We start from the raw sequence: 61,156 nt of genomic DNA on the forward strand, positions 1-61,156 counted from the left end.
CAATCTGAAATTCTATATATAGACAAATTATCACTCAGGTAAGTGAGTAAAATCATGACACTGTATTCAGAAACATGAAATGATGTTAAAAAAAAAAAGGAAGAAGTCAAGAAAGGGAAAGACACTGGATCCAGGGAACAAAGATTCAACACATAAGTGAGGGGAAAAAAAAATTCCCTGGATTTCAGTGATGGGAAGTTGTAGGATAACAGCTGGGCAGCAGGCCTTGTGAGCAACCAGTACCAATTAAGAGAATGAAGACAGAGGGCTCCAAGATAGATACTTGGAGAGAAAACTAAAGGGAGAAAACTAAACGTATAGAGTATCCAATGTATTTTAATATATTCAGAAATTATTTTTAGCTCTATTGGATAGTTTGGAATTGAATTAGTGATTATAACATGGAAAATTAAGCAAATAAATAACAAAAACCAAAGCAATTATTTATACTGGAAAAAACATAAAGTTGTTCAAAAAGGAAATGTTATCATAGTATACACTGTCACAGCTATGAATAGTAGAAACTATACTAATATAAATAATAAATATTTATTTAAACAAAAATGCCCATGTAACAGATTTGGGAAAATGTGAATGAGGAAGAATATTTAAATGAATATACAGACACATCTTAGAAATATTCAGTTCCAGACCATGTCAATAAAGCAAATATTGCAATTAAGTGAGTCAAATGAATTTTTGGCTTCCCAGTGCCTAACCTATGTTTATACTCTACTGTAGTTTGTTAAGTGTGCAATAGCATTATATCTAAAAAAAAAAAAATACCTTATTTAAAAAATACTTTATTGCTAAAAAATGCTAACCATCACCTGAGCTTTCAGTGAATCATAATCACTAAACACCAAACACCATAACAAATATAATAATAATGGAAAAGTTTGAAAAATTGCAAAATTACCAAAATACAACGCTGGGACATGAAGTGAGCAAATGCTGTTGGAAAAAATGGTGCCAGTAGACTTGCCCAACACAGGGTTGCCGCAAACCTTTAATTCCTAAAAAACGCAGTATCTGTGAAGCGCCATAACATGAAGCACAATAAAACAAGGTATGCCTGTACTTGAGGGAGATGTAAATCTCCATTTACCATAAGAGCAAGTCAACAGATAATAGGTAAAGTAAAAAATGAAAAAAAAAATGGCGATGTAAGCACATAGTTTAGATACATGGAGGCAAAACCAGGATAAACAGCCAAAAAAATTCAGAGAAGTTGCTTAAGAGGAGGGGCAATTTGGAGGGGGCACCTGCTGCGTGGCTCAGTTGGTTAAGCGTCTGCCTTTGGTTCACGTCATAATCCCAGGGTCTTGGGATCGAGTCCCGCATCGGACTCCCTGCTCCACAGGGAGTCTGCTTCCCCCTCTGCCTCTCACACTTGTTCTCTCCATCTCTCTCTCTCTCAAATAAAAAAATTTAAAAAAAAAAGAGGAGGGGAAATTTGGGAATGAGGATCAAAAGAGCAGAATTTTGCTATTTTCCACTGTAAGCTAACTGTTCCACTTACGTTTTTTTTTTTTTTTTTTTTTAAGAGATGCACCCGGGACGCCTGGGTGGCTCAGTCATTAGGCGGCTGCCTTCAGCTCAGGTCATGATCCCAGGGTCCTGGGATCGAGCCCCGCATCGGGCTCCCTGCTCAGCGGAGAGCCTGCTTCTCCCTCTCCCACTCCCCCTGCTTGTGTTCCCTCTCTTGCTGTCTCTCTCGCTGTCAAATAAATAAGTAAAATCTTTAAAAAGAAAAAAAAGGAGGTTTCATTGAAGGTTTCATTTCTTCCTTTCCAATTCTTATTTGCTTATTTATTTTATATGATTGTGTGAGCTAAGGACTCCAGAACGGTAAGGTAAATTAGAAATGGTAATGATACAAGACACACTTGTTTTCTTCCTGGTCTTACAGGGAATATTTTCTTTCTTTCTTTCTTTTTTTTATTATGTTATGTTATGATTACAGTAACATTCAGAGTAGATTTTTTGGGGTAGAGACATGTTATCAGGTTAAGAAAATTCTCTTCCTTGTTTTCTTATGGCAGTGTTTTTGTTGAAATCTTCAATGGGTATTGGATTTTACTAAATGCCTTTTCTGCACATATTGAAAAGAAGGTTTTATATACGTATATGTTGCTTTCTGGCTCTTAACATGGTATATTATAATTGATTTTCTAATTTTTTTTAAAGATTTTATTTATTTATTTGAGAGAGAGAGAATGAAAGATAGGAGCATGAGAGAGAAGAGGGTCAGAGGGAGAAGCCGACTCCCCGCCAAGCAGGGAGCCCGATGCGGGTCTCGATTCCGGGACTCCAGGATCATGACCTGAGCCGAAGGCAGTCGCTTAACCAACTGAGCCACCCAGGTGCCCATTGATTTTCTAATATTAAAACCAATGTTTAGATTGTTTGCAGAGATGGTTACAACATTCCTCCCATCCTTTGTATTCTTTTGCCATGTGACTTTGCCATTCATCTCCTCAAGAGGTAGAGTCCCCTTCCCCTTGAATCTGCTTTGGCCTGTGTTTTGTTTTATTAGAATGTGGCAGAAGAAACACAGTGATTTCTGACCCCTCAAGGGATTTTGTTCCTTTGTTCTCTCCCTCTTAGAACACTTCTCTCAGCATGGAAAAGCTCAGGATAGCCTTCATGGAGAGAGAGGCCCAGAATCCCAGCCATTCCAGACATCGCAAATGAGGTCCCAGATAGGTGAGTAAGGTCATCCACCCCCAGCTGAACTCTCAGCTGACTGCAGCCATGAAAATAACCGGGGCAAGACCAGCCCAGCCAACCCATAGTACCGTGAGAAATAATAAAATAGGTAACTGATACACTCCTCTTGCGTTCTTGAGTTAAACCCAACTTAGATGTGGTGTATTATCATTTCGTGTATTGCCAGATTCCTTTTCCTAACGTTTTGTTTAGGATATTTGCTTCAATGTTTGAATGAGTTTAGTTTGTAATTTTCCTATCATGTAGTCTCAGTAAGTTTTTTGATGTTGAAGTAAAATTAGCCTCATAAGGTGAGTTGGGTGTGTTTCTCCTTTTTAGTCTCTGGAATAGTTTGTATAAGGCTGAAATTATTTGCTTCTTGGGTTATTGAGAGAACTCACTGCTAAAATTGTCTGGGTCTGTTGTTTTCTTTTATAGGAATAATTTAAGCTGATTCTGTTTCTTATAAAAATCCTTCAGGTTTTCTGTTTTTTCCTGAATCAGTTTTAGTAAGCCATATTTTTCTATTTTCAAATTCATTGACGAAAAGTTGCTCAAACTATTTCTTTTAAAAAATTGTTCAAAAATATCTTCCTATCTTTAAAGTCTCTTCTGCAGCCATGGTTATATCCTCTATTTTTATTTCCAATATTATTTGTATCTTCTCTTTTTGCCTTGATTGGTCTTTAAAGAGGTTTGTCTTTTCAAAGACTAAACTTTTAGCTTTGATGCTCTTCTATTTTCTATTTAATTTTATATATTTATAAATGTATTATATGTACATATATCTATATAAATATTAGATATTATTTAATATAAATAAAAGTTTATGTTATATAATCTATATAATCTATAATACATATAGAATATATTATATCATATATTGCTTATTTGATTACTTCTTTTTTTACTTTCTAAGTAATATTCTATTGTATACTTATACCACACTTTATTTATCCATTCAGTTGTTGATGGATAGTTGAGTCATTCCTATTGCTATCACAAGCAATGCTACTATGCACATTCTTGGTCATATGTCTTGGTGCCTCTGCATGTGACTTTCTCCAGGATCTATAATATGGAGTAGAATTTCTGGATCTCTAGGGGGATATGTCTTAAAATTTGGTAATATAAATACCATGCGCTAAGCATCCCTGCTGTTCCATGCTCACCAGCATTTGGCATTGTCTGATTTTAAAGTTTTGGCAAGCTGGTAGCTGGGTAATGGTATCTCACAGTGGTTTTAATTTACATTTCCCTGATTACTAATCAAATTGAACATCTTTTCATATGTTCTAACGTTAACCATTTATGTTTCCTGTTTGTAAAGAGACTTGTCAAATGTTTGACCATTTTCCTATTAGGTCTTCAGCTTTTTCTTTTTGACTTCATAGGAGTTCTTTATAGGTTTTTTTTTTAAGATTTTATTTATTTATTTGAGAGAGAGAGAGAATGAGAGATAGAGAGCACGAGAGGGAAGAGGGTCAGAGGGAGAAGCAGACTCCCTGCTGAGCAGGGAGCCCGATGTGGGACTCGATCCCGGGACTCCAGGATCATGACCTGAGCCGAAGGCAGTCGCTTAACCAACTGAGCCACCCAGGCGCCCGGAGTTCTTTATAGGTTATCAGTATAAACCTTTTGTTAGTTGTATGTATTGCAAATATCTTTTCCTATTATGTGGCTTGTTTTTTCTCACTTTTTTTTTAATATTTTACACTTTTTCTCACTTTATGTATTCTGATAAGCAAAAATTCCTCATTTTAATTTGGTCAAATTTATTAAATTTTTTCTCTTTTATGGTCAATGTGCTGTTCCTATGTCTTGGTAGGAAATATTTGCATCTTTTTAAAAAAATATTTGCATCTTTTTAAAGAAATTGATTTCTACCTCAAGTTCATGAAATTATTATCCTAAATCACCTTCTAAAAGCTTTATTGTTTTGCCTTCACAGTTAGATCTATAATCTACCTGGAATTAATGAAAGAAGTACATTAAAATCCATCACAATGATTTCTGTTTTGTCTCCTTCTCTGTTATGTCTTTTTGTTTTGTTTTATATACTTCCAGCTTATGTTATAAAGTGCATATAAATTTAAAATTGTTATATCTCCCTGGTGAGTAAAATCTTTTATCATTATGAAGTTACCCTCTTTATACTTAGTAATGGTTTTGCCTTAAAGTCTATTTTGTCTGATAATAATTATATCTAATCTAGCTTTTAGGGGGTTAGCATTTTCATATTTCCTTATTCCTATTAAATTCATTAATATGCAATCTATTTTTAAAGATAGTTCATTTCTGGAGCACCTGGGTGGTTCAGTCAGTTAAGTGTCTCTCTCTCTCTTTTTTTTAGAGAATTTTTCTTGTTTTTTTTTTTTTAAAGATTGTATTTATTTATTTATTTTAGAGAGAGAGAGAGAGTGCGTGAGTGGGGGGAGGGAAGAGGGAGAGAGAGAGAGAGGTAGACTCCCCACTGAGTGCAAAGCTCTACTCGGGGCTTGATCTCAAGACCCTGAGATCATGACCTGAGCTGGAACCAAGAGTCAGAGGCTTAACCGACTGAGCCACCCAGGTACCCCAAGCATCCAACTCTTGATTTTGGCTCAAATCATGATCTCAGGGTGGTGGGATCGAGCCCTGTGTGAGGCTCAGCTCAGAGCCTGCTTGGGATTCTCTCTCTCCCTCTCCTTTAGCCCCTCCCCCTGCTTGCATGTGTGCTCTCTCTCTCTCTCTAAAACAAATAAATTAAATCTTAAAAAAAGAGATAGTTTATTTTCACAGAGAATATTGAATGCTACATCATCTATTTTGTAAATTTAACTTGATACATAACTCCAATTTTTATTTTTGATCTTTCTTTGATAAACACAATTTTATAGGTCACACTGATTGTTATTTTTTTCCCTTATCCTTTCATCTCCAAAATTGTTGATACCTTTTGGGATTTGGAGACTATGACCCACTACTTGTGATCACTACATGTGATTAGAAAGAGCTCATTTATACAGCTTCACAGCCAAGGAAAATAACACGGAATTTGTTAAAGATCTGCTCTAAGTGTCACTTTAAAAAGTGAGGTTGCGGGGTGCCTGGGTGGCCCAGTCGTTAAGCATCTGCCTTCGGCTCAGGTCACGATTCCAGGGTCCTGGGATCAAGCCCTGCATCGGGCTCCCTGCTCAGAGGGAAGCCTGCTTCTCCCTCTCCCACTCCCCCTGCTTGTGTTCCCTCTCCCGCTGTGTCTCTGTCAAATTAATAAATAAAATCTAAAATAAAAATAAAAATAAAAAATGAGGTGCCTTTTTTTGGTTGTTTTTGTTTATTTTTACAATACCATTTCCTTCATCAAACAGGACTTTTATGTTGCTTTACTTTATCTCATTGACTTTAAAAAACTATAGAAATGGTATATAAGATACTCTATTCAGTCTCTATACATAAAAAGAATAAGGCAAATGGTAAATGCTTGTTAAAATTAAATGTTTTCTATTTTAGTGCTATTCAGTAGTAAAGTTTTCAGGACCCTATTCCAGGTGAGTGTGGTTATTACATCTTATAGATGTATTTTTGACCAACTATATATCATAGTCATCAGTGTTAATTTTGTTTGCAAGTAAGAAAAGTTTCACTGCTCCCAGTATGACTTTTAGAGTTAAATTATTTTTCTTTCTCTGTCATTATTTCTTTGTTTTAAAAAAGATCCTGAATTCATCGTGCTTTCCTGGATTGAAAAAACCAACAACTAAGATACACATTATTTGAATAATTAGGGAAATTTAATATGGGCTGTATATTAGATAATAGTTTCGTATTGGTGCAAAATTTCCTCAATGTGATAATTGTATAATGGTTGTAGGAGTTTGTCCTTGTTCTTAGAAGAAACATCTGTGAGTGGCACCTGGCTGGCTCAGTTGGAAGAGCATCCGACTCTTGATCTTGGGGTCATGAGTTCAAGCTCCACGTTGGGGTATAGAGATTACTTAAATAAATAAAATATTTTTAAAAATTAAAAAAAAAAGAAGAAACATCTGTGAGATTTAGGGGTGAAGTGTCACAACAGTCTGTAACTAACTAAAATAAATGATCCATGGAGAGAAGGAAGGAAGGGAAAAAGGAAAAAAGGAGAGAAAGAAAGAGTGTATGGAAAGAGTAAGATAAAGCAAACATGACAAAATGTCAACTATTAGTGATTCTAGATGAATTGTGTATAGAGTATTTGTTCTACTCTTGTCACTTTCTGTAAGCTTGAAATTTTTCCAAATCACAGGTTGGGAAAATAAACTCATGTCCACTAAAAAGAATTCCTGATTTCAGTGAGTTCGTGACTCTGATATAGTATCAGAATGACATAGGTAGAGGGCTCTAGCTTATCATTTGTCTGAGGCAGAGTCCCCTTGTATTTTAGGAATTCCCGGATTCTTCTCTGACCTAGCATCTTTAGGATTTTTTTCTTGCCTTTTTTTTTTTTTAAAGATTTTATTTATTTATTTGAGAGAAAGAATGAGCAGGGTGAAGGGCAGAGGGAGAAGCAGACTCCCCGCTGAGCAGGGAGCCTGACTTGGGGCTGGATCCCCAAATCCCGGGATCATGATCTGAGTGGAAGGCAGACACTTAACCAACTGAGCCACCCAGGCGCCCCTTTTTCTAGCCTTCTTTAGGGCTTAAAGACTTACTACCTTTGGAACTTAACTGAGCTATTGATTTTTATCTTTATTTCAAAAAGCAGTCTAATTATATTAGTCTAGCCTAGATAAACCCAAGGTATCCATTATGTTTAGAAGTTTCCCTGGATAAAGTGGGAGGGAGGAGGAGGACTGTGGTCCCCAGAACACTGGAAATCCAGGAAGAGCAGGTTTTTTTTTTTCTTTTTTGTGGCTGGGAACATCACATTCTCTTGTCTTAGAAAGGTTCTCTGATTCAGCAGAATTAGATTTTCCCCAGATTTCAAGGTCATTGCCATTGGCAGTCAGCTCACTGTGGGAGGCCAGACAGGAGCTCTCTCCACCAGAACCGGCTCATCTGGCTCCAGTCTCCCCTTATCTTAGAGCGCACAATTGCCTTCTCTGGACAGTTCTCAGATTTAGAGTTGCTTTTCCCTAAAACAATGAAAACAGAAATATTTGTCTTTTTATAGTGAAATAGAATCGACAAGCAGTTAATAAGGTAAGATAAGGTAAGCTCAGAAATAATCAAGTAAATCACCTCCTTTTATGTTGATGAGCCTTTAAAAATTAATGTGACAGAGGGTTTTGAATGAAAACCACAGCAATGTGGAAACACTGATAATATATTTCAAAGTATTTCCCTACAGCATACTTCTTCACTGAAATAGATTATCACACATACACACACACACGACTGTATAAACAGACAAAATTTAAAACTTTTAAGGAGTTTGAAGAAATGGGGGAAATAATCAAATTATAAAAAGCTCCTTAGAATACACTAAATCATAACATTTTTGGGAAAAGACATAATATTTTATTTAAAGAATACCAGTAGGGTTGGGGTTTGCTGGGTGAGAGAACTGGAGGGTTAGCAGGATGAAGGAGTTGAGCTTTATGCAAGGAAATGGTTGTAAAGAATGGGGTGGAATCTTAAACGGGGGAAGGAGCCCAGTAGTTCTATCATTACAGACATGATTTTTTTAAAAGATTTTATTTATTTATTCATGAGAGACAGAGAGAGAGAGAGAGAGAGGCAGAGGGAGAAGCAGGCTCCCAAGGAGCAGGAAGCCTGATGTGGGACTTGATCCCAGGACTCTGGGATCATGACCTGAGCCGAAGGCAGACGCTTAACCATCTGAGCCACCCAGGTGCCCTACAGACATGATTAATGGGATTAATTTATTATGGATGTGACCCAGTCAGGTGAGTCTTCCTTTCTTAATGCTTTAGCTCTATTCCTGAAGTCACTGTTATTTGCATTAGGATTTTCATTTGCACTACTCACGTCTGTACCTTTACCTTCATCCTCTGTCAGGAAAGTGGATGCATAAAGAAAACTCAATTTGGCAAGCTACTTTCCAATCATATCCTCATCTGTTTTCCTCCACAATGTTTGGTTTTGCCAGAAGTTTTTCTTCTCTACCTAAGTTTATGTCCTGCAGTAAACACAGGGCCTTGCATGTGATCCCACTATGAGATCCTCCTAGAAAAATGTAGCCCAGTCATAAGGAACATTTGGGGGCACCTGGGTGGCTCAGTCGGTTAAGCGTCTGCCTTCAGCTCAGGTCATGATCCTGGGGTTCCAGGATCGAGTCCCGCATTGGGCTCCCTGCTCAGTGGGGAGTCTGCTTCTCCCTCTGACCCTCCCCCCTCTCATTGCTCTCTCTCTCTCTCATTCTCTCTCTCAAATAAATAAATAAAAATCTTTAAAATAAAAGGGACATTTGGGATGGAAAAAAGCAGGAAGCCCTGGCGATAGGTGGGTAGTTTGGATCATTTTCCTGATGCGGGGCTCGATCCCAGGACCCTGGGATCATGACCTGAGCCAAAGGCAGACGCTTAACGACTGAGTCACCCAGGAGCCCCTTAAGATTTTATTTTTAAGCAATCTCTATACCCAGTGTGGGGCTCGAACTCACAACCCTGAGATTGGGAGTCACATGCTCCTCCAACAACCAGCCAGGAACCCCTTGGATAATTTTCAATAGCCTGACTTAAATTTACAAATTCAGTATATTTAGAATGATCACCTAAAAACATTAAGGAATTCCATACAAACATACTTTTGGATTTCTCACCATGTCATATTTTGCTTTCAGAGGATTTCATAGGCTGTCGTGTAAGAAGTTACCAAAATGGGCAAAAGACCAGAACAGGAACTTCACAGAAGAGAAAACCCAATTAGACAATAAACACATGGAAAAATGCTCAACCTCATTATTTTCAAGGAAAAGATACATTCAGGTACAAGTTTATATCCATCAGGCTGGCAAAAATTAATGTCCAATACTGAGTGTTGGCAATGCACAGAACAATGCAAACTCTAATACTTTGCTACTGGGAGTGTAAATTGAGACAGTAACTTGGGAAAATAATTTGGCATTATATGGTAATATATCTATTATCTATTATCTATATATTATTAATATCAGTTGTATTAATACATATTTTAAAATATGTTATATATTTTTATACATTACAAATTTATAAATTATATTTTATATAATATATAAGATTATATATACTTACATATAACTAAAGATTATGCACATAATTATAATTGTATAATATGAAAATATTTTTTCTCTTCTTAATAATTAATAAAGTCTCTTTTAAATGAAAAGTCACCAATGTGTTACTACATGTCTTTAGAGTTATAGAGTCTGTTCTCATATTTTTCTTTTTTTTTTTTTAAAGATTTTATTTATTTATTTGACACACAGAGAGAGAGACAGCGAGAGAGGGAACATAAGCAGGGGGAGTGGGAGAGGGAGAAGCAGGCTTCCTGCCGAGCAGGGAGCCCGATGCGGGGCTCGATCCCAGGACCCTGGGATCATGACCTGAGCTGAAGGCAGACGCTTAACGACTGAGCCACCCTGGCACCCCTCTCATGTTTATTTCTTAATTGCTCAAACGGTTGCTTTTGCACTTTAGGTATAAGACTACCACAGGTACCATAGCTATGAAAGTGAGCTTCAGGGGATCCGGGTCACCATATTTAGCCATGCATTTTCATTTTAAAATAAAAGAGCGTATTTATTCCTTAAAGCATTGGCTTGAAATCGCATGTAGATAATATTTTTGAACAGTGTTCTCAACTCCTGGCCGTACATTAGAAGTACCCAGAGACTTTAAAAACACAAAATGTTGATGCCCTACCTCCATCCTAGACTAATTGGATTAAAATCTCTAGGGGCGGAGCCTGGGTTTTGCATTTTTCTTGAAAAATTCTCCAGGTTATTCTAATTTAAAACCAGGATTGGAAAGTACTATTTTTACACTGCTGGTGCAAAATTCTTGATAGGAAATCGAATGGTAGGTTTATAGCATTTAGAAAACACAAATAATTGAGTTTAGAAAAGGTCAGAGCGTGTCACATTTTGTTTCAGGTGTGCGTATGTGTGTATAATGAGCAGTCCTATGAAATACAGATTCTTACTGTGTATCACAGTGCATTTGAAAACAGGTCTAAGCAAACCTTTTCCAAGGTGCTATTAGATGTTCTTTCCATTGAGTTTGAGGTAACGGAGCAACAATATAATGCGGTGGTTGCAATGTCCATGTTTGAATCCAAGCTTTTCCTCTTACGCCCTGTGTGACCTCAGGCAGATTACTTACCCTCTTTGTGTTATTCTGTCATCATAACAATCTCTTGAGCACATGCAGAGGAGTTTAGCAAACCCCACAGTCAGAGGGCACAGTCCCTGGAAGCCTGCCCACATTTAGACACCAGTATAAAGTTTGGAGGTTCCCAGGGCCACCCTCACTTCAGATCAGCGGGCTATAAATTCAGAGGTACCCATGACTAGCCTGAGGTTTGATAATTTGCTAGAAAGACCACAGAACTCTCTGAGAGCTATTAAACTCATAATCACATTTATTTTTGGCAAGGGATACAAATTAGAACCAGCCAAAGGAAGATACAGATGGAGCTCAGTGTGGGTGAGTTCTAAATGCAAAGCTTCCATCGTCCTCAGGATGTGTTACCCTCCCAGCATTTAAGTGTGACAATACCCAAAGAGTATTGTCAAGCAGAGAAGCTTCTCGGAGCTTCAGTGCCCAGAATTTTTACTGGGGCTTCATTACACAGGTATGATTGATTGAATTATTGCCCACATGGTAGAACTCAATCTCTCTCTCCCTTCCCTGGAAATCAGGCTGGTATCATGTGGCCCAAAGCCCCAGCCTTCTAATCACATGGTTGTGTTGTGGCCAGCTCCCACCTTGAATCATCTTCTTGTGTAGACTACCTAGGGGCCCACGATGCATCACCTTGTTAGTGTAATAACTGTTCCTTACTACTCTTACCATTCCTATTGTTATTAATCCTTGCCTCTTTTGTCTTCAGGCCTTGACTTCTGAGAGCTGTGTTGCTGTTTTAAATTTTACTTTCATGTATCCCGCAGACTTTGCTTTCCTGGTTTCTCTCTCTTTAACCTTGCCTACGGAAGAAATTGCTTGAGTGAGAGAGGGAAGCCAAGAGTCCGAAGTGAGATGTAGCTTTTCTCCCTCCCTGCAACAATCCCTTGCCTCTTCTATTCTAAGCCAGCGGCCTCTTTACCTTCTTCACTTCTCTCTATCCTTCATTCCTAATTTGGAAGATCTGGCAACACTGGTCCCAAATTCTTGCCTAACAACAACATGCTGACACTGGATCCTCACTTTAAACAAGTTCGCTCCCATTCTTGACTGTCCTCACAAACACCACGTATCTGCTTCGTCGACCTGTTTAGACCCTATAGGATCTGATTTTTCAACCACAAGTCCAGAGACTATCACCAATAGTCTCTCAGTCTCTTACCAATAAACAGAACACAGGAAACATTATTAACAAATTTAGCAAAATTCTCTTACTAGAACTCAGATGTGCTAAGTTATATATGGAGAGTGAAGTTTTAATGACATAAGGTCATGTTAACTTTTTTTTGAATAATCTGATCTCACATCTTGCCATTGCACCTGAGGAATGGTAATTCCGTTTTTTAACTATGCTGCCTAACAAAATACCTTCATTAAAAAGAAAAAAAAAAGGGGAAGGTCCTTGGATAGAAATCCCGTGTGACAAAAACCAGATGCATAAGAGCTCTAGTTCACTTATCAAAAACAATTTTTTTTATCCCCAAGGGGCTGGTGCATAGTTAAAGTTTTAGTTAAAAAAACAGAATTCTGAAAAAGAATTATTCCAAGTTAAAATAAAAAATAACTTTGGAGATGTTAAACAGTGTTTTCGAGGGCTCTTAAGTGACGTTAGAGATCAATCAGTCCAATTCCTTCCTTTTAAATATAAGGCAACTATCCAAGAATAAACGAAGCTCCATGCTGTGTTTTATGTTTGAGGCTGTCAGAACCTCCTAAAAAATTAACCATTGTGGGGGGAGACACAGCAGAGGACCTGCTTTTTCAAATACTGGAAATCACACCATGGATTTCCTATTATTTCAGGAATAACTCTTCCTTGGAAATATTTCAAGGAGTTCATGTTAAGTTCAATCATATTTAAAGTGAAGTAATTTATTATAATTTATTAGTCACTGAATATCCATGTGCTCCCATATATTTCCTAGCTCCCTTGCAGTTAGACGGGTCTATGTGATGAGTTATGACAAGTGAGCTGCGAGTAGAAGCGACATGTGTCACTTCTGGGACAAAGAATAAAGGGAAGAGCACTTTTTAGTTCTTGATGCTTCTCTCTTTTCCTGCCGCCACAACAGGAGAAGCTAGACCTGGAGATGGTGTAACTACAAGATGGAACAGCCTGGATGTCGGGCGCGCTTGGAAGGGAGGTGTCAGGAAGAGCCCCAGTACCTGCAGCCAGCTTTTTGTCAGTGAAATGTAAACTTTTGTGGGTTACATCAGTGGAAGTTGGGGATTAGTTAATCCTGCAGCATAACCTAGTCTATTCCAGTTAACACATTTACAGTACCATCTCACATTAGCCATGTTTTAAACTTTCCACAATTATCCAAAACGTAATTTATAATCTTTGACATTCATACAGATTTGAAAGCTCCATATTTGTGTGAGTAAAACAGCTCTTATCAAAAATATTTGACAGCAAGGGGATTCTTATTTTTTCATAGATTATTTCATGATCTAGAAGAAAGCCCAATAGAAAAAATATGTCACCTGGGACTAATACAAAACAGGATCAAATGTAATCCTCTTTAAGATCTGGATTAAATCTGAATAATTAGGTAATCAAAAAAAATTTTTTTAAAGATTTTATTTATTTATCTGAGAGAATGAGAGAGAGAGAGCACATGAGAGGGGGGAGGGTCAGAGGGAGAAGCAGACTCCCTGCTGAGCAGGGAGCCTGTTGCAGGACTCAATCCTAGGACTCCAGGATCATGACCTGAGCCGAAGGCAGTTGCTTAACCAACTGAGCCACCCAGGCGCCCGGTAATCAAAATTTTTTTGGTTTAGTTTATAAGGTTGTCCATTTGCTATGTTTACCAGCACAGACTAAGCCATTTTGGAGAAGAGCACAAAAATTCTTTCAGGCCTCAGTGATATATGTATTGTTTAATTCCCTTGAACATTTTCCTTAAATTTCTGTAAAGAATTTGGGGGCATGTGTTAATTTTAATTTGCTTCCACAAAATTGAGGGTCAAATGTTAGGTAAACCACACAACAAATTAATGGAGAGGGTAATACCAAACCCCCAACTTTCATTGTCTCACTATGTCTGTGCTTCCTCAAAAAGTCACAGGATGGTAAGTAGGAGATGAAAAATTAAGGTTAGTCTTCCACTTCCAGGAATGATAAGTTAAGTCATTTAGAAAAATCCTCCCACTGAAGACAACTAAAATGCTGAACAAAATATAAAATCACCTTTCTAGAAATAGCAAACTAACAAATAGTGAGGAATTACCAGGTTAAGTTCCTGGAGAAGATGAAAATCCATAAAGATGAGCATGGTACTGGTGTCATTTTGTCCCGAGGATGTGTGGTGATCCAGAGCAGGTGGTTGAGAGGTTTAACAGCCCTGTTAGGGCTAGGGAGACAAGCCTAAGTTGAGTTGAGACTGAGTTGAGGCTGACAGACACTAGAAATAAGAGTGAATTGGAAGTTAGCCAGCCCTTGCATGTACTGTAGTCTCTCTGAATCATCTGGGTGGCCTGGAAAATCTCAAGCCTGAAATGGGATTAGGGTAATATTGGAATGTTGGTGCCTTCAAGTGCCTGGTAGAAGCAATAAAAATTTTCTTTGGATGGGGCACCTGGGTGGCACAGTCGGGTGAGCGTCTCTTAGTTTCAGCTCAGGTCGTGATCTCAAGGTCATGAGATTAAGCCCTGCATGAGGCTCTGTGTTCAGCACAGAGTCTGCTTGAGATTCTCTCTCTCTCTCTCCCCCCTGCCCCTCCTGCTCATGTTCTCTCTCTCTCTTTTTAAAATGAAATAAATCTTTAAAAAAATTCTCTTTGGAGAAATAGAATATCATAGTAGGTCTAAAATTATTTTTAATTAAAAATACAATTATCAGGACATAGGAAAAAAATAACCAGGTATACAAGATGATAAAACACTATGAACAAGAAAAATAAATCAAACTGCAGAAATAGACCCTCAGGGATTCCAAATACAGACTGTAAAGCAATTATGCTTACCAAGTTCAAGTAGATACAAGTGAAGTATGAATATTTTAGCAGAAAACTCTAACATATAAGAAAATGACATAGACTTGAAAAAGAACCAAATAGAAACTCAAATAGTAAAAAAAAAAAAAAAATCAAGTAACCTAAATTAAATCAGTGGATGCATTTAAGAACAAATTAGACACAATTAAGAAAGAATTCTGACAAAGATCAGATGAAACCTTTCAGAATGAAGCATAAAGAGAAAAAAAGAATGAAAAAAGAGAATACAATGAACATTCAGCTGGAGAACTTAAAAAAGAAGTAAAAGAGAATGGAACAGAAGCAACATTTAAGGAGATAACAGCTGGAATTTTTCGGCTGTAGACATCAACCCACAGAAGCCCAATAAATTGCAAGGAGCATCATAGAAAGCAAGCCACCACAGACGCACCATAGGGAAGCGAAGAAAACCATAGGCCATGACAAAATATTAAGAGCCACCAGAGGAAAAAGGACAGTTTACCTTCAAAGAAGCAATGGTTAGACCGACTGCTGAATTCTCAGCAGCGGTTATAGAAGCCAAAAGATTAAGGAATGATATCTTTAATGTGCTGAAGTAAACAGCTGCTAACCTAGAATTACACACCAGGTGAAAACATCACTAAAACATAGCTTCAACTCAGTAATTAAATCTTTTCCCCGCTGGCACCTGCCACCGATACAAGTCTGTGTATAGAGCTTTTCTCTTTCTCACTCTCCTGCTCTGCAACCTCTAAACTATGTGCTTGTTGTTAGTAACTCTGCAAGGAGCCAGGGTAGAGATGAGCACAGGGCTGGGGCGAAGGCAGGACGAAGAGTAACAAAGTTTACTTCACTGACATTTTTGAGAGATGGCTTTGCAAACCGGAGAGCTTGTCAATGTCTGAGGTTGGCTCGCTCATGGGCAATTTCTAGAATTCTTCATGAATCCCCATTGGGTTGCCCATATTTTTCTTACTGATTTGTAAGTCCTTCCTTCCTTCCTTCCTTCCTTCCTTCCTTCCTTCCTTCCTTCCTTCCTTCCTCCCTCCCTCCCTCCCTCCCTCCCTTCCTTCCTTGTCTCTTTTCAATAATATGTGGTACCAATATGATTCCCCACTCCGTGGCTTACCTTTCCATTCTCTTAATGGTGTCTTTTGATAAACAGAAGTTATTAATTTTAACATAGCTTAATTTATCATTCTTTTCCTTATGCTTAGTGTTTTTTTTGTTTTGTTTGATTGTTTGTTTTGTTTTTTGTTTTCCCTTTTGAGAAGTTCCCCTTGGTCACTTTTTAATAGCACATGCCAAGCCTTTTTCCTCAGTCATTTAAAATCTAAATTGAACTGTGTAATCCTGAACAGGATTTGGTACTCTAACGGCCATCCTCTATCTCTTCCCTACTTACAAACCAGAATAGATGGGAGAAGGATTAAGGGAAATGTATCCTCTAAAAACACGGGATGTTGGGACAAAGGCACCCCATATTTGACTCCCTGAATCCTGGACTACAGCTTGGATGTGTGTAAATTCTAAAAGCTTCCTCAGATGATTCAGTTATATCTCGATAAGGACTACGAAGGGAAAAAACAACCCTCAGGTGCCTGGAATGTCATGGAAGGAAGGAGAGAATTTCAAGTAGGGGTTGGGAAACAGTGTCAGATGCAGCAGACGATCCAGACAATATGAAGATTAAGAAGGGGACAGACTTCCACCTCTAAGGTGAGTAAGTTCTGGGGATCTAATGGATAGTGTGGGGACTCTAATGAACAGTACTATACTATATACCTGCAGGTGAAGACAGTCGATCTTATGTTCTCACCACACACACACACACCAAAGGTAATTATGTGAGGGGCTGGAGGTGTTAACTAATCTTATTGTGGTAATCATTTTGCATTATTTACATGGATCAAATCATCACATTGTACCTTGAACTTATATGTGTTATATGTCAATAAGGTCTCAGTAAAACTGGGAACAAAAATCATGCAAGGCATACGTGAGAACCAAGAAAGCTATGGGCAGCAAGGAACAAAGACACCAAGGACAGCAAGCAACTCCATCAGATGCTAATATTGCAGGCATATATACAAGAATGAGAATTCTAAAAATGCATGTTGATTCTTTGTAGCATTTGCAGAAATAAACTAATTATCTAGTTTTTTAAAGATTAAGAAAAGTGTTGGATTTGGCTTAAATCTTCAGTCATTAGTAAAAGAACACGTTTAGTCCAGAGGTGGGGTTTAGAGTGTGGGCTACATAACATTAAGGGTGAGGAGTAGGCAGTCGGAAAGCAGAAAAAAAAAAAGGGGAGTATCTATCAGATCTTTACGGAGAGAAGATGGTAATAAAAACAGTTTTGCAGAGTCAAACAAAAAAAAAGGCATATTTCAGTTTTAAGATTTGAGATTGAAGAACAGACAATCCTTGAATCTCAGAGTTGAGAGGAACCTTGAAGATTATTTTGTCTAATTCCATCTGACACTTAAATTTCCTTTACAAAGTCCTGTCATTCTGTTTATTCTTCAGCTCCTCTGCGGGTGAGGTCCACCATCTGCCACCACCCTCCGGAGCTGCCTGTTTGTCTTCGCTTTGGCTTTGAGCAAAGGCTCTTCCTTATCATGAGCTCAGAACTTCTTTCTGCAAATTGTACTGATTGCCGTGTTTGAAACAGGAGGACAGGTGTCAGCTGTGAGGGAATGTCATCTTACCAATACATTTCTTTAATGGCTTTCCAAAGGAAATGGTAGGGGGGAAAAAAGTCTGGCTTGAATTACTTGGCGGGCAGGGGGAAACACCAGATCAGATTTAAACAAATAGGACAGATTAAGAAATAGTTGTTCTGCAAGAATGACTTTCAGAAAGTCGGTCCTTTGTTTCAGGCTTTGTTAGGCAAATATATAACCTCCCAATTTAGTTGTGTGGTATTTAGTCTGGCCACCACAAGTCAGAAATTTGAGGGGATCTGTATCATTTACGAATGACGTTGGCCCAAAGCAACAGAATACCCAACTAAAAGTGCTCACACCACCTGACCCATAATATGCCCCTTACCGAAACGTGTGGAAACAGGTGATGCCTGGGATGCTCAGCTTCTGGACATCTGGGCACGAGTTGGCTGTTCTCGTGGCCTTCCCCTTCCGGCCAGCAGGTGGCACGGCTGCTCTAAACACTACGCCCTCGGCTTGCCCAGTCCTCAGCAGACATGGAGGAGACTGGAGCTGACCGGGTTTCTCTTTCTCTTCTTTGAAGTTTCCCTGAGCAGGAAGAAACATTGAGGCTCCTAGCAGCCGTCTTGGGCCAGAACTTGACCACATGCCCCACACTGGACTGACAAAAGGGAAATGAGAATGGCACGCTTTGCTTAGACCTTGAAGCTGGGCACATCATTGCCCAATCGAAATAGGGCTTTTATTTTATTTATGTACTTATTTATCATTATTATTATTATTTTAAGCCAAAAAGAAGTGGGGAGTAGCTGTTGGGTAGCCTACCAATAGCCCCTGCCAGAGGAGCTCAGGAGAAATTACACACGCTAAATCCCCTGGGCCCTGTGCCAAGGGCAGGACAATGCCTCTACAGAAACTAGTAAAATGTTTTTCTTCCTCTGATAATTATTAATTCTCTGCAGTGACTTAGAAAAATTCTCAGACTAAATTTCTTGCTATGAAGTGCTTGATGAGTATAGAAACGGACTGTAAAACTGTTTTTAAAAGTCACCCTGCTTCTAACCCAAAATTCTTACCCTAGAGCTTATCTTCCGACTACATGAGTTGTACGAATCACCTCCGATTTAAATATGATAGAAGAGCCTTACATGGTAAAGAATAAATCATTTTCAAATTAGACATTCCATCTAAAACTGACAGCAGCTGATTCCCAGCACTGTCTTTTATTTCTGACATGCTTTTAGATGAGAGTAATCTTATATTTGCAGTAATTCTCAGGATAAAAATTTTCTTCTCAAAGCTTATTTTATGAAGGGTTTTTTTTTTTTAGTTTTGAAGAATAAAGCAATTATTCTTTCTTTTTGAAATTGCCCCATCAAGTCCAGAAACATTCATTATTCTTTCTTTTTGAAATTGCATATCAAGTCCAGAAACCTTGACTCTTTAATTTAAAATATTACTGTCAAATGATGGATGTAAACATCTATTTTCCATCCTTTCTTTGAGTCTGCCTTTCTTGTTCTGGGTAGATCCTCATTCCTATTGGATTTCCATTGCACACTCATTATCTCAGGCCACAGCTGCTTACAGACAGCTGTTCTCTTCACTGCCCACCATGTGGCCACCCTTCTGCTGGTAACCATACTCCAGCTCTCATCTGTGGAAACCCCTGCCTCCCCCGTGCGGCTGCTTCCGCTGGGGCTTCACGGTGCTTCAGACACAGAGCTTGCAACCTCTGGGCCGTCCACAGGTTGCAGTCCCCTGGCCAGACGGACTGACTGATTCACAGAAGCCTCGTTCAGAATCAGTGGGACTACTTTGCTGGGACTTCTGGGAGAGAGAGATTCTTTCTCCATCCTGCCAGATTTTCACCTTTAAAGTGGGGCCCAGAGTTGCTGTAGCCATCTTGATATCTTGAGTGGGAACCAGTGTCAGAATGGAGCTGAGAGAGAGAGACAGACAGACAGAAAGCTTCCCTGGTGGTACGTTTCAGCCTTCAAACCAAGATAGCGCAGAGTACCAAGCTGTATCCCTGGATTGTTCATTTACATAACCTAGTAAGTTCCTATTTTGTTGAAGCCAGTGTTTGGATCAGATTTTTCTCTAGCTTGCTACCCAGGGGGTTCTAACTGATACATAGGTTCAGAATCTCTTATGACCAAGAAATAGTCTCAGACACTGAATGTGTCATAAAAATTAATATTGAGGGTGGCGCCTCGGGTGGCTCAGCTCAGTCAGTTAAGCATCAGACTTTTGGTTTCGGCTAAGGTTGTGATCTCAGGGTTATGAGGTCCAACCCCACTGAGGGCTTCATGCTCAGTGGGGAGTCTGCTTCTCTCCTTCCTCTCCCCCTGCTCTCTCTCTAAAATAAATAAAACAAATCTTAAAATACTTCATGGGGTATAAGTACACTTACAACTTCTTATGTCCAATATTTGTACTGTCTTTTCTTCAGACAGTAGTGTTCCCCTGTCATGTAATTTAAAGAGCTTAAATTAGTATTCTTGATATGATATACTTAATGAACTCTGATCATTATTATGGTAATATGCTCTGGGGACAGCCTCCTCGAGTCTGAGCATGTACACTTGTTTCCTTTTTGAATCTAAATTATTTCCCATTATCATGGGATAAAATAATCTTGAAGATACTTAGAAATATTGATAAATTATCGGTACACATAAGCCTATCACTGTAAAAGTGGCTGTCTCCCGCTGCGAGGCCCGAATTTCTCTGGCTATTTGTTTTGCTCAAACAGTGATATTCCGGGAAACAGACACAAGAGGCTGACCCACCAGTGTGACCACAATGTCTTGGCCGAGAGACATTTGTGCCTGGGGATGGTGGTCACTGTGAAGAAACTGTTCACTTCAGAAAAGCTTCATTCTTAAGTCAATGCCTCCCTCTAGCCTTCCCCACAGTGACCTGTGCGCTCTGCACTCCAGGTGTCTGCATCCCTGTCAAAGGGTGAGAAACGTTTTGTCATTGGCAGGATGATTTCAAGACAAGGGGCCAGACAGTTTGTCTACCTGGACCATTCCCTGGAAACAGATCCAGTTCATTTTCCTGTGCAAACAAAACAGTAGGGCAGGGGCGCCAGGGTGGCTCAGTTGTTAAGCATCTGCCTTCGGCTCAGGTCGTGATCCCAGGGTCCTGGGATCGAGCCCCGCATCAGGCTCCCTGCTCTGTGGGAAGCCTGCTTCTCCCTCTCCCACTCCCCCTGCTTGTGTTCCTGCTCTCGCTATCTCTCTCTGTCAAATAAATAAAATCTTAAAAAAACAAAAACAGTAGGGCAGATTCCATTGTTGGGTTTTTTTTTTTAATTAAAAAATTTTTTTTTTCTGGGGCGCCTGGGTGGCTCAGTTGGTTGGGCGACTGACTGCCTTCGGCTCAGGTCATGATCCTGGAGTCCTGGGATCGAGTCCCGCATCGGGCTCCCTGCTCAGCGGGGCGCCTGCTTCTCCCTCTGACCCTCCCCCCTCTCATGCTCTCTCTATCGCATTCTCTCTCTCAAATAAATAAATAAATAAATAAAATATTTAAAAATTTTTTTCTTCTTTTTTTATGGTGGTAAAGGACACATTGTGCTAAAAGGTTATCTTCATAGTGAGCCCCTCTGTCATATATCACGCAGCTGTATTGGCGATACTACACCAAGAACGCCTATAGTTTATGTTAATAGGTAATTCTTTCACATGGCTCAAAATATTTGTGAACGCTTTCTTTCCCACTCCCTTCTTCCCCCCCATGCCCAGTTCTCCCCAGAGGCCATCCATCTGATGTTTTCTCTGGGCGATGTTATGTACATTTAAACAAATGCATGTAAATATCTTTCCCCTTTTACCTCAGCGATGGTATATGTCCTATTCTGCAAAGGCACAGATTTCTTTTTTCACTTAGGATATCTTTTTTTTTTAAAAGATTTTATTTATTTATTTGAGAGAGAGAGAGAGAGAGAGAGCACAAGCAGGGGGAGAAGCAGGCAGAGGGAGAAGCAGGCTCCCCATTGAGCAGGGAGCCCGATGCAGGACTTGATCCCAGGGCCCTGGGATCATGACCTGAGCTGAAGGCAGATGCTTAACTGACTGAGCCACCCAGGCGCCCCTTCACTTGGGATATCTTAGCTCTACTTCCATTTTGGTACACAAGGAGCCTCCTCATTCTTTTTTATAGCCTGTTAGTATTCCATAATTTCAGAATACCGTAATTTCACCAGTGTCGTATTGGTGACATTTACATTCTGCACCACTACCCCAATCTTCGGCTCTTACAAACTGTGCCTACAGTGAAAAACCTTGCACATACATCAGTCTCCCCATGAATGATTGTATCTTTGAAAAAAATCTGTAGAAGTGAAGTGTTTTGGTTGAGGACAGTATCTGTATTTCTTCTCATTTTTAGAGGTTTTAATTATACTTGAAAAAGTAATAGATACACATGGTAAACAAACAACAAAACCGAGCAATATGAAAGTATATGCAGTGAAAAATGAGTCTCCCCCACCCCACCCTTTGGCTTCCACTCCCTCCCCAGAGGTAGCCCCTGCTTGTGTGTACACTTCTAGAGATTATAGGCATACACAAACTTATATATGTGAACCAGTATATGTCATTTGTCTTTGCTTGAAAGGAATATATAAGGAACACACACCATTCTGCGCCTTGCTTTTTTCACTTTAATATATTTTATTGTATTTATTTTTAAAAGATTTTATTCATTTGAGAAGGAGAGACGGAGAAAGCACGAGCAGGGGGAGCAGCAGAGGCAGAGGGAGAAGCAGACCCCCACCGAGGAGGGAGCCCGACATGGGGCTCGAGCCCAGGACCCTGAGATCTCGACTTGAGGTGAAGGCAGACGCTTAACCATCTGAGCCACCCCGGCGCCCCCACTTTATATATTTTGGAATTTATTGCTGGTATAGATCAATCTCATTCTCTTTAAAGGCAATATAGGATATCTTGTGAGGAGACTGATGTTAACTTTTTTCATTAAAAAATTAAGGTATAATTTATATATTGCAGTTTTTTTTTACCATTTTGAGTACACAGTTCTGCAAATTTTGACTAACACATACTGTCCTTTGTAATTTTGATAAATATTGCCCTGTAGCCTCCTGAGAAAGTTATATAGTCTCTATATATTTCTATATATATAGAAAGTTATATACACATAAAGGTATGTGTAACCTGCTTTTCTACAAACTCACCAACTCAGATGTGTCATCAAACTTTTTGATCTTTACCAATGTGTAGGTGAAAATGGTACTGTACACTTAAAATTTTATTTCCCTCATTATGATGAAGCTAGGCATCTTTCCTTTTATTTTTATTTTATTTGCTTTTTGGGGGGATTTTTTTAAAAGTAATCTCTACATCCAACATGGGGCTTGAACTCACAACCCCAAAATCAATAATTGCACGCTCTACCGACTGAGCCAGCCAGGTGCCCTCGCATCTTTTTTATTTTGTAAGATATATTTAGATGTCCTTTCCTGGGAACTATCCATATTTTTTTTTTTGGCCCCTTTTTCTCTTGTGGGTTTGGTCATCTTCTTCATATTTAGCAGGGACTCTTGACATATTAGAAAATTAGCCTTTGTCTGGTATATAATTCCAAAAGTTGGGGAAACTTGATGTTCCTAGAAACATGAAATAAAGACTGCATTCCCTACACAACAAATACTTAAATCTCTTTCAACCATTGGGAGAATACTGCATGTACAAAATTCCCCTTCAGGAGAACTAAACTTCCAAAATGAGGTGGCTTCAAAGATTGTCATGCTTTGTGAAAGAATGAGATGTCTGTTCTGAAACAACGGGGCACCTGGATGGCTCAGTTGGTTGAGCATCTGACTCTTGGTTTCGGCTCAGGTCATGATCTCAGAGCCCGAAGATTGAGTCCTGAGTCTGCTTTATTTAGCCCTCTCCTTCTGCCCCTCCCCCCCATCATGCACTCTCTCTCTCTCATAAATAAATCTAAAAAATAAATTGAAAAAATTGCACAAAATTGTCTGTGCAATTGACCATACGGTGTTTGAATAACCTACCAGGATTAAAAATGTTTTATTGTCTGTAATGTAGCTGACCTGGGTCTCTCTGATTAACACACGTGAATATCCACCAGTTCATTTCAGGCATGTGCAAAGATGAAAAGTCTCTTGTGGGTGCTTCCTGCCATAGCCTTCTGAGATGTTTACATCATGCGGAAATGAAGAATAAGTTCACGGGTGTGGGACTCTATCTCCAAAGTGCAAACATGATGTGCAGTACAGATATCTATGTCTCAGGATGCAATGGAGAAGAGTTGAGACATAAGAAAATTAGAAACTATCTAGTTTTCATATGACGTGGAGAAATAGAATGTGCTTGTTGGCCCGCAATACTGCAGAAGACAGCTTGTGAACTATAAATGGTGGGGGCACAAACACGTTTACTTGATTTTTTTGGATCAACAAGTGTATAGAATGTTTAAGAGAGATACTCCAGGAGGAGAGTGGTGGCAATAGACAGGAGTGACTCAGTACCCCGTCTTACATGCGCAATAATGGCCATCAGGGTATAATTAAGTCATCCATTATGAGCTTGAGCCAGGTGAGCAGCAGTCGCTGGCTTTGATTTTAATTTGTGTATTAGAATGAAACTTTTTGCATACTCTGTCATTATATGTGACTTTCTTTTTTCTTTTTAAAGATTTTATTTATTTGACAGAAAGAGACAGCAAGAGAGGGAACACAAGCAGGGGGAGTGGGAGAGGGAGAAGCAGGCTTCCCGCTGAGCAGGGAGCCCGATGTGGGGCTCCATCCCAGGACCCTGGGATCATGACCTGAGCCGAAGGCAGACGCTTAACGACTGAGCCACCCAGGTGCCCCTATATGTGACTTTCTTCAAGTGTGGATAATGGAAACAAGTCATACATATTTGGAGCTTTTTTATTCTTTTTTTTTTTTAGAAGGTAGAACTTTATTCCTTCATCTTTTAAAGAGTTACCAGTTATGAAGACGATCCACCACCACATGAATGCTGTATACGTGTCACGAACTACACTAGAACATTCTAAGGTAATTGATAAACATCTACATGTTTTCACACAAGGTGGGATGTCACTGTTAAGTGGAACTCTGCCACTGTACTTTCCCTTAGCCTTTGAAGGACCAAGCACAAGAATTTTCAAGTCATGTAGCAGGTCAAGGTGAGGAACAAATGAGGCAGCCAAACTGTAAACCATGACCCAGAGTAGCCACAGATTAGCTGGTCCTTGCGTACCAGGAGTGCATAAGTACAGAGTGGGGTGGATGGGAGAGCAGACGGTCCTTTTCCATTGCAATGTGTCCACCTTTTCCTTTCCTTTTCATGGAATGCATCCCAATGTAACAAAACAACGTGTGGAGCCTTTTTATTCCTTCTCTTGATGTCTGCACATATCTTGATCAACATCTACATTTGATATATATTAATAGACCTTTCTAATCATTCATGATGGGGCACCTGGGTGGCTCAGTTGGTTAAGTGTCTGACAGCCTTTGGCTCAGGTCATGATCTTAGGGTCGTGGGATCAAGTCCGGCGTCCGGGTCCCTACTCAGTGCTTCCTTGCCCCTGGACATGCTCTGTCTCTCTCTCTCTCTCTCTCTCTCTCAAATAAATAAATAAAATCTTAAAAAAAAAACATTCATGATAAGACCTAATTCTTCCTAATTAGAATGAAAAATGTTGAAAAAAACCTCACACACTTTTACCCTTGTTAACTAATCTTTTTTTGTGCAACTAGCTCATCAAACAGTGGAAGCAACTTTCTTTGTGTGTCTTCCTGTTCTCCCCCTCCGGGCGAAGACTCAAGCACATCCTTCACTTCTCATCACTCTCAGGTAATAAGCATCCTTATGGTGGCTTTAAGTCATGCACACAGCCTCAACCTCGTAATTACAGCTTCTCCCCTCCTTTGGCTGGAGACTCAAGTCTGTGATCCACGAGAGGTGGGAGGGGGAAACTGCTTCTCTTTGTTCACTGCCTTCCCGCAGCTAGATGTTGTCTGTATTCTGTTGTCTGTGCAGAGCTCTGCGGGGAGCCGGGAGCCAGGAGTGGGGGTGATAGGAAGGAGAGAGGTGACTGGCATGAATGTGCTGACTTGCTAGTACTGCGTGGCTTCCCCTCTCTGGGCCTGGCAATGTTTGAAACACTCTCCTGGGCAATTTCCAAGGCCCTTTATCCATTCTGCTCCTGGGCCTTGACTGACAAACCCTTTGACCTGAGCAGTGCCCTTTCCATTGGCCGGCTGTAGGTACAGACCCCTCTAGGGGTCTGCCCCCACCACTGTTCTTTTTACCTGTGTCCCTCACCCTAACCAGCTGCCCTCACCCGCAGGATGTACTTAAAATGACCTCGCCACAAAGCGACAACAGGAAGGGATCTCCTGGTGCTCTTGGGGTAGGGGAGGACCTTATTTCCCTCTTCTCTGCGACCTGGCCCCTTTAACGTTCTCAGTCATGGCCCTCAGAACTGACCCTGCAAGGAGTACAAAGCCAGTTTCCAGGGGGTCTGGCTGAAGCTCCTCCACCTTTGAGCAGGTTTCCCAGCTCCTTCCAGAGAAATCTTCCTCACAAAATCCTCCCTCTCTCCTCTCTCAACATGTTAGGCCTTTAATGTGGGTCAGTTGTCTAACCTGTTCTTGGCATCTACTTTGAAATTTCCATGTGGCCTCACACCGCACTTTGGAATCTGAAATCTATCGAACTTGGTGGATCTGTCAAACCTTCCTATTAAACATCCTGTTGTGTTTGTTTTCTCTTTTTCCTTTGAAGGATATTGCTTTTATTTAGAGCATTTTCTCCGGTAAAACTTTCCCTCTGCCAGAGAGCCTCACTCAGATCGGTGAGATGGCCTTTATCATCCCATGTCCCTGGGAGGCCCCTCAGCTTTCTTTATATCTACTTATTGAAGCCACATGCCTTTGATTAGGTAACCTATGCACATAGTACAAAATTCACTCACATTAAATTTCCTTGAATGGGTGTAACATAATCTACTTTACCAGTGCCATATTTGTAAAGATTCAGGTTTAGCCTTGTTGAGTGATTTAAATAATCCATTTATAGGAGCACCTGGCTGGCTTAGTCGGTAGAGCATGCCACTCTTGATCTTGGGGTTCTGAATTCAAGCTCCATGTTGGGCGTAGAGCTTACTTTAAAAAAGTAAATAAAGATATTAAAAAAATAATAACCATTTGCATAATTGTTTGAGCGTGGGCTGTGGAACCGGACCGTCTCTGTTTATGTTTCAGCTAGCGCACTTATTTGCTGTGTGGCCTGAAGCATGCTACTTAGCCTCTCTGTGTCTCAGTTTCTGCATCTCTAAAATGGGAGTAATACTATTTATCCTTTAGAGTTGTGACGATCAAATGAATTAAAACATGTAAAGGGCTTATAACCATAATCAGCACACACTGAACACTTAATATACATTCATGTTTATTCTTCCTGGATAAAAGTGCTCTGTGGCCTCTTGCTGTTCCTAGGCTGGATCTGGATTTATAGATGGAGGGGAGCTAGTGTTTCTCCCCTTTGGTGTTGGGGAAGAGACTTCCTGGCTTTGTGCTGTGGTTGTGCTGTCTGGTATCTGCTGATCTTGAGGATGCCTGGGTGCTCTCTGTCTCATGGTTTTCACAGCTAAGTCTGGGGTCTGTGACTTGTGATCTGCTTGTCTCAGCGAGATGTAGACTGATGGTACTTCCTGCCATTTACCTTCTCTGTGGTTCCTACTTGCTACTTCTCCAGTGTAGCCCTGTCCAGGCAGTTTGCTCCATCTTCCATGCCATGGTCTTCCTACCTTGGTGATCCCTCTGACGAGCTTCACTCTCCGCTGTTGTCCAGAGTTCGAAACAAGTTGCTGGGGCAGCAGCCTTCCTTGTCTTTGTGTTTGCTCATACCTAAGGAACGCACCTCTCCAAATTCTCCATTCTTTCTTGATTGGCTTTAGCCTTTCCTGCAGGACTTTCTTCCAGAAAGGAACTGTATTCCCTGACTTTTGGCTTGTTTGACAATATTCCTGTTGCATTTATATTTAAATGATGATAGTTAGGCTGCATATGAAAATCTTGGATCACCTTCTTCTTTCTAAGGATTGCCTCACTGTTTTTTGTTGTTGTTGTTGAATGTTACGATGGAGAAGTCTAGAGCCCATCTGAAACTTTTCCCTTTATAGATGAGTTGATAATTTTGTGTAAATATTCAAAATATTCTTTTCTTTGTCACTGAAGTCCAGTGACTTTACTGAGACATATTCTTGTTGACAATTCAAAATGTTTGTTTTCATCTTGCTTTGCTTTTTTTCCCTCCAACTTTTCTTCTGTTCTTTGCAGGTTTTCAAGTGTTCACTATTGTTATTCCTATTGTGGCCCTCAGTTCTATGATGGTAAATACCTTTTCTTTCTTCTTTCCTAATTTTTAAAAAAATATTTTATTTATTTATTTGACAGAGAGAGAGAGCACAAACAGGGGGAGTGGACAGGCAGAGGGAGAAGCAGGCTCTCCGTTGAGCAGGGAGCCCAATGAGGGGCTCGATCGTAGGACTCTGGGATCATGACCTGAGCTGAAGGCAGATGCTTAACTGACTGAGCCACCCAGGCACCCCTTTCCTAATCTTTCTAATCAATTTTGAAAATCAATTTTATGCTATATTTTGTCTATGAAATTATAAAGCATATATGAGGACTAATTGAACGAAGATTTGACTAATAATATCTGGTTTTAGAAGTACACTAACTTAAACTAACAAGTTTACTCTAAAATTTATCTGGAAATTTTAAGGACCTAGAATAATCCTTAAAGTGGCAATCTTGAAGAAGAAGAATAAAGATGGAGGACTTACACTTTTAGGCATTAGATTTCTTGTAAATGATTGTCTACAATGATTAAGACAATGTGGTATAGATACTAGGAGAGACAAACAGATGAAGGAACAGAAATCCAGAAACAGACCCACACATATACAGTTCCCTGATTTGTGATAAGTGTAACTCACAGGGGAAAGATGTTATTTGAAATAATCGTGCTGGGTAAATTAGCTACCCATATAGGAAAAAAGTTAACCTTGAACCCCTACCTCACTCTGTATACTAATATTAATTTGAGATGGATCTTAGAATTAAAGGGAAAAATTAAAACAATAAATCTTAAAAAGAATGTGAGAGATTACTTTCATGACTTTCAGGTAGGCACTGATTTCTTTTTTTTTAAACACTATTTTTTAAAAAGATTTTATTTTTATTTATTTGAGAGAGAGAGAGACCAAGTGAGAGAGCACAAGTAAGGGGCAGGGGCAGAAGGTGAGAGAGAAGCAGAATCCCCACTAAGCAGGGACCTGACACAGGCCTGGATCCCAGGACCCTGGAATCATGACCTGAGCCAAAGGCAGACACTTAACCGACTAAACCACCCAGGCATCCCTAGGCAATGATTTCTTAAACCAGGTTGCAAAAAGCACTAAATACAAAATAGAATACTGATAAGTGGGACTTAATTAAAATTAAGAACTTTTCATCAAAAAGATACCATTAGAGTGAAAAGGTAGGATACAGACCAGAAGAAGATATTTATATACACATATCTACACATACACCTATCCAGAATATACAAACTCCTTCATATTTTTTTTAAATTTAAATTCAGTTAATTAACATACAGTATATCATTAGTTTCAGAGGGAGAGTTCAGTGATTCATCAGTTGTATATAACACCCAGTGCTCATTACATCACGTGCCCTCCCTGATGCCCATCACCCAGTGACCCCATCCCCTCCAGCAACCCTCAGTTTGTTTCCTATGGTCAAGAGTCTCTTATGGTTTGTCTCCCTCGCTGATTTCATCTTGTTTTATTTTTCCCTCCCTTCCTCTATGCTCCTCTGTTTTGTTTCTTAAATTCCACATATGAGTGAAATCATATAATTGTCTTTCTCTGACTGACTTATTTTGCTTAGCATAATACCCTCTAGTTCCATCCATGTTATTGCAAATGGCAAGATTTCATTTTTTGATGGCTGAGTAGTATTCCATTATATAGAGATACCACATCTTCTTTATCCATTCATCTGTTGATGGACATCTGGACACTTTCCATAGTTTGGCTATTGTGTACATTGCTGCCATAAACATTGGGGTGCAGGTGCCCCTTCAGATCACTACATTTGTATCTTTGGGGTAAATACCCAGTAGTGCAATTGCTGGGTCATAGGGTAGCTCTATTTTTAACTTTTTGAGGAACCTCCATACTGTTTTCCAGAATGGCTGCACAAGCTTGCATTCCCACCAGCAGTGTAAGAGGGTTCCTATTTCTCTGCATTCTTGCCAATATTTGTTGTTTCCTGACTTTTTAATTTTAGCCATTCTGACAGGTATGACGTGGTATCTCATTGTGTTTTTGATTTGTATTTCCCTGATGCCGAGTGTTGTTGGGCATTTTTTCACGTGTCTATTGGCCATTTCTATGTCTTCCTTGGAGAAATGTCTGTTCTATTAACAAGAAAAAGACAGACGATCCAAGAGAAAATAGGCAAAGACTTCACAAAAAATAAGCACATGAAAAGGTTCTAAACATGAGTCCTCAGGGAAATGTAAATTAAAATTACAATGAGATGCGGCTACCAGAATGCCTAAAATTAAAGGAACTAACAATACAAATAGAGGCTAGGATGTGGAGGATGCATTCCTGGTTTAAATGAGCACAGCTCCTTTGGAAAACTTTGTAATGATTCAAAGTTAAATATACAAGTACTTTTTGACCTAGAAATTCCACTCCTATGTATAGTCCCAACAGAAATGAATGTTTATATCCCCCAAAAAACATGTACAAGAGTATTCATAGCAGTTTTTCTCATAATAGTTAAAAACTAGAAACAATTCAAATATTAATGGGTAAATAGTGGCACATTCATGTAATAGAATACTATGTAATATTGCAAAAGAATTAACGGCTATTCACAACAATATGGGAGAATTCACCAACATAATGTAAAGTAGAAAAACCTAGACATATAGGATAGTACATACTGTATGTTTTCATTTATGGTTCATTCAACACTAGACAAAATTAACTGATAGTGAATGATAATGGTTGAAACAGTGATTACCTTGGACTGGGAGGGGACAAGAAGGAACCTTATTGGGTGTTAGTAATGTCCCATGTCTGTATCAGAATGTGGGCACATGGGTGTAGTTACTTTTTAAAAATTCACCAACCTATACATTTAAGACTTTGCTGTATATAAGTTCTACCTCAAAGAAAACAAATTTTAGTGCTAATTCATGGTTGTTCTTTTTAGCTTTGGAATCATTAAAAAGTTTTCCAAAGGAGCTGTGCTCATTTATACCAGGAATGCATCCTCCACATCCTAGCCTCTATTTAGTATTGCTGGTTCTTTTAATTTTAGGCAGTCTGGTAGCCGCATCTCACTGTAATTTTAATTTACATTTCCCTAAGGACTCATGTTTAGAACCTTTTCATGTGCTTATTTTTTTGTGAAGTAGCCATTCAAATCTTTGCCCATTTTCTACTGGATTGTCTGTCTTTTTCTTGTAGGCTCCATGCCCAATGTGGAACTCGAACTCATGACCCTGAGATCAAGAGTAGCATGCTCTGCTGACTGAGCTAGTGAGGCACCCCACTAAGTCGTGTTTAAACTTCAGTTGTCTTGTCATTTTCTCCTTGACCCCTTGTATCTCTGCTTTAAGTGCTTGCTATAAACAGGTTATTTTTTTCTAGAGGTTGGTTTTTTTTTAGTTCCTAGAGATAATGGAAATTTTTTTGGTCATATTTTCATTGTCTTTGCAGCAAGATACTTCTGCTGTAGTTCTTTGTCTGCCAATAATTTTCCCTATTTTTTTTTAAGATTTTATTTATTTGACAGAGAGAGACGCAGCGAGAGAAGGAACACAAGCGGGGGAGTGGGAGAGGGAGAAGCAGGCTTCCTGCAGAGCAGGGAGCTCGATGCAGGGCTCAATCCCAGGACCCTGGGACCATGACCTGAGCTGAAGGCAGACGCTTAACGACTAAGCCACCCAGGTGCCCCAGTAATTTTCCCTATTGATTTCCTCCTTTTTTGTTGGGTTTTTGTAAAGATTTGTGCTGTCTCCCTTTTGATTATTTCTTACCTTTAAGTAAGGGCACTTTTTCCAGCAGGGCTGACACACTGTATATCTCCAAAGGACAATCTCTGCATTGTGTTCTCTCCTAGGGGGTGCCATTCGCACAAAATACAATATGAATGGTGTCTCTTGGAGACCCTGCTGCTTAGACTACCTATGTGCTGAAATACTTGTGGGGAAGGGACCAAAGCAGAGTGCCGAACCGCTCCCTGAACCCCCATAATCTAAGCAGAGTTTGTATGTGTGCTTGTATGAGCTGGCCTAGCCTTTCCTTCTCTTCAGAGGAAAAGCTTAGCAACGGGAGGGCAGCTTATTACTGACAGCCATTCCTCTACCTGGCATCACCATGCTAAGATGGTGGGTCTACAACCTTCTTTCTTCACCTGCTTCCCTCCCCCTCTGTAGTCTCAAATGGAGTCCAAGAAAATTTCAGCAGATGGCTTGCACCAAGTCTGGTTCTAAGCAAGGTACTGTTGGTTTTGCACCTCGGGAATCCACTTGCTTTTGAGCATTCTGTGTTCTGTCAGCTCTGCAATATGCAGTCTTTCTGCCCGGATCTCCTTTCTTACTTGGGTTGGACTATCACCACAGAAAATAGCCTTCCTTCATATATGTTAAGTTTTAGGGTAAAAGTGACTTGGCCATTTTGTTAATGATTAAGTGTCTTATTCTCCTTGTTGTTTTCAGGTGATTAAAAATATTTTGCTTTCACGAACAATGCTGCAGTTGTACATAACTCAGTTTGTATATATGCAAGTGTATCAGTAGAATAAATCCCTAAGATTGGAATACTGGCAAAAAAGGATATGTGCATTTATCATTTGAACAGATATCACCAAACTGCCCTCCCCAGAAGTTGTACCAATATATATTCCTGTCAGTAAGCATGCCCATTTCTCTAGACCCTTGTCAACACCATGGACTATTGTACATTTTGGTCTGTGCCATTCTAAGAGATAAAAAATGGAGTCTCAGTATATTTTGAAATTAAATTTTTCATTTCAGTTGTTTAAAAGTCATTTGTCTTACTGTTTCCTTTGTATATCCTTTTCTATAAACTGTGTTATCCATATCATTGGCCCATTTTCCTGTTGGGTGTTGGTCTTATTGATTTACAGGACCTCTTTATATTGAGGAAAAAAACCCTTTGTGATATGCTGTGCAAATATTTTTCCCAGTTTGTCATTTGTCTTTTGATTTTGCTTATAGCAATTATTGCTTTATTGATTTTTTTATTCATGCTGTAGCAGTTATGGACTCTTCTTTGATTTTTTTACATCCTGAGGAATAATCTTTGCTGTAATACAAAGTGAGTCCCTTTGTGGTTACCACTCATGGTGAAACAGGGCTCAGAATGCATTCCTCCACATGATGCAATATGGCTTAAGGATCAGATTTTGTTGGAGAAAGTTTTATTTTATTTTATTTTTTTTTAAGATTTTATTTATTTATTTGAGAGAGAGAATGAGAGATAGAGAGCACGAGAGGCAAGAGGGCCAGAGGGAGAAGCAGACTCCCTGCTGAGCAGGGAGCCCGACGTGGGACTCGATCCCGGGACTCCAGGATCATGACCTGAGCCGAAGGCAGTCGCTTAACCAACTGAGCCACCCAGGCGCCCTGTTGGAGAAAGTTTTAAGTCAGGGGCCATCAAGATGAGAAAAGGTGACTTGTCCTCTATCTTCTCATCATCCCACGGAGAGACACACCAGGACCTAGGTAATCAGCTAAACACAGAGTAGGTTTGAATTTCAATGGAAGGATGCCCTGTCCTCCCACATTACTCTTTCTTCTTATAGGGCAAGCATAAAGACATTATGTCTGGAGTGGGGGGTAATCAGATAATGGGCACCAAGCATTTAGGAGTATGACTGTTTATAGGGATTACATGGGAAAGTGAGATGCCCAAAACTTGGGATCTTTGGAGCCAGTGGGAAGTTGTATAGTAAAAATTGAGGAGGGTAAATATACCAATTTCCTAATCTTTAATAGCTAAGGGGTCAAACGATTTCATTTAAAGCTGATAAATCGGATAAAGAGGCATAACACACTAATTAGTACAAAGGAAAACCCTAAGACTGATACCATAATCAACTAAAACTGGGTCAAGTTCTTGGTGTCAACTATAAAATCCATAGTAACTACTTTAGGCAGAAAGGGAGTTATTAGGTAGCTCATACAAGCATTGGAAAGGCTGGAAGAACAGGCTATAGGCAGAACTTCTGGAACAACTCTCAGAACCATACCGCAGAACCAGCCTGGCAAGATAGTTGCTACCATTGCCAGCAGCAGCTGGGCCCAGGAAGGCACTTCCTCAAAACCAGGAGCTGCTGCCTCCAACCCGCAGGAAGATCTGCTCCACACAGGGTGTTCTTCCGCAGATAGCTGCATGACTCCCTTCCTGGGCTAGCCCCCAGAAGGCTTCCGCTCCTCTGTCTCAAGTTTGCAGGCTAAATTTGGTCCTAGACCCCTAGAACCTAAATAATGGTCTTGGGCTTAGAGGCTCAGTGTAAATATGTCAGTGTTCTCAGCTTTCAACCATTACCACCTGCCTGCCCCAAGGTAAATCCCCACTTTGACGTTCTCCTTTTGAAGCAACTGAGCGGTTTCTTTCCCCAGGATCTAGAAGAACAATTTTCTGAGGAGGAAGATGGGCTCCATCTAACTGTGTATAGAATAAACTTGTATCAAGTACAAATTCCTTCTCAGAATCAAAAAGGAGATGTTAAGAATATCCTGTGCTACATTCTTCCCAGCTTATAATTTGCCTTTTAGGGAATGAATATGATTTGAAGGCTGGTGTCCATGGTAGGCATTTAAAATCATTTCGTATTTAGTTGATTAAAATCCCCCCCCTTTTTTTGATATGTGAGACAGCCTTTTGATACCAGTCAAGTCAAAAGGCGGGTCCCCAATTCAGTGCTCCTGTCATTCCCTCTTACACAGACTCACTGGTGTGTTCTTCTTTTCCAAATCTGCATACCACATCCATACACTCTATGGGGAGATTATTTTTAGTCATCAAATTCCTTAACAAGTTGGTGATGAATTTCTGCTGGAGAGATTTTTTTTGCCTTTAAAAAAATCGAATCACAGCATGAATTTCATCTGGGAACCACATGTCTAGGAAATTAATTATTTCAAACCCAAGGGCATAAGAGACCACAGCTAAAATGGATCTAGTTTATGGTTCTGCCACATTTGCTCATAAAGCATTGAACTCCCAACAGAATCACTGTGCTACATGCTGGGCACTGGTTGGTAGCCTTGTAACTGTCTTCTGGTATGACTTGGATATTTGGGACCTGAAGTTTGAGGGAGTTTGTAATGTCCAGAAATGGAGAACAGGGGACCAGGTAAAATGATCAGTGTTGAGGGTTTCTGAGGCCATGAAATGCAGATCCAGGAAAATAGAACCACGGAAAGTTTTTGAAAAAAAAAATCTGCTACCTATAGTAATGTTGATTGTGGTTATGATAGGAAATAAGATTGTAAGTTCCTTTAAGGAAAGGGAGGATCTCCTCCCTAGTGCACACCAGTGCATACTCTGACCTCATGAAGAAAAAACCTTGACCTCATGAAGAAGAAAAGAAATGGCTTCTCTAGCTGCCCTTCAACAAATCATTGTTGGATGAGGGCAGTGAAGGATAATTATACCCTGTAAGGAGTAATTCAGCTAAACTTTGCATCTGTGCTTATGCACATCGAATAGGGTAAGGTAATCTTCCTTAGAAAGGCATTTTCCCCACGGAGAAAGCCTTAGAACTGAACTGGAAGACTTGGATCTTGTATACATCACCATATGTCTCTGCAACTTAGTGTATTCTGTATAAATCATTTATGAACATAAAATAGGCATGTGGACTACTGCATTCATTCAGGAGACCAATCCAGCTTTATCAAGAGAATTTGAGTGAGAGTCATTGTTATGGCCCTGTAATCCCCCAGAGAAACTCACCTCAGCCTGTAAGGGCATCTTTATGAGGATGTTCATTACATGTAGAGAGTGTACAGTAACCTAGTTTCCATCTCTAGGGGAATGGGTAAGTAAAATATGAAGAGTCTTTATCATAAAATACTCTACAGCAATTGGAAGTGATGAATTAGAGATGCACAGAGCAATATGGACAGATCTTTAAAAATAGTCTTGAGTAAATAAATAAGACAGAACAGTATCATAGAGCAATTTCATGTTAGCTAATTAAAATCACATTTGTGGAAAACAACCCATGCATTTATCAAAGGTACATAGCCATCAGAGGACATATTCCATACATACTAGGAAGGATACCTATGGAGTGGGGATTGGAAAAACAACAATAGAAGAGAGGGGCCTTATCCAAAACCAGTGCTGAGAATATGGCATAATCATCTCCAGCCTAATGAGAAACATAGCAAAAACTGCCATTCTTCACCCCCATAATTGGAATTGTTCCATTCACTCAGCCTGCTGTCATGGGATTTCTTTTTTCAAATTGTTCTTTAGGAGCTCATGGCTTTTCTTATACTCTGTTCAGTGATACCATTGATAATGCTTGGAGTTCATGTAGGGTTCACAAATACTCTTCTGTTACTTAAACTTTTGTAGTCAAATTAAGTATTAGATGTGAATAGAAAATAATGAGTTTTTAAACTTGATCCAAATAAGTGTTATTTCCTGCAAAGTAGTCATAGATTCCAGCAGTTCTGCCAATGCTTGAAACAGTTTTGGAACCTTGTGTGTGTGTGTGTGTGTGTGTGTGTGTGTGTGTGTGTGTGCACGTGTGCATGTAAGGATCAGCCAAACCTTACATGATTTTAAAACCTAGCCTTACTTATCTGGCCGGTGCCTACCTCTTCAACCTCATCTCATCCCGGTCTCCCCATCTTGCCACAGTGTTCCAGGCACAACCTGCCTTCTTTTCCTCTCTGCAGCACACAAAATTCATTCTTGCTTGGGGACTTTGCATAGCTATTCCTTTTGTCTGAGATGCTTGTCCTTCTGATCTTCTCTCTCAAGATGGCTCCTTCCTAAATGTTACATCCTCAGAAGGGCTGTTTCTGATTATCCAAATAAGAGTCCCCTAATAACTTGCTTTCCCACCACCTTGCTTTAAGTCTTCCCATTGCTATTACTATCAAATATTTGCTTCCTTGTTGACCGTATCCTTACCTTGAATAAGAGTTGCACATCCTCAACACCTAGAAAGGTGCCTGCCACATAGTAGGTGCTCAGGAATGTTTGTTGAATAAATTGAAGAGTATGATTCACTTAGATCTTTGTACCTGAGGTTCAAAAGTCAAGCGACCTGAATACAAGCCGTTATTGTAGATTCTTTCTCCCTTGTTAATTTATTATAATTTATTGTTTATTCTTTTATTATATCACTTCACATTTTACCATGTATCACATATGTCTATCTATAAATGCATCTATTTCTCTTACTAAGTTGTGGGCTTCTGAAAAGAATGAACTCTGTTTCTAATTTCTATATCCCTTGGAGGACTTAACACCAAACTTTGATATTCAAAGTACTAAATACATATTTTTATCATGTTGAACTGAATCTGAATGGTATGAATGTGTGTGTGTGTGTGTGTGTTTGTGTGTGTGTGTTACAGAGAGAGAGAAAGAGAACAATTGTGTGGGCCTATTTGGGTACATTTTGTGCCAGTGATTTTTAGACTCATTTTGAGTGTCTACTTACATTTAGAAAGTGCAAATTTGGACAGAGATCAAATTTCTGGGCCATGTTGTCATAACGGCCTGAATTCTGTAGGACATAAAACAAAATGGAAAATGGACAAATGGAAATAAATTCATGTACCTAAGATGGTAATACCCAATTTAAACCATACTGTGCTCCTTTCTATATAAAAGCAATGACAGAAGGTACTTAAAAGGGGGATAAGGCCACCAAAACCAGGGTTAACCTGGTAAATGGAGTAGGTAGAACAGATAGACTAGAGGCAATCTGAGGACTGACTCTGTGCCCCACTCATTTTTCCCTGCAGTGACTAGCATGGTGCATAACACATAAGAGACACTTAACAAAATTTGTTAAATGGTGGATTAAATGAAAAATGGATAAGTGAAAAGTAATGACTTTTTTTATATGACTCATAAGTTGGCTCAGAAGTCATTGGCTCAGGAGACTCAAGGAAAAGAGTTCCAAAAATGTGGCATCATTGACCTAAGTGTGAGATCTCTCTGGAACACATATTTAGCTGTAGAAGAGGCATTACTATCCATCAAGTCACCATCTTCCAGTCTCTCAGGCTAGAAACTTCAGAGGCTTATATGAGTCACCCACTTTACTTGTCTAACACACTTAAGCAGTCATTAATTCCTGCCAGATTTACCTCAGAAATACCCTGTGTTCCCATGGCCTTATTGCTTAATTTCTTTTTTAAAAAAATATTTATTTATTTATTCGTGAGAGAGAGAGAGCACAAGTGGGGGGAGGGGGGAGGAGCAGAAGGAGAGGGAGAAGCGGACTCCCTGCTGAGCAGGGCGCCCAAAGCAGGGCTTGATCCCAGGACCCTGACATCATGACCTGAGCTGAAGGCAGGTGCTTAACTGACTGAGCCACCCAGGCACACCTTGTTGCCCAATTTCTAGACAACAGCCTCTTGATTGGGATCTGGCCACCAGTATCACTCCTCTTTGCCATTCTCCCTCAACTCACCAAAATTATCCTCCTGTAACTGGCGTGTGAAACAGGCAGGAGCTGGGAGGATTCAAGCAGAAAGCAACTTTTGTTGACCTTATGACTGGCCCTTTAAAATTGCTCCCTCTAGTTTTTCTTCCCTACCCATGATTTCCTGCTTCCTTTCAAGTATTGAACAGTTCTGTCCAACGTCATTTCAAAACTTCAATTTCTTATCCAAATTAGAGTTCTCCCTCCCACTAGTGTGGGTCTCAGCCAGCCTTGTTTGCACATGGTTCACGGACATTTCTTCTCTCCTCGTTTCACATCCTCTTGCATTAGCTGGGCCCAGGAGAAAGAGGGGATTAGAGAAGAAGAGGCGAGGTGTTCAGTGGCTCTTGCAGTTGTCATCACAGAGTGGCACAGCAAATGGGTATTTCTCTAGCGGGGTGCCTTGGAAGGTTTGTTGGGAGACCCTTCCTCCCGGCGGATAGCCTACCATAGCATTGCTTGGATGATACCCACTTCAGCTAGACTCTTGAAATTCCCCCCTTATCATCTGGATTCCAGAAGAGCACCCCACGATGTTGGAATCATCTAGAAGGGTCTCTTTGAATATATAAGATAATGAGTCCAACTCTCTTCTTCATAAACTTGTTTCTTTATGTGCGGCTTATTCCCGCTGGGACCCATTGGCTTTGCTCTGCTGCCCGAGGTGCCACCAGCCAGCCTTTCATTACAGATTTTTCTTCCCAGCGAAATGAGAAGGCAGCCTCTAGGTTCCTTCTCTTAGTTTCTCTGCAAAAGCTGGAGGTATGTGAAGGTCTAACTGAGGCAGAACAAGCTCGAGGTCACTCTCTGCAAGTCCTGCCTAGACAGTCTTGTATCTCACTTACAATGTGTGTGCGTGTGGGGGGAGATATAAACCCATTGTTCTCGACTTTGGAGCCCCAGCCAAAACCCTGAGAAAGGAAGAGGTCTATTTTAACATGCTGTTACATTCCTTTAAAAACATCAGAAACTGTTTTGTTTTGTCTTAATTAACTGTTCTAAGCTTACAATGCCTGATTTTGAAGTCCCAGAAAAGACATTTTAGTAAGCTAAAAAAGGGATCTCTGAAACCCCATCATTTTGTAAACGAGAATCCAAAGTGCAGGAAAGTTGACTGACTAATGGAAGACCACACAGCTAGTAATGACCAGGTCTTGAACCTAGACCTTTGGCCTCTAAATGTTATACCCTTGAGATTGGCACATTATCCTCCCTAATGTGCTTCTCCTCAAAGGGGACCAGAGACATTTACTACTAAAATAAAGCTACCTATGTGTAAGGATCAAATGAAAATCATACATACTTTTATGATTGTCAACGCCGATGAAATGGAGGCTGTATTAATGGATGATTTTAGTCTTCTGGCTCACCCGTATTTTCTAAATTTTCTGGGATGATCATATATTTCTTTTATCGTAAGGAAACAAAACATATACAATTATTCTTTTTAAGTATTGGTCTCTATTATAGGAAATAAATGCATATAAATAAAAACAAAATTGCACTTATACACTTTTTGGTAAATCCATTTAAGTAGAAGAATGCGACCTGGATTATAGTCTTGGAGCTACTTACCTGTGCAATCTTGAGTTAGTCACTCGACCTCTTTGGGAATCATTTCCTCAAATGTAATGTGTGGAGCCTGGGCTATATAAAAATCTAAGATATTTTCCAGTTCTAAAAGTAAAAATTATTTCTTAAAAGCCTTGTGAGGAGTGATTATGAAAATTTATATGAAAAGTCTCAAAATATAAAGCTCCATGTAAATGTGGGGCAATAACAATGATTTCTTATTCTCTAACATGGACCTTCCAATTAAGTGAGATCAGCCTTGTCGATTCATCTAAGCAAGGCACTCTGCCCCTGTGTTTACCCTCAAGGGCCCCACTCACTCTTAGTCCAGCCTCCTCCGTGAAGTATCTCAGACTACCCCAGCCCTCATTGCTGCCCCTTCCAGGACCTACAGACTCAGCCTGGCACTGCCCCATTGTGCTAAACATTTGATGCTCTTTGTTGCACATTGTGATTTCCTGTGTATTAGATTTTCTTTTCCGGTATGTTGCCTACAGACAGCAGCCATACTTGCTGTCCCCATTTCCCCAACTATCGTCCAACATAGGCCAAGCTCACAGGGCACCCTCCATATACTAGTGAGAGGTGTCCATCAGGAGGAGGAAGATCTGAAAGGTCCACTTAGAGACTCAAGATTGGTGGGGTTTCCAGCCGTCCTTGGCACAGGGTGCCTGAAACTGCCAATCTGGGTCTAGAAGAAAATGCAATTGATCCCTTTTCCTCCAGCTCCCTTTGGTTGTTTCCCCTCCCTGGCCCTGGGCGGCAGACTCTGGGTTGCTTTCTGCTGCTGTCACTTCCTGGAATTGGACCCATGGTTTGGATCTTTTCTGGAAAAGGGATCATGGGTCTCTCCTTACACTGCTGGCTCCAGGCAACCTTCCTTAGGCCAGGCCAAGGGAGTAGAGTCGGCCAGGCCATTAAACTATCTGGGGTATGCTCTAGGCCTCTTGGCTGAGAAGGCCAAAACAGTCACAGTCGGTTCTGCTGACTTTTGCTCTTCCCCAGAACCTGGGGAGGAAGGAGGAAGGGCCACCTCTCTCCCTTGCCTCTCCTAGGGTTGCCCTTCTGCCCTCCCCACCACCTCCTCTCCCCTGGTTGCCTCCCCTTCCCCCACTCCCTCTGGCCAGCTCTCTGACAATCGGCTTTCCTTAAGGGAGGGGAGGTGATGGCCACCCTTTTGTGCCAGGAGGGGAGCTAGGTGATTTCCATACATGTTTCTCATTGTAAGAACGCCACTTGGTTGTCCCTCTAAGATGGGGAAACAGAACGATTGCCTCAGGCGGCACCTTAGAAGCTGCTCACCGCCTGACAGGAATTGTGTCACCCCTGACCCGCAGTGCTGGCGCCGGAGGTGAGATGTCAGGGGGAGTAGTCCAAGCCCTCCGAAGTAGGCCACAGATGCTGTGCTGCACAATCCCAAGCTCTCTGATAAGCCCTTCCGCTCACACTGCCTCAAGTCACACATCCAAAGTGAAATGTGGGTGTTTTAATCACTGAAGAGAATCCTTAATACTGCTCCTTCAGCACATAGTTGCCTCTCTCGCGCCAGGAACCGCAGGGAGCCTATTGCTTCCCGTCCTGAACCGGTTCCAGAAGCGTTAGGTGATGCTCAGTACAATTTTCCGTTGTTATCATATGAGGCCCTTGGAGACGCTTCTCAATTCTAGCAATTAGCCACACAGGGGTCAACCAAGTGTTCTCAGCTCTAATTAACAGCTATGTTGAATCTGGGACACATGCAATTCCTTTGGGGATGCGCTCTTCAAACAGAAACAAAACCAGAATATCAAGCTCTTTCCTCCTTATCGGAGGCTGTGAAGTCTGAAAATTATTGCTGAGGGTATTCTTAATACAAAATTCTGGGAAGCCGAGTGGCTTTCTGAGCTGGATGTATGAATTTAAAGGTAAAAATACCATCTCAGCTCCACCATGAAATTATCCGGTGGGGCTCCTGAGGCTCCGGGGAGTGCTAGGGGAATTAGTTGTCTCCCAGATGCTCGCCCAGAGCCCAGCTACACCCAGCAGGCTACATGATATCATCGCCCCATGAATCAAAGGCTTGCTCTCTGGCTTCAGAAGGAAAAGGAAAAGGAACAGGATACTTTGTGTTGGGACTCCTGCCCCAAGTGGGAACTATGCTGATGCTTGCTCAAGTTGTCTCTGGGTATGCTGGCTTCCTGCCCTCCCTGACAGCTGCAGGAGCTCTGTAAGAAATCTGAGTGAGAATTTCCTTTGCGGCCATGACGGAGAACCCAGGATCAAGAGCTTTGCAGACAGAAAAGACATTACCCTTCAAATACCCCAAGTCATCTAGGAGGGTCAAGAAGCAGCCGGCAAAAAACAGGACAGCTGACTGTCCAGCCCTGGATGGAGAAAATGTATTCCACTGGGAACCACCCAGTTGGATTTTTCCTAACTGAGAGCAAATACGCAGAGGCATTTAAAAACAAGTATATTTTCATATTGTGAGATTTCAAACGGATAGAAACATACAGAATCATACCTATCACCCCAGATAGTTAAACGTTAACTTCGTGCCATAGTTACGCCCCATCTCTTGCTAAATAATTTGTGTGTATACATTTGAACCTCCCCCTGCTTTCCCTGGCCCCAGGTCCCATTAGCATCCTGAGGTTGGTATGTATCTTCCTGTGTTCCCATGCGGTTGTATATTTTCAATAAATACGGATGTACCCACAAGTGACAATATTCCTGTCTTTGAAGTGTATGTAAGTGGTATCATTCTGTGCCCCTCATTTAGCAACATGTTACTTCTCTCAGCATGCTCCAAAATCTAGCTCATTTATTTTGACTTCAGAGGTGTTTTATTGTATGACTGTATCAAAATGTATTTATCCATTCCCTTATTGATAAACATTCAGTAATTTAATTTTTTGGAATCACAAACACTGCTGTAATGAATAGACTTATATGTGTCTCTTGGGGAACAAAAGGGAGCTTTTTTTCTTTAGGGTGGTGGTTTTGCTCTCGGGATCCTTTAAACTGTTAAAATTATTAAGGGCCCCAAATAGCTTTTGTCTATACGGATTATATCTATTGATATTTATGGTGTTTGAAATTAAAACTGAGAAATTTTTTTAAAATGTTTATTTACTAGTTCATATAAAAATAACAATAATAAGGTCATTGTTTTTGCATTTTTGCAAATCCCCTTAATATTTGGCTTAATAGAAGTCAGCGGGATCTTTATACCTGCTCCTGCATTCAGTCTGTTGCAATATGTTGTCTTGGCTAAAGTATATGAAGGCAAACAGGCCTCACACAGAAATGTAGTTGAAAACGGGAGGAGAGTTTTAATAGCCTTCTTAGATAATTTTGGATCTTCCTCATAAAAGATACTAAATCAGAAGTCTGCAGGTAATAGTTTCCTAAAGATTAGCTGCAAATGGGGAGTCTGAAATCGTATCAATGCTTTTCTCATGCTTTGTTACACAAAAACACATTGATCTTTCTTGGGCATTTGGGAGACATTGGGTCAGAGTTATACATGCCTTACAAATGTTGACAGATTTTATTATACAATATCAAAAAAAACACATTTATCTATCTCACCACCGATTTAATCATAAAGGTTTTTTAAAATTGGGAAACCATCAAGGTCTTGGTAGTGGACACAAATTTCCCAAAATTCTAAATTTGCTTGAAAGCTCAAAATTTATCATTGGAAACCGATGCAGTCAGTTGCTTTCCTTGAAGTGACAGGCTCACTTTGTTCATTTATGAGAAAATGCCTGCCAAAGTCCCAAGTCTGAATAACCATAGTTTTGTAGTTTTTCTTTCAAGTAGAAAGGGTGTTCTATGAAAAAAAGCAGCTAGTTCGGCTCATAGTGCAAAAAAATGATATTCCTTGAGAGAACCATCATACTTTGGTGGGCAGAAGTGCTTTATGTGTATTTTCCATTTCATTACACAGAGTATTAATATTAAAAAGACATGTACTTCAGAGATGAGATTTAATAAAATTTATTAATAATTTTTACTGCTTCATCAGTAAAATTACTAAGTACAACTGGATGATGATGATGATGATGATGATGATGATTTTGGATTAAGTGCCTGACAGTAAAGAATACACTGACAGGAGCACCTGGGTGGCTCAGTCGTTAAGTATCTGCCTTCGGCTCAGGTCATGATCCCAGGGTCTTGGGATCGAGTCCCGCATCAGGTTCCCTGCTGAGTGGAGAGCCTGCTTCTCCCTCTCGCTCTGCCTGCCTCTCTGTCTACTTGTGTTCTTTATCTCTCTGTCAAATAAAAAAAGAGAAAAGAATACACTGACAACCAGAACAGCTTGGTACCACAGCCTTTGTTTGTGCTAAATCACCAGCAGTTTTACCTGTAGGTAAATGGCTTTTGTATCATCAGTGCAAATAACAACACATTGAAGAAAAGGCAACTAGTTCAGAGTATAGATCTAAGAACGGAATTCTTGGGGCCTAGGATACATACATGTGTTCAATTCTACAAGATAAGAGGAAATTGCTCTTCAAAGAGGTCGTACCCTTTCAGACATCTACCAGCCATGTTTGAGAGTTCTTAGTTCTCCGCAACTTGGCCAACGCGGAACTTGTCTTTTTTTTTTTTTTTAAGATTTATTTATTTATTTGAAGTGGGGGAGATCTTGGGGGGAAGGGCAGAGGGAGAGGGAGACAGATATTCCCAAGCAGACTCCCTGCTGAGTGCGAAGCCTGACGTGGGCCTTGATCTCACGACCCTGAAACTACCACCTGAGCTGAAAGCAAGGGTCGGATGCTTAACTTACTGAGCCACCCAGGCGCCCCGGAACCTGTCTTTTAACTATGGTTTTAGTGACTTGATATTGCCATTTTATTTTATTTTTAAAGATTTTATTTATTTGTCAGAGAGAGAGAGCACAAGCAGGGGGAGTGGCAGGCAGAGGGAGAAGCAGGCTCCTCACAGAGCAGGGAGCCCCATGCGGGACTCGATCCCAGGACCCTGTGATCATGACCTGAGCCAAAGCAGCCACTTAACCAACTGAGCCACCCAGGCGTCCCTTGATATTGACAATTTAAATTCAGTTTTGAAGTATGCCCCATCGTCTTATTTTTCTGTTCTTAACAAGGTCTCGAGAGAAACTATTTTAGCAGAGCCTAACTGACTGGGTTTTTACCAGACACTAACCAACCTGAAGGAAGGGAAATACCCAATGTCAGGCCCCTCCAAACTTCTTGTCTCGCTGAAGGGGTAAAAACGAAACAGAAGTGAGAAGCTCTTGTAAAGTCCCGGGCTCGGGGCAAAGACTCATCAAAAGTCTGTGACCTAATCATGGGACTATAGAACATTTCTCCCCCCACACTTTACAATCAGCACCACAAGAAGGCCTCTGAATGATAATAGGGGAGTACAACTGAAGGGATTGCACGTCTCAGACATTACTTAAGAAGTCTTTAGAGACAGCTAAAGACAAGGGGGCAGACGGAAACAACGACCCCAGAGGAAATTTTAACCTCCGACGCCTATAGCGATAGTAAACAATAAACACAGTGTAACCCCAGTCAGCTAAATATAAAACTGCACACTAAAGGCCTATTGACCCCAGTTCCTTTTATCCACGTGTCATGTCTGGCTGTGAACAAAAAATTACAAGGCAGGGATGCCTGGGTGGCTCAGTTGGTTAAGCATCTGCCTTGGGCTCAGGTCATGATCCCAGGGTCCTGGGATCGAGTCCCGCATCGGGCTCCTTGCTCAGTGGGGAGCCTGAACCTCTGCCTGCCACCTCCCCTGCTTGTGAGCTCTCTCTTTCCGACAAATAAATAAATAAATAAATAAAATCTTTTAAAAATCACAAGGCATACTAAAAGACAAAGAACAGTTTAAAGAGACAGAGCAAACATCACAACCAGACTCAGATATGGCAGAGATGTTGGACTTATCAGAATGAGAATTTGGAACAACTATGATTAATATGCTATGAGCGTTCTATTTCTGTGATTCTAATTCTTACACATTTTATTTGTTTCTTGCACAGGATCTCCAGGACAATGTTAAATAGAGGTAATAATGATGGTCATTCTTTTCTTTTCTCCCCCGAATGTTAACAATGCTTCTAACATTTCACTGTTGACTCTGTTTTCTGTAGGTTTTGCTCAATATTCCTTTTTAGTCTAGGAAGTGTCCTTCTATTTCTAGTTAAGAGTTTTGTAGGTTTTTTTTTTTTTAATCATAAGCGGATGTTGAGTTTTATTGAATACTTTTCCAGGATCCTGAGGTTATTATGTGGTTTTCCTTCTTTAATTTATTAATGTGTTGAAATGAAGCAATAGATTTTTTCTTAGGATAATTCATCATTACATTTGTCTGATAAACCCAATTGGTCATCATTAAAAAAATCTATATTTCTGGATTTGGCTTGTTATTATTTTGTATAGGATATTTTTCTGTTTATGTTCATAATCAAGATTGACCTATATTTTTCTTTCTTTTACAGTGATTGTCTGGTTTTGGTATCAGGGATATATTAGCCTCCTAAAATGAAATTTCCATTTTTGAGTTCATTTTCTGGAAATGAACTTGCCTGTAAAATTACTATAAGCCTCATGTTTTTTTGTGGTAGATTTATTTATGATTCCATTTCTTTTATGATTGTAGGTCTGGTAATATTTTCTATTTCTTCTCAAGTTAAATTTAATAATTTATCTTAAAAACCCATGTCATTTGTTTTCAAATTTATCGGCACGAATTTGGTCAAAGAAGTTTTTATTGTAATCATAGTTTTATCTTCATATCGTGTCTAATACTGTTTATTTGTGCCTTCTCTTTTTTCATTAGTTGACCTTACCAGAACTTTGCCTATCAGATTTAATTGAATCTTAGATATCACCAATTGTAAAATATTTTAGAAATGCTAAAATGTGGGGAAAAGTGTCTCAAAGTAAATAAACTGTTATCTTCTTAGCTTCCTCAGTGTTTGTTTTTCATTTCATAAATGTCTGCTGTGAGTTTATTATTTCCTTCCTTCTACTTTTTTTCACACTCCATTATTCATTTTCTAACATCTGGACTTAGAAATGTAACTCATTAATTTTCATTCTTCTTTCTAAAATATATGCATGTAAGGCAATAAATTTTCCTTTTGTGTTATTTGTGCTATGAGTTTGATATACAATGTTTTCATTGCCTTTCATTTTCTATGTATTTCATTTGCATAATTATTTCTTCTTTGAAGACTAAATTAATAAAAATGTGTTTTAAAATCTCCAAACATTAAAAAATATTTTTGTTATTTATTTCTAACTTTATCAGATTGTGTTCAGAAAACATGATTTACATATAAATTCTGTAGTATTTGTTAAGACTTCCTTTATGGTCTGGCACATACTTAATATTTGTAAATGTTTTTTATGTAATTTTATAAGTGATCTTGAAAAGTTATATATTCTATAACTGTTGGGTATAGGGTCCTCCATATGTCTATCGGATTGAATTTGTTAAGTCAGTTACACAAATCATCTGTATCTTTTTTTTTTAAGATTTTATTTATTTATTTGACAGAGAGAGACACAGTGAGAGAGGGAACACAAGCAGAGGGAGTGGGAGAGGGAGAAGCAGGCTTCCCGCCGAGTGGGGAGCCCAATGCAGGGCTCGATCCCAGGACCCGGGGATCACGACCTGAGCCGAAGGCAGACGCTTAACGACTGAGCCACCCAGGCGCCCCAATCATCTGTATCTTTAACTAAATTTGTCTGTTTGATCTCATTATGTCATGTGGGAGAAATGTTAAAAATCTACCAATGTTATTACAGATTTATCAATTTCCTTATAATCTTGTCAGATTCTGCTATTTTTTTAAAAAGGCTTATTTATTTAAGGAGAGAGAGTGTGTGCATGCTGCAGGAAGGGGCAGAGGGAGAGGGAAAGAAGCAGGCTTCCTGTTGAGTGTGGGGCTCCTTGCCGGGCTTGATCTCATGAGACTGAGATCATGACCTGAGCCAAATCCAGAGTCGAATGCTTAACTGACTGGGCCACCCACGTGCTCTTGTTCCCTCTGTATTTTAAGGGTATGCTGTTAGGTCTGTAATCTCCTCATGACTTAATTTACTCAACCATTCATTTATTGAGCACCTACTATATGCCAGACATTGTTCAAGACAGTAAAAAAACAGCCTCAAATATACAGAATTATTACTCCTTTCATTATTAAGTAATGGTATTCTTTATCACTAATAATACTTTTTGCTTTAACATTTACTCTGTATAATAATAATGTTGGCATATCAGCTTTTTGAAAATATATATTTTTCTGTGTGTGTGTGTGTGTGTGTGTGTGTGTTTTATCTCTTTGTTTTCATCAACATATGGCAGGACTTTGTTGTTTTTTAAATTCAGTCTGAGAATAGCTGACTTTTAATGGAGTCAGAAAATCATCTTTTTTCTTTTATTTTGATCATGGGTATATTTGGTATTAATCATAGCAAGTTATTTTGTATTTTCTGTTCACCTTGTTCTTTTTTTGTTTCTCTTTTCCCGTCCTGTATTGTCTTGATTTTTTAAAAAGGTTTTATTTATTTTTCCTACAGAGAGAGAGAGTTGGAGTGGGGCAGAGAGAGAAGGAGAGAGAATCCCAAGTGGACTCCGTGCCAAGCACGCAGCCTGATGTGGGGCTTGATCCCACGACCCTGAGATCATGACCTGAGCCGAAACCAAGAGTTGGAGCTTTAACTGCCTGAGCCACCCAGGTGCCCCACTATTTGTCTTGATTTTTTAAGTCCTCTTTTTCCCTCTGTTGGTTGGAAGGTTGTATGTTATATATCTATATTTTTAGAGGCTTTTTTGTTATTGTTAATATTTAACATGTACAATTGCTGTTAACAATGTTTCCAGTTATAACCAAGAGTTCTATCCTCTTTCCAAACAGCACAAAGTTCTTAAATTCTTTAAATATAATCGCCCCACCTCCCATTTGACATGTTCTTCTTCATTCATATTTAATTTACTTAATTAAATTATTATATTTATTAAATTAAATTACTCAATTTAATATTTGGTTTCTGTCCTCCAATCAGTCTTCAATATTCTTGCCATTGTTTTTACAATTAATATTTGTGTCCATTTTACCTACATGTTTGCCAGTTCATCTCTCAACTATTTTTTGCATCTCATTTCTTCTTTTGTATTGATTTCTTTCTTCTGAACTCCAGGAAGAAGTAACTATCACAGATCTTCTAGGGATAGCCTGTGAGTAATAAACTTTTTCTCTGTTTGCCTGAAAATGACTTTATTTTAGCCTTATTTTAGAAGATACTTAATGTGTATAATTTTAAGTTAGTTATTTTCTCTTATTATTTCTTTAAAGATACAAATCTAATCTTTCAAACTCTATCTTTTACTGATGAGAAATCTGCTGTCAGTCTGACAGCTACTCTTTTGTGGTAATATGTTCTTCTCTGGTTGCTTTTGAGACTTTTTCATTATCTCTGGTATTCTGTAGTTTTGCCATCACGTGCCTCTTTTGGTTTGTTTGTTTTCATGCCTGGTCCTTCAAAGTGAGGATTTACAACTGTAAGTGTGGAAAATTTTCATCTATTTTCCCTCAACATTGCCTCCTGCCCTATTTTCTCCTTCAAGGAGTTCCCATAAGAGGAATATGGTATCTTCTCATCATGTCCCCTCTCTTAATTCTCTCATGCATTTTCCATCTCTTGATCCCTCTGAACGTGATTTATTCAAATCTTATTTTTCAGGTAACAAATTCTCTTCTCTATGTCTAATATACTGTTTAATTTGCCTTTTAAGCTTTTTATTTTGGTGATGATATTTTTCATTTCTGAAAGTTTTGTTTGTATTTAAAAAATCTGCCTAGGTTTTCTTAGTCATAGCTTACATATCTTTACTCATTTGTGTGTGTGTGTAGTTTTATGCAATCTTCTTTTTTTTTTTTAATTTTTATTTATTTATTTGACAGAGAGAGACAGAGAGAGGGGTGGGAGAGGGAGAGGCGGGCTTCCCGCGGAGCAGGGAGCCCGATGTGGGGCTCAATCCCAGGATGCCGGGATCATGACCTGAGCCGAAGGCAGACGCTTAACGACTGAGCCACCCAGGCGCCCCGGTTTTATGCAATCTTCTAACATGTATAGCTTTGTGTAACCGCCACCATGATGAAGATACAGAAGTGCCCCATCCCTGCAAGGCCCAGGCTGCTTTCAGAGCCACACCCACTTCCTTCACTCTCCCACCCTGTTCTTGACCTCTGGCAACCACAAATCTGTTCTCCATTTTTATCTTTTATTATATCAAGCATGTTATATACATTGGATAGTACAGTATGTAACCTTTGAGATGGGCTTGTCTCACTCAGCATAATCCCCTTGAGATCTATCCAAGTTGTGTTTGTAATTAATAGTTCACTCCTTTTTATTGCTCAGTAGTACTCTATGGTTTGAATATACCATAGTTGTTTAAACTTTCACCAGCTGAAGACATCTGGGTTGTTTCCAGTTTTATGCTAATATGAATAGAAATGTTATGACTATTCATGTACAGGTTTTGTGTGAACATAAGTTTTCATTTCTGGGGGTGCCTGGGTGGCTCAGTCTGTTGGGCGTCTGCCTTCAGCTCAGGTCATGATCTGAGGGTCCTGGGATCGAGTCCCGCATCGGGCTCCTTGCTCAGTGGGGAGCCTGCTTCTCCCTCTCCCTCTCCTGCTTATTCTCTCTCAAATAAATGGATGGAATCTTAAAAAAAAAAAAAGTTTTAACTTCTCTGGAATAAATGCTCAAGAGTTCAGGTGCTGAGTTATATGATAATTGCATGTTTAGTTTCAAATGAAACAGTCAACTCAACTGTATTCCAGAGTGGCTATGTCCTAGCACTGTATGAATGGTCCAGTTTCTCCATATCCTCACCAACATTCTAATAGGAGTGCAGTGATATCTTGTAATGCTTTGCATTTCCCCAGCAGCTAATGATGTCTAGCACCTTTTCATGTGCTTGTCAGTCTGACAAGCTGTCTATCTTCTTGGGTGAAATGTCTGTTCATATCTTTTGCCCATTTTCTAAATGAATTTTTTTTTTTTTGCTGTTCAGCTTTTGAGAGTTTCTGTATTGTCTAGATACAAGTACTTTGTTGAATATGTGGTTTGCAAATATTTTTCCCGAGTCTGTAACTTACCTTCATCATTTCACAGGGTATATTGGAGGGCAGAAGTTTTAAAGTTTGATGAGGTACAATTTATCAATTTTTCCTTTTAAGAATCATGTTTTTGGTGTCAACTCCTTTGTCATTTTAACTTAAATATCTAGAATTCTCTTTCTGATTTGCTGTTATGTCTAGTTTGTAGCACACAAATTCTTTCCATTGTATGTGGGAGCTCTACCTCACACTGGTTCACTTCTTCGTCTCTTTTGTATATTATGAACTCATTTTGGAAGATAAGAAATATTCTTTTTTTCTCATCGTAGTCCCTTGAACTGTAGGAGTCACTCTGCTTTGATGTTTTATATTTTCTCTTGCCAGGGCTTGAGAAATTTTGTGAGTCCTAGACCAATTAGGGATTTCTATATCTTATGGGCACTAAAAATATGAATCCTACACCCTCATTTGAATAGTCTAGGGTTTTTATTCCTGCACTGGACATGTAATTGATCTAGTATTGGGCACAGAGCTTCTTCGCAACTTCTCTGGGCCATTGGGATACCTCTTTTTTTAGATCCCTTGTCATGAATTTAATAGACTATCTTGGCAAAGTCTTAGTTCCAACACCCTGCCTTTTTCAAGTTGAGGGTCATGTATTTTTCCCTTCATGGATGTCCAATTCCCAGCCTCCAGCCCTGTGGAGGCTGGGAATATCAAAGTTATATCAAAGTTCAGTATCCCACTTTGCCGGGTTACTACAGGATAATTGAAATCTAGTGCTCTGATTTTGAATCTACTTTTTGTTCTTGATAAAGAGTTTCCCTTTCTGTTTTTCCTTTCTTCCTTTCTTTCTCTCAGTCTTGACTAATTAAATTTTTTGTATGATTTTATACAGCATTTTAATATATTTGTAGTGAAAGTTGGTCCACAATAGTTTAATATCCCATGCTGTCAGCACCAAAACACTCCACATGAGAATTTTATTTATTTTTTTTAAAGATTTTATTTATTCATTTGAGAGAGAGAATGAGATAGAGAGAGCATGAGAGGGGGGAGGGTCAGAGGGAGAAGGAGACTCCCCGCTGAGCAGGAAGCCTGATGCGGGACTCGATCCCAGAACTCCAGGATCATGACCCGAGCTGAAGGCAGTCAGCCAACCAACTGAGCCACCCAGGCGCCCCACATGAGAATTTTAATCTAATAGAAAATTACGTACAATCTGAGAGGTAAAGAATGAAAAATTAAGAATCCAGAGACTACAAGAAAAAGATAAGAGTGATATTAAAATGACAAAAGTTTGGCAGGGAAGCCCCTAAAATTTCTCCACTCACCAAAGTATAGGTTTCTATGCAATGCATCAATTTTTTTCTTCTAAAATCTTCCTGATTGTTTATTTCTCTGATTCCATTCTCTTGAACAGACACGTTGATATTCCAGGGTATGCTGAACATAAAGAATTCTAGGCCTTGTCCCAAGCTTTGTTTCCTGAATATTCCTCCTCATACCCTCTCCTCCCCAACCTGCACTGTAATTTTAGCTTGTTCTACCTTAGCAACAGGTTTATGATTACCCAGTCACTTCCTGTGCCTATCACCTGGAAATGTTTTCTAAGCTTATCTCAACAATTTAGTGCTCATTTCACACCCTTAATCCCCAAATTGCTTGGTATTCTTAGTTTCCCAATTCTTCATGCCAAAAAGTTTGGCATAAAGTTGGCCTCATCATGGGTAGAATTCTGATAAGTGGGAAGAAAGGGGGGGGTCCCCATGCATGAAGGAATGTAAGAGATTGCCACAGCTAACGTGTAAGCAGAAAGGCCTCATGTTGTAAAGTAAAACCATGGCTTAATGCTCATATTTCATTTTTTCTTCAGGGCCACACACATTTTTACTTCTCTGTTTTGTGTAAGCAATGGTGCTTCTGATTAAAGTCCTCCAAAGGATTTGTATTGCACTTAGAACAAAATTTAAATTTCTTACAGTGGCTTAAAAGGACCAACATGCTTTGGTCCCTGCCTAATCTCCATCTCATCTCTGAGTGTTCCTTTCAATACGTAGATTCAAATCTTCTCTTATTTCTAGACATTTTTTCTTGGATTCTAATTTTAAATATTTCTTCTGTTTTAATGTTTTGTTTTTATTCTTCAGGGACTCCCTATTATCCGTATGTTGGATCTTCTTTGCATATCTTCTATATTGACCTCTTTGAATCAACCTTAAATAAGTGGATATCACTTCAACTCATACGTATACTGTGTGCCTAGTATGCTAGTGTGTACCTCTGTTAGGGATCCAGAAAACAAAGAATCAAACATGTTGCATTTTTGCTTTTTATGGCCAATAATCTACATATGGAGACAACTCACAGAAAAATAGCTTGATAAGAAGCAAGGGTGTCAATACATGAGTAACTACTAAAACAGGGGTAAAGATATTAGATGATACAGGATGGAATTATGTAGTGACTCACAAAGCTAAAAAAGGCTGCTTCTAAAATCTAGGCTTACTAGGCTCCCATGTGGAGATCTTGTCTTTTCCATTTGTTTATCAACGCTTACATTCATCTCTATTTCAACACCGCTGACATTATATTTATTCTTCACATTTTTTCATTCTTGTGCTGCTTTACAAGTTTTTCCCTGTCAGGTATCTGATACTTTTTAATGTGTTCCCTCAGAATTTTGTGCAAACTTTTGTTGTGACATTAACTACTTGGGTTGTCCAGAGCAGGGGCTCTAAAATCTGATAGACCTGGGGTGGGATCTCAACTCCACCACTTACTAGCTTTGTTGACCTCAACCAGGTTACCTAGCCTATAGCTCTATTTTGTTCATGTGTCAAAGGGGGAGAAGAATAAGAATAGATTGTTATAAATATTTTACTTGATAATGCATGTTAAGTGCTTAGTATGGTGTCTGGCATATAGTAAATGTCCACTTATCTTTACAGGCACCTCTCTGTCTCCCCTAGTGTACTATGGTCTCATAGTTCAGTTCCTGAAGACAGGAACATAGTCCCAGTAAGTTTGTTGAGTGAATTTGCAGCTCTATATAGTTGTCTTTTTTCTTGACCAAGTTCATATGCCATGTTGGTTCACTATCTAGGAGACTCTTTTATAGAGAATAGATCCCCAAAGAGCCTCTCTTGTGCTCCTCTGGTAGGGTATGCTTAGGAGTAATAGTTATTGATACTTGTTCTGCCTACCTATGGTCTAGTAAATGTTATTGATGGATTTCCCCAGATTTCTTGTGTCCATGAATTTTTCTGGCCACTTTCCCTATTGAAGACATGCCTATACTTTTTTGGGGATGGCTAATCATTTTTCTTTTAAATTCACCTTTAAAACCTTATTCCAGAGTACACTGTATGCAGCTGAATTTGTTTTGCAATTAGCAACTCTGAGACATAAACACGCAACTATAGGACACACTCTCCTCTTTCCTATAGTTATGCCAACCCTGCTTTTCCCATGAAGTTTATTAAGAGTTTAAAGGGAGAAAAGCAACCTGGCTCTCTTTCCCTTTGACTTACTGCAGTGATTATAATAGTCCCTTTAAAAGTAATGTGTGGATACTTCACATATTTATAGAAATACAGGGATAGTTATGGATACACTGGTTGTATATAAGGATGAAAAAGTTTGGAAGAATATATCTCAAAAAGTTAATGGTGGTAACCACTGGGTGGTGATATTATCAGTGTTTATTTTTTCTTTATACTTTTCAACATAAGTCTTTGTTGGGTTGGTTTCCTTTCTGCTCTCACTTTAGCTGTGATAATTTTCTCAGAGACTGCTAATTGTCTTCGAAGTCCCTTTTCCCATTCTTCTTTGGTAATATAATTTTTAGCTGAGGACAGGGATGCCCAGAATAAACCCTACATTTTATAGCCTCTCTTGAAACTAGGTTTGAGCCACGTGTCTACCTTCTGGTTGATGGGATGTCATTAGAAATGTCATGTGCTATTTGGGGAAAGGATCCTTGAATGGAAGATGTATTTTTTCCCCTTTCTTTCTCCTTCTTACTGACTAAGAAGCAGCTATAAGGGCTAGAAGTTGAGCAGTCCTTTTGGATTATGAAGACAAAGGTCACACTCTTGGGATAGCAAACTGGAAAGCTGGAAGAAGCCAGCATCCATGACAACTTTGTGGACCTTGCCATGCCAGTTGTAGGCCTCTCCTCTCTGGATATTTTATGTGAGAGCAACATGGATATTTAAGCCAATATTAATTTCACTTTCATGGTAGAGCCAAATCAGATCTCAACTGACATGGAATTAGTGTATCATTCCTGTTATGCTTTGCATGAAAAGTGAAGAATTTATATTATATGCTCTTCCCTGGACACACATGATGTAACCTCTGTAGGTGAACTGCTAAGCTTTGATTCTTATGCTGTTATAAGATCATTCAGTCACGTAAAGCTCTAGTTCAATGGCCATGTCAGCACCCATTTCCCAGGAGACACATATGAGTGTTTGTGGCAGAACCCATTTGTAATAGCAAAAACTTAGAAACCACTGATGGACATGGTGAAATAAATTGTGGTACATTCCTGCTGTTGAATATTATATGACAGCAAAAAAGAATGAACTATAATCATAACATTATTAATAAATCTTAGGAACATAATGTTGAGCCAAAAGAATAAGTCCCGGAAGACAACATGTAAATTCAAAAGCAAATGAAGCTTGCATAAAGTTTAGGCCCAAACATATGTGTAATAAAATGTGTAGAAAAGCAAGGGTATGACAGAAGCAAAATTTAAGAGAGTGGTTACTACTGAGGGGACAGTTGGGGGATGGGATAGAAGAGAAAGGCGTAAGTTAATGTAAGTCATGGGGGCCTTTTAGCTCTTGGGTTGAAAGGTGGGTCTGGGAGGTTTAGTATATTATTATAATACATACAGTATCAATCAATTAAGTGAGGCTTATGAAAGGACCAAAGAACTAATCATGGTCCTTGATTCATGGCACACTATTAACATGAATCAGTATTATGATTAATCCAGTTGTGTGCTTCTGAAGTTCATAAAGCAATCGTAGTACTTATGAAGCTGCCTATTAGCCAGGCCTGGTTTTATTTCTATAAACCAGGCAATAAGCATGGATGCATTTCTATTTGTGTACCCAACTGTTTCCCTATCCAGGTTTTTAAAAATAAACTTTTAATTTTAGAATAGTTTTAGATTAAAAAAAAAGTTGCAAAAATGGCACAGAGTTGCTGCAACCCCCCTCCCCAACAACCAACCCTGTTTCCCCTACTGTTAACATTTTACATTACTATAGTACATTTGTCCCAATTATTGAGCTGGTGATGGTACATCATTATTGACCCTAACCAGATTGTAAGCTTCCTGAGAGCAGGGCTCGGGCATCTCAGCATTCCCTAGCATCATGCCTCTATTCGGCTCCGCATGTGTGGAGCTGATGAGGAAATTAAACTCACTAAATGACTAAATTGTCTGCAAGAATAAGCTCCATATTTCATGATCATTTATCACTTGCTTTAAGCAGCTAAAGCTGCTTTGAGATAGAACCCTGAGCTAAGTTGGGTTTAATGTTCTTAAAAGTCATTGTTTTCTGAATTATTTACAAGTGTTCTCATTAGAATGAGCGCAGGGAGCCGAGTGCTGAAGTGGGTATTTTTTTTTCTTCCCTCGGTTTCTTTTCTAAATCAGGTCACAGAAAATGGATGCTATTTCTTTAAATAATATAACCAAGCTGATCCCTGGATTACAATTAGGTTACGTAACTTGCTTATGAGCTGCTTTTCATTAAGACTTGCAGTGGGCAATGGGGCTTTACATTTCAGAGCAAAGCTGGGAGAACAATCCTGCTAAAAGCCCAAACACATGCGGTGTCAGAGGCAGGAACTGTAATAACATCGGCACGGGAATGAGTTCAATGTAGGCGGCTTCTTTTCTCTTTAAATCCTTAAAACATCGTTTGTCCTACCAAACTCCCTGGTTCCAAAGACATCTAAAATATATGAGCTGAGGGCCCTCAAGGGGTGGCGGGGTGGGGGGAGATCTCTGTGCTGGTCCCCAGGAGGCTGAGCAATGGGGAGTCCTCGAGGGAGGACATTATCAAGTTTCTGCAGAACTGTGGCTCAGTTTCATTTCTTGCAGAACACAAATTACTAGGAAACATTTTAAAAATGTGGCCAAGGGAGGTAACAGAAATCCTATTATCCGCCTATAACTCTATCTTTGCAAATCGGCATTGCAAAGGTACAGGAAGTTAAAGAGGAAAGTGTCAGGAAACAAGAAGCTTGATGTCAAAGGAGGCAAGTCAGAGATGCTGGATGGAGGTTCGTCAAAATGCACAAACATCTGTTCTTAGAAGTGGAGAGAAAGCCAACTTTCCCCAAAAGGAAGTTGTTCATTGCTGTTATGCAGGGTATTCACTCTCAGATGGGACCATTTTTAATATAATATAAAAACCACCTCACAGAAGATGATACATCTGGAAACTGAAGGTTTACAAGTCAGAGTGCAGCAAAGCACTCTTGACAATAAGTGAGCAGGGAAAAGCTTCTGCTGGAGGGTGAACCAGAACAGACTCCTGGAAAGAAAAGACAGTGTAACACCCAAATTCTACCAAATGCAAAATTCTTTTTTTGAAATGGAGTCACTGCATAGTGATTAAAATAGCAATCAGGAACAATTAAATGAACTTGGAGCCCTTTATGTACTTGAAGAAACACCTGCCATTTACTATCTGAGAATAGCCAAAGGGTAATTGTTTAAGCAGTTAAGCAGTTAAAACTTGCTTCTTTTGATAAATGTGATCTCTTACAAATTCCCAAAGTCAGGACGGGTATTTTATGATACAGCGCTATAGAATAATGAATACAGAGAAGTTTATTTCTTTCAACTTATACTTTAAAAAGTTATGGTTAACTTTCAACTAACATTTAATATTTATAGGTAAGTTTTATACATTTTTAAACTTTAAGATAAACTTTTAACTATCAATAATATTACCAATGTGGTTGTAAACTGCATGCTTGAATGCAAAGCAGTTAATTCATTCTAATGGTATTGCACATTAATCTTGGCTTCAACACAGTCTAAAACTTGCCTAAGCCCTGTTGGTTGCTGGGGAGCCTTTGATTCTTGTGTGTGTGTCTAATTTACTAATGAACTTGGTGTCATTTAGGGCTGAAGCAAGCACATCTGAACGGGTCTGGCTGCTCCTGGGCAGCTGGGGAAGGGCACCCACAGTGTTCTGAACAGAGTTGGAAGAACACCAGAGCTGAGATGAGTCAGAGCCTCTCAAAGTGTGTGGTGAGTCAGAATCAATGCCCCCCACCCTACCCCAGCTGTAACCAAAAAAAAAAAAAAAAAAAAGTTGGGGGGCGATTCTAAAAAGGAAACTATTAAAAGACACACCACACCACAAATCTCCTTCCTGTGATCCTTTGCACCCTGAGTGTTGTGGGCCTTGACCATTCCTAAGGAGGCACAGACCAGATGCCACAGTTTAAATGATGGCCAGAAGGAGAGCCAACAAAGCTAACTCTGATTCTTAACTGTAGCATGACGGACAATAACGGGACAGACTGGCCAGCACCTGCCACTGGGATGTGATCACCAGCAATGAATCTTGGGGACCCTGCAAGTGGTCCCAGGAGCCAGGGAGATGCATCAGGGAAAGTGTATGAGCCCTGGATCTTAGAGACTTGGGTGAAGTTTAATTCCTTCCTCTGTCACTTATGCATGTGATATTGGGGCAAGTCACTTAAACACCCTGAGCTATATTTCCTTTATCTGAAGGTAGTAATATTCTTTCTCTTTAGGTGGTTGGTTTGGTGGGGTGGGAGGGAGGAGACCGCAGGTTTTTAAACAGGGTTTCATGGTATTGCTTGGTTCAACACTGGGCCTGAAATGAAGGATTTACTCAATAAAGTATATGCTGCATGATTATCTAAGTGATCCTGCCACTGGATCATCCGGGTGGGGCTGTGCTTGATACCCGATGGACATGTTTTCTAGGACCATTTCTTTAGATACTCCCATATCCCCTAGAGATCGGGAGCTGTCTGTCTTCTAATCTGGGAATCATCTATGTCCTCTAAGGAAACATTACAAGTTTAACTACCTAAAGTATCAAAAGGCTCCGTCCAGTAACCTATTGATGTGTGCAACCTTCCCCAAAATGGCTTACCCGCCATGAAAATTAACATCTTAATGATGGTGGGAAAGCCAGAGGCTTTTGAGCCTCATTTCATAGTCTTAGTGCTCATTTTGGGGAAGTATCATTCAGCATTTTACTGAAGGCTCCTCCTCTGAAAGGTTTTGTTTTGGGTCCACCCAACAGAAAGAATTGCAGATAAGGCACAGAAGCCCTATCTAAAACCTACAATCTAATAGGAGGAAATGACTGTGCAGACGCTGGGGTGTCCAGAGGCAGGCCGTGGGGGGAAAAGCATGAAGACAGAGTCGTGAGAGACCGTCTTGCTAATTTCTGTCATTCTCACAGGCCTATTGTTCTGCCATGCCCCAAATAATGATAATAATAATGCTAATGAGGTAAATAGTAATACTGTAATTGCGAACATCCTGAGTCCTTAACTGCATACCAAATGCTGTGATCAGAGCTTCAGGTATCCATACATTGCTTCCTTTAATTTTTACAACAACTCTGTTAGGTAACTTCCCTCACTGTACCAGATTCCAGAGAAGGGAATTAAGGCAAAGATTTTGAGAGATGCTAATGACATTCATTTGCTTCTTCATCTGAATTTCAGCACCATATAAAAATTTGGGAAACAAAAATGGAAGAAAAATTTTATTTTGATTCTAGATGCTCCTAGAAAGGGTGAAAGAACATTACCATGACCTGAGTGGCGATTATGTGCCACACACCTTCGCATATGTGATGTCATGCGATCTTCATTTCAAGGTGAAGAAACAGGTTAGAGAGGAAGGGAAAGTTGTGTTGAGCCCAGATATGCCTGACTCCAAAGTCCATGATCTTTCCGTTCTATCAGTGAAATTCTGGCTCTGCCACTTACTACCTATCAAAGTCACTTACATTTTCCACACCTTAATGGTAAAAGGGGGATAAAATGCCTGCCCCTCTATCCCTTAGGACATCTTGAGAAATCATGTAAGATAATTGGGGTGGTCTAAAAAATGAAACAGGTACAGATCCCAACAGCAAATAATTCAAATTCAGATAAAAGAGATATAAACATAACTTTTTTTTTTTTTTTAAATTAAGGGTCAAGGCACCTGGCTGGCTCAGTTGGTAGAGCATGTGACTCTTGATCTTGGAATCGTGAGTTTGAGCCCCACGTTGAGTGTAGAGATTACTTAAGAATAAAACCTAAAAAAAAAAGTTAGGTGTTGCTATACCTGTTTGAGCAAAATGTAGGGAGCACAGAAAAGAGTTATTTCTGTTGTTTGGGTGAGCCATGGAAGAGTCCATCTAGAAGGTGACATTTGAGCTAAACCTTTAGGCTAAGGAGGATTTCATTAGGTTAAAAAAAAAAAGGAAGTAGAGGGAGGGTATTGTAAGGAGAAATGACAGAGGCAAATGCATGGAGGTGTGAAAGAATGTGGTATGTCCAGGACACAGTGAACTGTAGAGAATGGCCAGACTACCAGAGGCTCTGGGATTAATAGATGATGAGCCTAGAATGATTGGACCAGACTGAGAAGGCCTTGAATGCCATGCTAAGACCTTTGGACTAAATTCTGTAGACAACTGGGAGCCACCAAGCGTGACTACCCAAAGAATCCACAAGGACAAAGAGTCTGAGCAGGGCCTTTTGCCATCCTGTTCTTGTGATGATCACAAAGTCCCATGTTCAGAACATCACAGTCTGTTGCCATGGAAATAGTAATGGGCCTCACTATGGGAATAAATTACCCTCATCATTATACCTTTCTTCCAAGGAACTCAGTGTTTATTGTATGTGTTTTCTTTCTTTTTTTCTTTTCTTTCTTTCTTTCTTTCTTTCTTTCTTTCTTTCTTTCTTTCTTTCTTTCTTTCTTTCTTTCTTTCTTTCTTTCT

The 61,156-nt window shown here is 39.7% G+C and overlaps 2 long non-coding RNA genes across 2 annotated transcripts; both read left to right on the plus strand.

Annotated features, from left to right (window-relative positions):
* The first annotated feature begins 2,608 nt into the window (after nucleotides 1-2,608).
* Nucleotides 2,609-46,057, plus strand: LOC112820821 (uncharacterized). The gene is made up of 4 exons (XR_003207257.2): nucleotides 2,609-2,709; nucleotides 9,476-9,620; nucleotides 25,409-25,505; nucleotides 46,032-46,057. It is a non-coding gene; the product is annotated as an uncharacterized lncRNA (long non-coding RNA).
* Nucleotides 46,058-48,583: 2,526 nt separating this feature from the next.
* LOC141373557 (uncharacterized) lies at nucleotides 48,584-58,396 on the plus strand. The gene is made up of 3 exons (XR_012379644.1): nucleotides 48,584-48,738; nucleotides 49,201-49,237; nucleotides 58,295-58,396. It is a non-coding gene; the product is annotated as an uncharacterized lncRNA (long non-coding RNA).
* Nucleotides 58,397-61,156: the final 2,760 nt, after the last annotated feature.

Source organism: Callorhinus ursinus, unplaced genomic scaffold (assembly GCF_003265705.2).
Source record: "Callorhinus ursinus isolate GAN/ISIS: 27379988/994484 unplaced genomic scaffold, GSC_fseal_2.0 scaffold10, whole genome shotgun sequence".
NCBI lineage: Eukaryota > Metazoa > Chordata > Mammalia > Carnivora > Otariidae > Callorhinus > Callorhinus ursinus.